Here is a 72,089-nt window from a genome sequence, read left to right on the forward strand (position 1 = left end):
GAGTTTGAGACCAGCCTGAGCAACATGGTGAGACCCCCATGTCTACAAAAAAATTAAAAAGAAAATAGCCAGGCATGGTGGTGCTTGCCTGTAATACTAAGTACTCAGGAGGCTGAGGCAGGAGGATCACTTGAGCCCAAGAGTTGGAGGCTGCAGTAAGCTATGATTGCCAGTGCACTCCAGCCTGGGCAACAGAGTGAGATCCTAACTCTAACTAACTAACTAACTAACTAACTAGTTAACTAACTAGGAGAAATGAAAAATAGAGTCTTAGGAGCCTTACCGGATCCCTTTTGTTGAACAAATGAGTCCAGGAGTCCGGGGACGGATTTATTCTACCCAAGATCGACTGGGAACAGTGATGACTATTCACACGAGTCTGCTTGGTGCCCTGAAGAGCAAGATTTCATATCTGATTCTTTGAACTGGCTTTTTAATGTAGAGTGGCAGCTGTCTCTCCCCAGCTGCAGGGGAGGGAGCCATCTTGTGCATCTCCTTCCGAGGCACTTGTGTTAATGACGATGGCTTGCATTTGGGAGGCAATTTCATCAGTTGGCATTATAAGGAAAATAACAGGCCTGCCAAGCTCAATTTACTGGCAGAAAAAGAAAAGGAGTGAAGAGGATATTACTTATTAACTATGAAACGCGGACTGCACAGCACAACACTATCTTTTGAATTCCCCATGATTGCAGAATCATAAGGCTTTCTTCTGGTGTGGGAGCATACTGACACCCCTCCTTTGTGCTGTGGTTATGAAAAGGATTATGTAAAGATGATTGCTACTTTCAGGAGCCACCAGCCTCTCAAGTTTAGCGAGGATGCAGGAAAAGGTAATTCAGGAAGGATGCGATTCACTTCAAACCTTTAACAAATCCACGTCATGAAAACCTAATTCAGAGAAGGTCATTTGCTAGAAGGTTTATTATTAAATAAAAAGAAGCAAGTTTTTTTTTTTTTTAAAAAAAAGATCATTTGCTATAATATCGTTTTGCAACCATTCACCACATGATTACTTAGACAGTTCTTCTCATGCATTTTGTATCTTTTTTTTTTTTTTCAAATTAATGAGTCTTTATTGAGAATGTGCTGGGTGCCTTTCTTTGTGGGAAAACCATATTGGCCAAGTCTCTAAAGCTGACGCACACCCCCTCATTCTGTGCAAGTGAGTTTCTCAGAGCCTTTCAGCACCCGCCTCCAGTGCCTAGTGAGGTAGTCACGCCACCCAGGAAAGTGGGCAATGCTCCTAAGAACAGTGCCCACATTCCAGCAAACTGTTTTCCTGGAGCCTGGCAACCTCCTCTCTAAACGCTTGCAAAAAAACAGGTGTGAGCACTAACAGACTTCTTGCTGAAACCAGGTAGCCAGAGAAGCTAGTGACGCACCTGAGGAGGAAACCGGGGATCAGGACACTCCAAAGGCCCAGTGCTGGCAAGGTGCCCCGGGCGAGGGTGACTGTCAGGACATTTCTGCATCATTCAGTTATGAAAGCTGATTCTATTTAATTCACTTTAATTTAAACAGGAGGGCCAATTCCACCCAAAGGCAGAAGATGCTGTCAGCAGATGCAGAGTGAGATCTGAGGACCAGGAAGCAAAAGTAGCACCTCTTCTGAATCTGCCACTGATGACTGCAATGACCCCATTACCCGCTTCCAGTTACCCTTCATGACTTACTCATCCCTTACCCCTCGGGAAGACACTGTCCAGGGCAGAGTCTGCCAGTCCAAGGCCCTCGGCTCTGGTGACCACATGCTCTGCACTAAAAATCAGCAACACACGATCTGGCAAGTGTGAAGGTCCAAGGTGCTAGGGGGTCAGCATATTTGAAATTGAGATGCCCAAAGGGCGATGAGACCAGGAATTCAGGGTCCTGTTCCCATCGTCCTTTGGGAAAGGCAGTAGTGTGGCTTGGTTGAACTGAGAACAGTCAGGGGACTTGCTGGGAAGGGGAAATCAAGGTGCAGGTTCTCTCAGAAGGAGGCAGGATCACAAGCGGGTCCTGGGGTGGAGAGGGGGAAGGTGTGAGCGGAAACAGCAAGTGTGCGTGACACAGCAGGCACAGTCGGCCTCATTCTCCACTGGATGGAAACTTCCTAAGGCGGGGGGCTTTGTGTTTTGTACCTTGTTGTGTCCCCAGCACCTAGAACAGAGCCTGATGCATTATAGGAGCTCAGTAAATATTTATTGGATGAGTTGTAATATTTATTGTAAATATTAGTAAATATCAGTAAATATTTATTGAGTTGAGTTGGTCTTTCCAGTGAAGTGGTTGCTTCTCTGTGAAGCTCTGTGGGAAACATAAATGGTGGGAGATAGGGTACCTGTCCTTAGGGCTGGCCATATGTGAACCCTATAACCATTTGGTATCCATTCATTCATTCATTCATGGAATATTTGCCCAGCTTCTATTCTGTAATATATTGTATTAGTCACTGGGGTCACAAAGATGAAAGCCAACACATATTACTTCAGGACAGGTGCAGTGGCTCACACCTGTAGTCCCAGCACTTTGGGAGGCTGAGGCAGGAGGATCCCTTGAGGTCAGGAGTTCAAGACCAGCCTGGGTGACATAGTGAGACCCTGTCTCTATAAAAAATTAAAAAATAAATCCAGACAGAGCAGCGTACCTGGAGTCTTAGCTACTTGGGAGGCTGAGGTGGGAGGATCGCTTGAGCTCAAGAGTTGGAGGCTGTAGTGAGCTATGATTGTGCCTCTGCACTCCAGCCTGGGCAACAGAGTGAGACCCTATTGTTAAAAAATTAATTAATTAATTAAAAATATTTCTTTAATACCCATCATGAGCCAGGCTCTGGGGGATACCATGGTGACCAGGCTGGAAACACCTTCTTTGGTAGAAGACACAGATTTCCAAGCCACAGATGGGGGAGCATCAGTCCCTATCTGGAAGTGGAGATGCTGGGAAAGGCTTTGCAGGGGAAGGCACATTTGGGCTGCATCCTGACCGCAGGGCAGGCGTTCGTCAGGCTGGGGAGGTGTGGGGCAGCACCGGAGCAAAGTGTCAGCGTGTGTCATGGCTTGGTTTCCCACAGAGGCCTGCTGGGGCCACCTTTTAGCTACACTCGTCACATCTCGTTTTCCTACTTCCCAGACCCTCTGAACGTGTCCTTCTCTCTTACTAGTTGCTCCCAGTTTTGCTCACCCCAGGGCCTTGCACCATGTGTAACACAAAGATTCATTATGATCAATACCAGTTAGTCTAGGAACTGTTCCCAGAGCTCAGCGACATCCCTGATGTGGGTGTGGCTGGGGTCTGCTACGGAACTTTGACTCCCATTTCCTCTCATGAGCTCCTTGGCCTGGCTCCCCTGGGAACTTGTTGTGAGAGGAGGATCACAACAAGGCTGGGCAGGATGAGGGCATCCCTGGGTTCTCTGTGCCAATAAAATACAACACGGCCCCTGCTGCAGGTGAGTGGATGGTGGGCCCATGTGGTTTAGCATAACCCAGAGCCAATGTCCTCCACAGAGCTGCCGATATGGTAGCGCTCACCTTTCACCTGGAGGCGGCCATGCTCCGGGGCACACTTTGACGCACTTTAACAGGGCAGTGTGTTGGTGCATCGGACTAGAGGGCCTTTGAGGTCTCTTCCAACTGCACACTTCATTCTGATCCAGTGATTCTTTCTGGCCCTGAGCTGGGAACATCAGAACCCAGTCCTGTGGTGGCTGCCAGAAGATACTGTTAAAATGCAACTAGAAGAATGTTGTTTTGGTTCTTTCACACATCAGCTGCTAATCTTTGTAGGATTTTCCCCTTCCCAGGGTTAAGAGAGAGAAGAGGAAGTGAAAACAGGAGGGGAGAATTTTCTTAAAGCACCTCTTGCCTTGCAGACAACAACCAAAAACCCCCTAGGGTTTGAACAGCGCTGTGTACTTTTTTTCTGTAGCTTGTTCCCATCCACAGCCTGCCTCATTTGGTTCTCAGAGCTCCCCCAGGTGGGAGCAGAATTCTGAGCTGCCCCAGTTCCACTCTTATTTGCAGACAGGGGGCGTTCCTGGGGCTGGAGGGAAGGGCTGAGGACTGGCTCTGCTGGCAGAAGCAGGTATTTTGCAGAGTCATTCTGGTGAGGCACTGGGGGTTGCTGAGTTTCTTCAGGAAAACTGGGCAGAGGCTCCTCTACACCTGGTGGAGAAAGGTCTGTGTGAACAGGGATCAAGCTGACTATCCTCTGGGTGGAGCCCTTCGGCCACGGAAGGCGGAGGAGCTGGCCTTCCCAGCACTGATTCAGCATCCACTGATCTCTGCCAACCACAGGACTCTCCTGGCTGTCGGAGATCTCCCACTCCAAGGCCCATACCCTCGCAGTTGAGAGCTCCCAACTGCAGTGTCCACTGCCAAGACAGGGGTGTCTTCCCCAGAGTCCAGTAGGCACGTTTCCAGCTTTTCTTGTTGAACAGATTTCATTGACAACTCTAAATATGCAACTGGTCGGTGGGAAGCAGGGAGAATCTGGAGGCAAATGAGATGGAGCCCTTGTTCTCCAAGAGGCGGCAGCTCTCCTGATGCAGACAGACATGGACACAAACACGGTGTGAGCATAGAATGGAAGGGTGGTGGGGAGGGGAGGAGAGGGAGCACTAGACGGGACCAAGGTAGCCTCACCGTTGCACGTTGGAGCCCTGATGCCCAGTGTCAGGGCAGAGTCTCCCAGAGCAGAGTCTCCCGGTCCAGGGCCCCCTGCTCTGGTGACCTCATGCTCTGCACTAAAAATCAGCAACACACAACCGGGCAAGTGTGAAGGTCCAAGGCGCCAGAGGACCAGTGTATTTGAAATAGAGATGGTCCCGGGAATTCAGGTCCCTGTTCCCATTGCCCTTTGGGAAAGGTGGTGGTGTGGCTTAGTTGAACTGAGAACAGAAAGGGGACTTCCTGGAAAGGGGAGATTAGGTGGTCCTCTCCTGCCTCCTGGGAGTTTTGGCTGGGGATTGGGAAACTGGGACTGGAGGAGAAGCTGGGGATCAGGGATGGCAGGAGAGGAGGGGCAGTCTTCACTTTGTTTGGCAGAGATCGAGCACAGGGCCATTTGGCATGTCAGCAGGGCTGAAAATGAGCCATTGTAGGACCTGGGTATACAGGGCTCCTCTCCCCATCATGCACTCCAAGGCCCATTCTTATGCCTCTCAGACAAGTGTGGTGAGTGGATCCTAGATTCAGTCTGGGCTGCGGATCAGAGCCCTGAGTGTCTCGCAGCCTGCACCGGCCAGCCCCTCCTGTCCTTCTGGCTGATCTCTGCTCCTTCCCATCTCTGCCCTGGACTTTCCCCACAGAGCCTTCGCTCCCTCATACAATCCCTTTCTCTCCACTTCCACTGCCCTCTCCCGGCTGCTCAGAAGCTGTGTTTCCATGAGGCCTTGCCTTAGGAGTGCCTGTCTTCCCTCTCTGAGCTGCCCTGGTTCGGGGGCCATGCATATGACACCTGCCAGAGGGTTTTGGTTCATTTCTTTCATCTGTCTCCAAGGTTCTAACTCCTTGGGGCTGAACCCAGGTCTCCTTCACCTCTGAGTTTCCCTCATCACTTGGCTCTTCATTAAGCCATCAGTAAGTACTGCATGAACACAAGGAAAAGCTTTATCACTGGATCTCAGAGGATGGCCTCGGTCTCCCATCTTCTTTTCTGGAGAAGAGGCTGTTTGCTTTCCAGGAATAGGCCGGGGAGAGAGCTGGAAGGAGCGTCCATAGCAGATTCCTCCCAGGAGTCTGGAAGAGCTGAAATCTCGTCAGGATCAGGACTGTGGGCTCAGGGGCACCCAGCCAGGGCACCTGGGAATGACAAACCAGTTTGCTGGTTGAAGCAGGAGAAAGGGGGTAGAAATCTTGGTAATTTCTGGCAGTGTGAAAATCTGCCCAGTCTACCAGCTTGGGACAGGGTTGGTTTTCAGGGCGAGGCCAGAAGAAATTCTACACAGATGTATCCCAGCTCCTTCTTTCTGGGGGTATAGAGTAGGGTGAGCCATACAGAGTGAAGGGATGGGACCACCTCCAAGAGCAGCCACCTCTGACCCAAGAACCATGTTTCCAAATAGAGTTGATTTAACAACCATTCACATTTCCTACAAGTTAATATCTACTTCCTCAATCAAGGCCCAGCCATCCCTGGGGAGAAGCCTTAGGTGCTGGGGTGGGCCCTGGGTGGGGAACTTCATGTGTTGTCATTTTAACTGACATCTGTAGAGGTTTGAAACTGGACAAACAGGAAGTGTCCTGTCTTTAACACTTGCACAATCTCAAGCCTTTTGTGAAATATCCAGGAGTCGGGGTCGCAGGGGCCGGTGGTGTGAGGTGCTGGGAGGTAGCCCTGGACCCGTCTCTGACCCCGAGAGAGCTGGGCCCTCTGCAGCTGAGAACCTGCCCCCGCAGCTGCTTTCCCTCCTTAGCTGTGGTGCACAACCTGTGCTGTGAGGCGCTGCTGCTTGCCTGGAACTGCTGTTGAATCAGTCCCCATCTCTTCATTTTGATGGCAGCCTGAGTTTGTTATCCTTCAAAGATCGTCTCTTGGAAGGACACCAGCCTCTGATTACGTTTCCCAGCCTGCCTGGAGGCAGCTCAGCTAATCCGGCTCGATTTGGGTGGTGGAGTCCCTTCTGGCCTCGAGATCTGACGCCACCTCTGGCACCAGTAGGGTGGGAAGATGGACAAAATAATTACGCCCCATGAGCTGAAAGGAGAATTAAAATTAATTCCCTTGTGCGGCCTTTTCTTTTTTTTCTTTTTTCTTTTCCTCTTCCTGGGTAACTTAATTTTTTTTAAATTAATTAATTAATTTATTTTTTTGCCAGGTGTGGTGGCTCACACCTGTAATCCCAGAACTTTGGGAGGCCGAGGCGGGTGAATCACTTGAGGTCAGGAGTTCGAGACCAGCCTGGCCAACATGGCAAAGCACCCTCTCTGCTAAAAAATACAAAACTTAGCTGGGTGTGGTGGCGCACGCCTGTAATCCCAGCTACTAGGGAGAATGAGGCAGGAGAATCGCTTGAATCCAGGAGGTGGAGGTTGCAGGGAGCTGAGATCACGCCACTGCACTCCAGCCTGGGCGACAGAGACTGTCTCAAGAAAAAAAAAAATTGCTTTATGAGTACATAGTAGCATATAATTCAGAGCTGTTCTCTTTTCCTTTTGTAACAGGTCTAATTTATGGTAGTAATTTTTTTTAAATGTATTTTTCATTAGAATTTTGTACATATGACCTTTATAACATTTATGACATTTACCCTTGTTTATTATAAAAATGATTTAATTGTAGTAAACCTGGTTTTGAAAAGAGAAGAATAAAAGATCTCCCGGAATCTTAACACTGAACACATCGGGTCCAGTTTGTTTTCCCAATCAGTCTTCATCTGATTGCATATTTAATTGCATGATCCTAACATACATTTACTTTTTGAAGAAACCTAGTTTGGTAGCATATGCACGGTCCCATGTGGCTACATAATCTTTCTCATCATCATTAAAGCACAAATTCCTTTAGGATCATAATTTACTGAGCCAACTTCCTACAGCTGAAAATTTAATTAGTTCTTTTACCTTTCAAACCAAGGTGTTTGCTTGTCTTTTCTGGACTCTGCCCCGGGGCTGCGGCAGACGGGAAGTGGAGCCGTGGAACGGGATTAGACCCAACTCGTCCTCATGTCCTGCCCCTCAGCCCAGCCCTTGGCCCAACCCCTGCCAAATGGCTCCTGCTGTGTTCAGGTACCTGTGGAAAGGAGCTCCCACCTGTCAGCAGTGTAAGGGCATTTCCAGGGCGCATCTGTGCAAGGCCTTTCACTCATGGAGCACTTGCACACTGGACACTTGCCACTTGTGTAGACGCCTCCTCTAGCAAGGACCATGCCGTACTGCATCTTTTGTTACTAGTGCCAAGGAGGGTTCCCGGCATATACAAGTGTTTAGTAGTTGTTTGTTCAGTGATTGACAACTCACGAGGAATCCCGTAAGTCACCAGCCTCTTGCTCCAGCTTGGGCTGCAGAATCTGACACTGACGCTGTGCTGCTGCTTCACAGGCCTTGGGGACTGTGGCTAAGATGCCCTCCCCGTTCTCCAACTTCAACCGCACATTTACAACGGTTTCATAGTGCAGGGTCCCCACTAGACCCTCCGGCGTAGGTCTATTTTTTTTTTTTTTTTTTTTTGAGATGGAGTCTCACTCTGTCTCCCAGGCTGGAGTACAATGGCATAATCTCGACTCACTGCACCCTCTGCCACCTGGGTTCAAGCAATTCTCCTGCCTCAGCCTCCCGAGCAGCTGAGATTACAGGCACCTGCCACCACACCCGGCTGTGTTTTGTATTTTTTAGTAGGGACGGGGTTTCGCCGTCTTGGTCAGGGTGGTCTTGAACTCCTGACCTCATGATCCAACCGCCTTGGCCTCCCAAAGTGCTGGGATTACAGGCGTGAGCTACCGCCTGTAGTGGTATCAGGGTGTTTATCAGGGTGATCAGCTTGTTTCAGTTTTCCTGGGACTTGCCGGGTTTTATCACTGGATGGACCTTGTCAGTCCCAGGTAAGCAGGGACAGGGGTTTTCTCCTAGTTCTCGGCATCCAGTTCTTAACAAGCTCCTGTAGAGGGCGCTGGAGGCAAAGCTCAGGAGGCAGGTGCCAGATGGATAGAGCAGTTGCTGTCCCAGGTGGGAGATATCACGTCATCAGGACACCATCAGACTCAGGAGCGGGTTAGAAAACAGCGGATCTCCTTAACCCTCCCCCAGGAAACGCTGGTGTCAGGAAACTGATGCTTGTTGGCCAAAAGGGAGTGACCGTGTCAGACAAGTCTCTGTTTCTTCATCCTGAGAAAGCAAATCATGTATAGATGAATTGTGGTTGTTTCAGGCTGTCAAGCTCCAAATGTGTTCTGGCTGTAACTACCCTGACAGCAGGACGCTCCAGTTGCATTGACCTAGAACAACCTAGGACAGAGAAAAAAAAAATCGCTTTGATTTTGTAGGGGAGGACACATGTTTAAATTCTGCCTTTCCAGGTTATTGGCAGGATCTCTGTAACAAAAGTCAGGCTAGCAAGAGAGAAGCATATGTATTTATTTAATACATGTTTTACATGACACAGGGGCTTTTGTAAGGAAATGAAGACCCAAAGAAATGTTTAAACCTCAGTGTTTTTATACGGGGTTTGATGAAGAGTGGAAAGTCATGGAAGAATATGACAGGAAACAGAGGGGATGAGCAAAGGGTAGGAAAGTGGGGAGAAGCTCAGCAAGGCCTGTTAGCCCGGTTTCTCTTTTTCACAGATAAAAATGCACGTTTACCCTGAGTATAGGGAGGGCACCTGTCACCTAGGTTCTTATGACCTGCTTCAAGGGAAGTTCAGAAATTGGTTCAGCTTAAAACATCCATTATTTTCAAGGTGCCATATTTTGGGCCTGAATCCCATCCATTTTTTTCAAGTGGTCTATCAACTGTCCATTTTCCCCTGGTTTATATAGACCTATCCACTTCCCTTGGGAAATTGAGTGGGAAACACGAAATTTACTTTCAAAGTGGGTGGTGATAATGAAAAAATAATCTGATAAGCGAGGAGACCCAGACAGACCCTAATTTGGGCATTACCTGGCCAAAGCCAGCAGCGAGGCAGCACGCCCTTCTGACATGCACAGGTTGCCAGGGGCTCCACATGCATCAGCCCCCTGCTTTGGTGCATTACGTATATTGCTGTTGATGTGTTCAACTCTGTTGCAAAGTGTTTAGAACAGATAACCTCACAGTCAGATCATTTACCAATTCTTTCACTTGCCCACCTTTTGTTATTAAACCACGTACTTTGGGTAGTATCTGCAGTTTATTAGGTACGCTGTGGACACTGTTTTGTAAGGAGTGCCTGGCTGAAAACACCCACAAAATGATTTAAAAAACACAAAACTAGGCCAGGCAGAGCGGCTTACGCCAGTAATCCAAGCACTTTGGGAGGCTGAGGAGGCGGATCACTTGAGGCCAGCGGTTGGAGACCAGCTTGGCCATCATGGTGAAATACCATCTCTACCAAAAATACAAGAATTAGCTGTGCATGATGACATGTACCTGTAGTCCCAGCTACTCGGGAGACTGAGGTAGGAGAATTGCTTGAACCCAGGAGGCGGAGGTTGCAGTGAGCTGAGATCACTCCATTGCACTCCAGCCTGGGCAACAGAACGAGACTGTCTCAAACAGAACAAAACAAAACAAACCCTTCAAAACCCACAAAGCTAGTATTTACAACTTGGAATGTCATCATTGTGAATGTTTCTATCTGCACAAATATCTGGAAAATGACTATTAGGATACCAGCCTTTATTACTGTTCTATTAAGAGAAGCCACTTGCTCCTCAGCCCTTCGCTCTCTTAAAAACAATCATTTTAAAGCCAGGCGCGGTGGCTCATGCCTGTAATCCCAGCACTTTGGGAGGCCAAGGTGGGCAGATCACGAGGTCAGGAGATAGAGACCATCCTGGCTAACATGGTGAAACCCCGTCTCTACTAAAAATGCAAAAAATTAGCCGGGTGTGGTGGCGGGCGCCTGTAGTCCCAGCTACTAGGGAGGCTGAGGCAGGAGAATGGGGTGAACCTGGGAGGCGGAGCATGCAGTGAGCTGAGATCCGGCCACTGCACTCCAGCCTGGGCGACAGAGCGAGACTCCGTCTCAAAAAAAAAAAAAAATCATTTTAAGAACTGGAGTGGTTATGAGAAAAGCACCAGTGCTTTTAAAGATTTGCAGAAGGGAGAAAGGTCACTTGGCTGTCAGTTGGAGTTTTTATGTCATAGGTGGGGTACCTATCACTCAGAGCTGGAGTTGGACAGACCCAAATGGGGATCCTGTCTCCAGTGTAAATTAACTGTGTGATCTTGGACAAGTTATTTAACTTTTCTAAACCTCAGTTTCTCCATCTTCAAAACAGAGATGATATTCATCGTATGTCATTAAAAAGTATAACATTGGAAAGTGTCGCACACCGAAGAACGTCCAACTCTTGGCAAAGTTCAGTCCAACTAGGGTTTGAACATGTTTTTAAAAATATCCTGAGGCTCTGCTCTCCCCAGAAGACGCTGTAAAGAACATTTCCAGCCCTGGCACCGAGACAGTTGGATCTTAGATGAGTCATTCCATTCTCTTTTTTGGGGCCTCAGTTTCCCCTTTGGTAAAATGAAGGGATTAAACCAAATCAGTGATTCTGCAAACTTTGGTGTGCTAATCTGCTAGGCTCCACCTTGGTACCCTCTAATTCAATAGGCTTGGATGGGGTTCACACAGCTTCCCCGGGAGATTCTGTGCTCAGGCTGAGAACCACCCGCCGGGGAACCACAACCACAGCCACCCAGACTGGGACTGATATTTGATGGCTTCAAGGAGGTATTTTAAGGCTATTGTCCCAGAATACGTGATGTGTTTTTTGAGGAGGAGGAAGACGCATCCACAGCACACACCAGGAAGAGGTGGTTAAAGGTCAGAGAGTTATTCTGCATAACATCCATCTGATTTGATACTTCCTGAAATTTTTGACACCCAACCAGGGATGTCTTTTAAAAGGTTTCCCACTGCTCACTGATTGACAGGAAACCACAACAGGGGCAAAATGCACACATAACACAGCAGACATCAGACATGAGAGTAGTTCTCTGTGTAGCACAGTATTTTGTATTATTGTAGACACACAAATTATTTAAGTCTGTGTGTTTGTGTGTGTGTGTACTTTTTCATTTTGGTGGTATGGAGAGCTTTGGAGGGAAGAAGGAAAGGATTACAAAGGGAATAGTTTTTCCATATACATCTCCCATTGCAAGAACACTGATCTCCGAGTGGATACTTTTGTCTTGAGTCTTTTGAATTATTGATCCACAATGATGAAATCCCTAGCACAGATGTTCAATCTTGATGTCATTTAATCTCTTGTACAACAGCCTGAGGCTAATTTTCCTCTCTCCAGGAAAAATGGTTTGTAGGAGTTGATTGATCAACTCAGGCCCAAGATCATAAATATAAACTGCATTGGTAAAGTGATCTACTCTAATATTAACTTCAGGGATTAGAAAATAAAAAGTATAAAAAGTGCATGAGCATATAGTAAGTGCTCAACAAATGTTGGCTTTTATTATTATTAGGTGATCATGGCATTAACTTTCCGAATTTGCCCTTGAGTTATAAGCCGCTGTTGACCCAGGGATAGTTTCTAAAAACACAAACCTCCTGCAACTGCAGGTAGCAGGAGATAGCCCTTCCCATTACTGTTGTCTTCTCCCATGTGTGTTATCCAGACCACCACGTGGGATCCTTGGGATGATTTTGGGTAGTACAAAGACCATTTAAAGAATGTTCTTTTTTTTTTTTTTTTTTTAATAAAAAAAAAAACTTTATTTAAAAAAATAGAGACAGGATCTTGCTATGTTGCCCAGGCTGGTCTTGAACTTCTGACCACAAGTGATCCTCCTGCCTCGGCCTCCCAAAGTGCTGAGATTGCAGATATGAATCACCACACTTGGCCTTAAATAATACTCTTTTACATAGTACATATTTAAGTCTAAACAGAACTACTAAAATATTTGTGTTAAGGTTATTTTCTTTTTTGACAAAAGACAACGGTTTTAACATTTATGCTGATACACAGTTTCCCTTTAAAATAAGTCATTCAAGTGGAAGAAGCTGATTCAAAGAAAGCTGCTAAGTAATAATAGCACAAGTCGTACCCAGAAACGGTAAAAATTGTGATGGTGGCATGCAAATGATCGAGTTTGAGAAGTACTAACTCAGTGAACTGAACCTGTGTCCTCCTCGTTGTGCTACATCTGAAAACATTCATCAACACTCATTTCATGGAGCTCGAATCTGTAGTACAGTTACAAAACTTCTGTGCTGTACAGGACCTTGAGGTCATCATGGGACCACCCCTGTATTTTAGGCAGATGGTTTCCATGATCTGGAGATGTTGTGTCTCAAGTACAATACACTGGGGAGGAAACACTTTACCAGATTAGAGAAAAACGTGTTTGAAAAGAGACAGTCCTTTTATCCCAGGAGAGACACATTGGAGGGGAGACGACAGGACAATGAGAATGTAAACTATCTATGTTCCAAATTTTTCTGGACATTAAAAAATTAAAAATTCTAAAAAAGAAAATGGAAATTGTCTTCTGAAAGGATCTCAAGGGGCACATGTCTTGAAATATTTGAAAATCTTTTACTTGGAAGGTGGTGACACGTACTCTAATTGACTTCAAGGTGTGTAAGAGGGTGGCTGAAATTATAGGAAGACAGATTTTAGCTCGGTGAGAGGAAATACCTTTAGTGAACTAAAGAAGGAATGAGCTATCTTAAGAGATGATGGACTCCCCAGGACTAGAGGTATTTATTTAAGCAGAGCCATGACGCCTATGGGCACCTGGGACCAAGTGCTAGACGGGTGTGGAGGTGGCTGACCGAGGGTCCTTGCTGCCCCTTAAAGTCAAGGAGTTTAAGGCAGCCTTTCCGTTCTTTCAAGTGCCTCCTCAAAGGGAGCCATTATCTGCAGTTACTGTCTCACTTTTAGGTAAAAAGCTTTTATCATTTGGGAATTTCCCCTCCCCATATAATGCTTTTTACTCCTGAATGCATGCAAAAGAGCTGTAAGAAACTTTCTGGTGCTAAATGAGAAAATGTGTGAACATAAACGAGCTAGTTTAACTATAAGTTCACCACAGCGTATTTTAAACATCAGGCTCTTAAAAAGTCAATAGTTTGAGATTTGCGTTTTAATCAGCGTTTGGCTAACAATGTGAGATAAACTATTAGAGAAGTGTAGGTCATTCTGGCAAATAGAAAGTTCCATCATTTCACACTTAGAGAGCTGCCATGAAGAGCTTATTCTTGGGAGTACAAAATGCAGAATTTAGGTTAAGCCAGGTGAAGTTGTCATTTTGTAGATGAAATCGTATACTGGCAATGTCTTATGGTTCAATCTAAAACACTGATAAACAATTGTATCATTACAAATACATTTAGACACCAAAAAGTGTTCTGCTAAACTCAAGTATTTTCCTTTCCATCCTGATCAAAGAAACATTATTGCAGTAAGCCACATTATAATTGAGGATGATTTCTTCTAAAAAGGCTCCGAGTTCCTTTGAGCTTGTTAATGCACAGGGGATTTTTCATTTGCAAAGACATTAAGCCCTCCAAATGTGCAAATCATGAAGTCAGTTGTTGTTCCAGCAAGGTTTGCCCAGCGGTAAAAAACAAGATAAAACTAATGCACTAGCTGAAACCAGGTGGGGAGACCATGTGTGGTAGTGCTTGCGGGTGGAGGGAAACTATTTCTGAAATGAGGACTTAAAGTATAATCCCAGCTTCACTGCCTGTTCACATGAGAAACCAAAGCTTCAATTTAACTGCAGGCAATAGAAGTTTCACACCGTCAGCACCAACTGTCTAAAATCCAAAACTAGTATCTAAAAGTGTAGGATCAAAACCAGAAATCTGGAGGGATCTAGTTAAACTTCAATACGCAAGACCCCAGATTCCCCTTTAAAACATAGTCCAAGTATTGTATCTTTTCCATAGGGCATTTACATTATTGTATTAATGTGAAATAGCTATTTACCTCTCTCCAAATCTCGGCTTTATAGAATACATAATTATCACATCCTGTAGGAGAGTCATTTAAAAAGACAGCCTTATTTATAGACAGGAGAAGTTACAGACTTTAAAAATCCTGTTAGAAAACTAATCCCAGCACTTTGGGAGGCAGAGGAGGGCAGATCAGGAGGTCAGGAGTTCAAGACCAGCCTGGCCAACAAGGAAAACCCTGACTCTACTAAAAATACAAAAATTAGCCGGGCATGGTGGCGGGCACCTGTAATCCCAGCTACTCAGGAGGCTGAGGAAGGAGAATTGCTGGAACCCAGGAGCTGGATGTTGCAGTGAGCCGAGATGGTGCCATTGCACTCCAGCCTGGGCGACAGAGCAAGACTCATTCTCAAAACAAAAGGAAAGTTGATTGGGGGACTATCAAGGATTCCTCTCTCCCATTTGTTAAAAATTAATAAAATTTAGGCCCTCAGACTTTCTGCATTCATACTCAAAATAAATGCACTAAAAATCAAGGAGCAGTAAGGGCACCGAGAAAGAGAGCAGTTTGATCTATTTTATAATTAAAACAGGCTCAAGAGTTTAAGTAACTTGCCCCAGTGCCTGTTGGGACATGGGAAAAAAACAAAGACCTCTACTACATCCCACATTCTCTAAACTGACAACCATCTCAAACAAGTCTACATATATCACTCTGACAAAGTGGATTTTTACTTCAGTCTTCCCCTGCTGAGGTTCAGAGCTGTCAAATCCCAACTGAGGCCGAGCACGGTGGCTCATCCCTGTAATCCCAGCACTTTGGGAGGCCAAGGTGAGCAAATCACCGGAGGTCAGGAGTTCAAGATCAGCCTGGCCAACATGGTGAAACCCCGTCTCTACTAAAAAATACAAAAATTAGCTGGGCATGGTGGCGAGAGCCTGTAATCCCAGCTGTTCTGGAGGCTGAGGCAGGGAGAATTGCTTGAACCTGGGAGGCGGAGGTTGCAGTGAGCCAAGATCGCCACCACTGCACTCCAGCCTGGGCAACAGATGGAGACTCCAACTTAAAAAAAAAAAAAATCCCATCTCCCATCTGACTTAATTCCCTCATCAACCAATTGTCAGGGTTGTATGGGCAGGCTTGGTCTGGATACACTTGTTTTCCCAGTGCTATTTCCAGCTGGGCTAAAGAACCACTTCCATCCTCTTAGAGCTTTCCATACCACAGAAAATAACCTGGTATCTTGCTGGGGCACTGTTTTCCACCCATATTATACTACATCTGCCCCATTTTGACTACTAGAAAATGTATCAAAGAGGCTGTCCAATTCGTCTGAGATGGCTGAAGTTCTTAGCCATATAATGGCCAAAGCTCAACAGATTTGATACGAATTCGTTCTTTGTGACGCACAAGGAAACAGATGTCAAGAGTCGTTTCCACCCAACATCAAACTTCCTCCCCTCCTCTCAGGAAGCTGAACATAGATTCCTAGTCACTAATGTGCTATGAACTGAATAGCAGTGAATTCACTATAAATTAACTCATGCTGGTACAGAGTTCTCTCCATATAAGCACAGGACTTACATTTATTACATAGCCATTTTTTCAAAGATAGTTCAAACGTTACAGATTTTTTCATATTCCCTTTACTTTTGGAGTCAAAGACCAACTTCCACATGTGACATTGACTATAATGTAAGAAAAGTGATTTTCACAAGTGTCTTGTACAAATAAACTATTGCAGCAGTTTATCAAGACAGTTGGGTGAGACAAGGGCCCTGAGTACACAAATTCATAATGGCTGAGTGGTCATTCCACACTGTCACTGCATTACAGAAAAAAACTGGATGCCTGTCTTGCATACAACTACGTAGTGCATTAAAAACACTGAGACCTTTTTCTTCATTTTTTTTTTTTTTATTACATTTGGACCTTTAAGAAACATATACCATCAGATATACCACTATTCAGTAAAAATCTATTCTAGTTTTTGGGAAGCATATGTGTCACAAACTATCTTGCTTCTAGTCTCCAAGACTTTAAGAGTTTATCAAAAAGGTGGGCTCTGATCTATGGGATCCCGAGCCTTGAGGTTTCGAATGTTCTGATTATTGTAAAACAATTTCAAGTGGATTAACTTAATTCCCAGCTGTTTTTCTTCAGAAATGGGCTAATCAGTTTGAATTATCTAGTCCATTACAAGAATATTAAATTCCTTGAGCTTTGTGATCTATTCTGTCTTTGGAAAACCTGGTAAAAAAGTAATTTTCTTTCTATACAATAAGGATGGATTTACCAGAACATACCCAATATCAATCATAACAAAAAGCAGTACAGATAATGTATATGTGCTGTGTTCACTTTAATGACCATTTCATAAGTAACTACTCTAACTATGGGGACTATTTCTGGATCAGTAAGATCCACGCGTAGTTGCAGGCTACACTCAACTTCTTAACACAACTCTTGGTATCTGACATTGATTAAAAGTAAAAAAGGGTAAGTGAACAAATACTTACTCATACATGATCACGTTTTTAAGAAGCTACCCTTTGCAGAAGTAAACAAGAGAGGAAACTTTCAGGAAGCTGTTGATGGGGACTGGGAAGGTTTAAAGCTATGGCTTTGGTAAGCACCCCAGTGAGCTGTAGGAAGGCATTGTAAGAGTAGATTCTGCAGCATCAAAGGATAATTCTCTAAAAGAGGTGGGTGTTTTCTCAATTAACCTAAATTCTGAGGCTTTCAGCAGTTGAGGGCTAGAAACAAGATCCAAAGAAAAGAGCCATCTTCACAACACTTAAGAAAGGTGACTGACTGTGCCATTAGGCTCATGATGCTAAATGGTCCAAAAGCCTTTGGTGGTGTGATATGGACAAAAAAAAAATTAATACACAAACCACATAACACCATTAAAACCAAAAAACATTTTTTCATTTAAAAAAGTATTTAGAACACATAAAACAAGGCAACATTTATTCTTTTTTCTCATCTTCTGGTATGGGATCTGTTGGTGGCTCCTCCACTGTTGCACTGTTGCTCTCCGAGCCAGTGTTACTATCACTGGTTCCTTCCTCTGCCATACTGTCGACCCCCTCCTGCCCACTCTCCTTGTCCTCAGGAGTAGACGTGCCTTCTTCACCGTTCTGTTGGCTCTCTGTCGTTTCTTCAAGGTGTGTCTCCTCTGTAATCACACATTTGTCACTGTCAGTTCCAAGATGAAATTCTACTCTAGTTAAGCTGACAGTATACAGCTGTGCTGTCCAATATGGTAGCCACTAGCCACATGTGGTTATTAAACCCCTGAAATGAGCCAGTGTGACTAAAGAACTTTTAAGAATGTTGGAACAATTTGGGTATGAAAAATCTACTTTTTAGCTGTAAATTAATGAAATGTATTAAATAAATGCAGATCAAATACTTCTGATGAAAATTTACCTTCTGACTTGAGATGTGTATAAAAGTATAAAATATACATTGGATTTGAAGACTATTTAAAAAAAGGAAAGCTGATTTTAAAAATGTTCCTTCCGTGTTGAAATAATTTTATTTAATATATGTTGAATTAAATAAAACATACTGTTAAAACACTTGTTTGGCTTAACTTTTAAAAATATGTTACTAGTAGAAAGTGTAAAATTTCACATGTGACTTGCATTTTATTTCTATTGGACAGTGAATGAGCGTTAGTCTGTAGTGTTATGGATTAAACAAGGAGAAAGCAGTTGTAGAAATAATACAAGGTTGATCTTTTAGGCACTTTGTTTAAAGTCATGCTGGGCTGTTTCCTGTAAGAAATTAAAAGCATGAGGTTTTGGCTCTAATAGTCTCAAACAATTTTCTTCAGGTTTTTTCCTTGAACTAGGAGGAGAGAACCTGAGTAAAGACCTGCAAACCTTAAGCATAAGACATGCCCCATTCATAGATGCCAAAACAGAGGCAAACGACTGAGTGTTCGTCTAGTTGTAAAATTAGCAAAAATCAGTATTTTATTTTGCAAGCTTTTGTTTTAACCACAAAAATGTGCTCATGCTCCAAATTCATTAAGATGAATGAATTCACGTTCATACAAAACAGAAAGAGACTCAGATAGTGAAACTTAAAATATGACTATTTAAAATGTTAATCTGCTGGATTAAATTTTGCAGAAATACCTGGGAAAGATATCTATATTCCATTCATGTTTTCCAGATGGCTGTCATTTGAGTACAAAGTATGGCACTTGGAGGTTGTCATTTGAGAACCAAGTATCACTACTGTCCCTCCCACTTCTTTCAACGATGCTCCAGGAAGCCTTTGGTTTTGTTTTCCATAACTACTTTTAGCTGAGTCCTGTTTACACAGTGTACTAGGCAGTGTCAAAACAGTGCTATGAGGTAAGGTGATCTCAAAATTACAAGTGATGATCAATGTAATCAGTACTTTATGTAAGTTTTATTTATACAAGTTATTTTTAATTTTATTTTTTTACCTTGAGGGATGCTTTTAATCAGGAAAATCAGTATACCTAGAAGTAAGGGTTTTTCTAGGATAGAGCTGGCAATTTTTTTCTGTAAAGAGCCAGACAGAAAATATTTTAGACTTCGCAGGTCAGGCAGTTTTTGCTGCAACTACTCAACTATACTGTTTTAGCCCCAAAGCAGCCACAGACAGTATGTAAACAAACAAGTGTGGCTGTGTTCCAGTTTTATTTACAAAAACAAGTGATGGGCAGGATTGCCTTACGGGTATTACTTTGCAGAATGCTGTCCTAGGACACCAAAGACAATTAATCTTAACAGTAATAACCACATCTTGATAAATAATGTAAGCATTAAAGGTTAAAATTTTGAATGTCAGTATCATGTCAAATCTAGTACTCGGAATCACCCTCAGTGGCAGGTACCAGAATACCTGCACTTAGAAAGAAAAACCTAAATTAAAGACAGCCATACAAAGTCTTGGCACTTCCTTTGCGTTTGTTGCTAGTGGGTTACCTGTCTCCATTGGAATGTTCTCATCGTCTTTCTTCTCCTCGCCTTTGTTGGCTGCTTGTTCTTCCTCAGGAACGATGCTGCTCTGACTGCGCTCAGCTTGCTCTGCGGCCTCCTTCTCCCTTTCCTCCTGCCTTTTGCGGGCCTGTTCCTCTGCCTGTGCAATCTCAGCTGCAATTTTCTCCATATCCACTTCTACTTTCAGACCGCACAACTAGTCAGAAAAAAACAGAACTCGGTAATGTTTTTCCTTATAATTTCTGAGCCAGATATATTCTTTCAAAAGTTGGTTTCTTTGCCTATGAACTATATATATATCTATACACCTGTGTGTCTGTGTATGTGCGCAAAAAAATGTGGTTCTAGGTCTTCTCTGAAACTCTTGGGTCTACAAGAAAAGAAAACTGCTCTAGCAGTCATATAATATGGGATATTCCAGAGCAGCTGGTGAGGCAAAATAGTGAAAATTCTGGGGTATACATAAGGCTTCCATTTTACATTCTGGGCTACCAACTAGATTTCCTTGTCTGAATGCAAAGTGCAAACTATAAATTACATTTAATGAAGACATTTGATGAATAAATCACAATAAAATGAAAGTAGTTAATGACTGTATGGGAGTTTAAAATATCAGAGGGCTCTAGCATTTATAGGCCTAGTAGATATGCATATACTTCATGATATTTCAAATTTATTGCAATTTTGTCAAGAGAATGGGAACAATTTTATAAAAAAAAAAAAGATCTTACAGGTTTTATAGTAAAGTTAGCCCTGTTTCAAAGTGAACAACATTCAATAAAAATACTATTTTGGAAAAAAGAATGAGGAAAAGTAAAGTAACAGGTACGGTGATAAAAGTATAGTTAACATATTAAACAGATACCCTTTTAAGTTCATTGTTAAATGAATCTGTGCTTTCCAGGAATTTCCTCTTCTTCTCCTGGTGTCGTTCCTCTATTTGAAGAAGTTCAGCTTCTAGTTTTCGCTGCAAGACAGGATCAGGCTTTACAATCATATCTCCTGTTTTAATGGTTCATACTTTCAAACAGTGTACCAAATAATGTTTTGAACTTTAGATCATTTATTACATGAGTCTAGCTAAGATTTAAAAAATACAAAATGCAGCACAAAGAAATGATTATGATCAATAGGTAAATGTTAAAGAATACTGTTTCAGGCCTGAGCAATTCCTTTGGAAAAAGTATTTAGTAGAGCAGTAAAGACTGATAGGACGCCTCAAAATTCTTAAGTTCACATGTATTTCTTAACAAATATACCTTCCATTACAAGGTTCTATATTATAGTTTTTAATGACAAACTTATTAAACATTTGGGAAAGGTCCACTTCCTTAAACCTCTTCTCCAAATCAGGAACAGTTTAGACTGACATATTTAACAGGTACATTTAGGCATGGTGTAGGAATCATGTCAGCTGGGATTTGTGGTATAGGTCCATTTTATTGAAAGTTTTATGACTTTACCTGATGAACCATTAAGGACTGGACCTGCCGTTTGAGGACCTGCATTCTAGCTGTTGTGACAACTGACCGAACGTCTGGCACCACACTCTCACTAAGAATTTCACTGATGAGGCGGTGGTTTCTCTGGAAACGGGCGGTGGCTGTATGCTTCATTGAAAAGCCATCATCATAATCTGGAATGAACAAATTGTTCTGCAAAGTAGGTCACCAGTAACCATAAAAAGGAGTGTAACATGTTAACACTTAATTATCAAGGAACCATGGCCCTTGCTGGCCTAACAAGGGGACCTGACCAGCGTCATGGGAGCACTGGGCAGTTACTTGATAAAAACCATACAGAGGACGTAATGTGTTCACTGGCCAAGGTAGTAATTTATCTCACAGTCTTTAAGTGATGATGTGTGTCTGAGAAGGCTTTGGCTAAAACATAAATGAGATACAACATGTCTCTTCTGGCTTTGGAATCAATGTGAAGGCTGCATGTGATGGCAGTAATTGAAATTCTGCCCAATGTTTCACTTTCTTGGTAGTGACTTAAGGCATTTAACAACTAACGAACAACATATGAACTGGGCAGTGACTTTATGAAAATGCCAATTTGTAAAATTATCACAGCAGAGGAAACATCATCTCTAACAATATTCAGTTTCCCAGGCCCTCAAGGAATTTTATAGAAGAAAAATAAATGTTTTGATTCCAAATTTAATTTTTGTCAGTTTACACTTAGCCAGCTGTACGGGTCTAGTTTATATGCTTCTGTTTCGTTTTGTTTTGAGACAGAATCTCACTCCGTTACCCAGGCTGGAGTGCAGTGGCCCAATCTCGGCTCACTGCAACCTCCACCTCCCGGGTTCAACCGATTCTTGTGCCTCAGCCTCCCAAGTGGCTGGAATTACAGGCACATGACACCACGCCCAGCCAATTTCTGTATTTTTAGTAGAGATAGGATTTCACCATGTTGGCCAGGGCGGTCTTGAACTCCTGACCTCACATGATACGCCCATCCTGGCCTCCCAAAGTGCTGGGATTACAGGTGTGAGCCACTGCGCACACCCTATATGCTTATTTTTAATAGGTATCTAGTGTTTCCTTAATCTCAGTCTTTGCTCTATCGCCTTCATAGTTTTTCATATATCTACTAACAGCCTGTACTATTGTTTACTTAATATTTTTCTTTAAACTAACTCATTTAAAAAAAAAAAGCTTTCTCTGTAGCAATACATACAAAACAAATGCTCCTTTTTGACCCACTTAATCACCTCAGTGTCCCACCAGACAGGGAGGAACCATACTTGAGCAAACCTTGTTACAGAGGAAACCCTGTTACAGAGGAAACCCCGTTACAGAGGAAACCCCGTTACAGAGGAGAAAGCCCGTTACAGAGGAGAAAGCCCGTTACAGAGGGAACCCTGTCACAGAGGGAACCCTGTCACAGAGGAAAGCCTGTCACAGAGGGAACCCTGTCACAGAGGGAACCCTGTCACAGAGGGAACCCTGTCACAGAGGGAAGCCCGTCACAGAGGGAAGCCCGTCACAGAGGAAACCCCATTACAGAGGGAAGCCTGTTACAGAGGACACCCTGTTACAGAGGGAAGCCTGTCACAGAGGGAAGCCCGTCACAGAGGGAAGCCCGTCACAGAGGGAAGCCCGTTACAGAAGGAAGCCTGTTACAGAGGACACCCTGTTACAGAGGGAAGCCTGTCACAGAGGGAAGCCTGTCACAGAGGACACCCTGTCACAGAGGGAAGCCTGTTACAGAGGGAAGCCCGTCACAGAGGGAAGCCCATCACAGAGGGAAGCCCGTTACAGAGGGAAGCCTGTTACAGAGGACACCCTGTTACAGAGGAAACCCCGTTACAGAGGGAAGCCTGTTACAGAGGAAAGCCTGTTACAGAGGGAACCCTGTTAGAGGCCTTTGTGGTGCTCCTATGTCAGTTTAGCACCTCTCTTATTGTCTTGCACTTAAGCAGTTCCTAAAATTCTCATTATCATAAATACTATAGCTAAAAACTGTTGTTTTTGTAAAAAGTTAAAAAAATTACTTTTCTTTCCTTTTGAGTAATTCCTTTAGGAAATAAACTTCTGAAATTAAAACTATTAGGTAAGATACAGTTTTTTAAAAACTCTGTAATCTTTCTACTTTTTAAGAGTTTTTCACCTTTAGGGTTATATGTGGTATATCTGTGCTACGTGTGTCTAAGTTATCTGTTTTTGTTATTTTTTATTTTCTTCTTTCATTTATATGGCCCCAGTGTTGACCACAGATGGGGTAATAAGGTCTAAGAATTTGGGCTTGTTCTTCCTTGCATGTAAGTCATCTGCTTCCTTTTTTCGGGGAATGGCTTTTCTAATTATGATCTAATTGAACAGCTATTTATCCCATGAAGAGGCTCTCATTGAACAAAAGCCTTCATTGTCTTGTGTAGATAATTGCACATGCCCTCTTTTTTTTTTTTTTTTGAGACTGGGTATTGCTCTGTCATCCAGGATGGAGGGCAGTGGCATGATCATAGCTCACTGCAGTCTCGAACTCCTGGGCTCAATTAACCCTCCCACCTCAGCCTCAGTTGGAGCAGCTGGGACTACAGGCACAAGCCACCATGCCCAGCTAATTTTTAAGTATTCTGTAGAGATAGAGTCTTGCTGTGTTGCCCAGGCTGGTCTCAAACTCTTGGCCACAAGCAATCCTCCTGCTTTAGTTAAAAGTATTGGGATTACAGGCGTGAGCCATGGCTCCTGGTCATGTCTATCTTTTGATAGTCCTCTGTTAAAGAAGTCAGTAGCTGCTGTACTTCATGCAGATGCCACCTTTCTCTTATGTACATTTGACATACATTTCCACCTCCCAAGTCTTCCTCTAATCATTTTCATACTGGCATGCTAAAGACATTCTCATACTGGCATCTTAATTACTACCTGAACTTACTTACTAGCAACTTTAAGACCCACCCTTAAAGTTAAAAACATAATAGGCCCAAGTTTGAGACTGTTTCTGAGTGAATCTCTTTAGTCCTTCTGAATGTTCATGGTGTTAATGAAAGCTTTAGTTATTTTCTACTTACGTTGCTAGCCTTTGTTTCCTCTTGTACTGACCCCCATCCTCCCAATATCTGTAGCCTGGATCATCTTCTGTATGTTTCTCTTGCATTAATCATCCCATTTGAGTAATTACAGTGTGAGGATGCTAGTGTGTCTTTAGCACTGCTGATTCTGTTTAACACTCAATACTGTTTCTATTCCATATTCTATTCTCTATAGTGTTACATTCCACTGTCTGTATTTATGAGAACATTTGACAATATTCCAGTCCATTATTTTAAAAAATGATTTCTGTTTTTCCCCACTTTTATCAACTTATTCTTGTCTTCAGGTGCTATTATTGCTTCCTCCCTCATTGATACTGTCTTTAAAGTTCTTATAGCCTTCCTCTTTGTTACTGCAACTTTAAGATGGGATCTTAAATCATTTTCCTGATGTTTTTGTCACTTGTAGCTAGAGCTTCTAACCTTTTGCACATCATAGCAGTACACAGAGAAACTATTAGTATTTATATAGCACATTAAATATGTGGTTGAGTGTGTTCACACTGCAAATGGCTATCTCTGGGTCTCCTTGCAGCTTCAGACCCTGCCTGGCTGCACAAGACCAGAACAATCAGCACACCTGCTAACTACTCACACAGAACGGCAATTAGGAAGCTCTGCTATTCGTGTGCATGTATAAAATTTGTATGGGTGTACCCTCATGTACACCCATAAAAGTAGTAGCATGAGCTATATTTATACATTCTTATTGGATTTCTGAATTAAATGGAAAGGAAACTTCATAATGTTTCCACATACTCATTAGCTTCTCCCTTAAGAGCCTCTAATTCAGCGAATTTAGTGAACCAGTAAGAAAACAGGATATAACTAGAATGCATTTAGCTTTGTAAAAGCAGATGAGGCAAAATCCTGATTGTGATTTAAAAACCTTTCATGCATTTTGAGTACAAAGATTTTGATAAACAATAAATAATTTTTGCCATTTTCTGCACTCAAAAGGATATTTCTTTTTCTTGTGGGAAATTCACATACAAATCTTACTCAATATAAGCAAAATACTGAGGTGACACATAAATTATGCTTTCTTTTCCATTTAGGATAAGAAATAAAACACACCTAAGAGATTACTCATATCCTAACTCTCAGAGAAAGCATAAACAAAACCCCACTTTTTTTCTTTTACCATCTGGATCTTCAGCCGGCTGAATGCTCATGTACGGTTCCCCTTTCTCCATGCGAGACTGTCTCTGTCGACTTTCTTCCTCTAAAGCAGCTTCTGCACGACTTTTTGCATTTATGTAAGCAAGGTACGCGGGGGAATTATGATAGGCCTTCATAGATTCATTGTACTCTATCTGAAATTCAAATGTTTTTTGGTTTTATAATTAACATTTTACAGGTTATAATGCAGACTTATGTTATCTCATTTGAATATCAAAAGATATGATGTAAACAGGGTGTTCGGATAATTATCTCCTTTTTACGGACAAGAAATCTGAGGCCTTGAGAAATTGACTTGACTCAGGTAGACAAAGCCTCAGTACAGCATCAGCCTTCTGACCAAATCTTATGTTTCTTTTATAAATAGTAAGCCAGTGTTTTTGTACTTTACACATTATCTATCCCACTGTGAGCCCCTATCCTACCTTTTCTGCTTCGTATTCGTTTAAATATTCTTGTTTTTCTTCATCAGTGAGATCTCGCCACATGCCACCAATAATCTTGCCAATCTCCCACAACTTTAGGTCAGGGTTGGAAGCCTTTACTTGGTCCCAGACCTTAAAAAGAAAACAGATGAAATGTTAATACTGATGTCTAAATGTATAGACCTTTAAAAATGCTTTTTAATATGGAAACTTTTGAACATAAAAAGCAGAGACAACAGTATCAAATTTCTATGTACTCATCAGCCTACTTCAACAATGATCAACGACTGACCAACCTCAGGTTATCTTTGCCCTACTGGATTATTTTAAGATAGATCTCAGACATCATGTCACTCACTTATAAATACTTCAATGTGATATGCAAGAATATCTCCAATCACTACAGACACTTAAGATGAATTACTTCAATAACACAGTCTATGTCACTAAAAGTTCACGTGAACTTAGAAGTGCTTAATTTGCATAACACAATACATCATATTATCAAAAACCAATGTAATAGTCAAGATCAAAAGGTTTACAATTTCTAGATAGTAGTTATAATGCTCTGCCTTTTAATAAAGATATTGGCTATTTTTTTAATTTTAAGAGTAACGTAAGTTCATCACCAAAAAAAAAAAAAAAAAGGAAAACTTGAGGAAAAGAAAATAAAAACTACCATAAGCTTACTGCTTAGAGATAACCTGTCTCTAAGGTTATCTGTGTTTTCTGTGTTTTCTTCTGTCTTCTGTGTTTTCCCCCTTCAAACTAACATATGGTTGCCATTATTTTTATAAAAATGAGATATTAATTCATGTAGTTTTGTAGTCCTCCTTCACTTAATATTTTCCTCATGTCATTAAATATTCTCCAAAAGACATGACTTTAATGGCCACAGAACATTCTATCTTAAGGATTTTAACAGTTTATTTAATCATGCTCCTCTTGTTGGATTTTAGTTCTGGAATTCTGAAATCAGAACTAATTGCCTTAAAAACTGTATTTTTTTGGTCCTTTCCTCCGAATATGCACAGAAAAGCTGGCTAAGCCAATCTAAAATTGGATGCAAAGAAAGAAGCAGCAAAGACAGTGTCCTCATTCCTTTCCAGGTCCTAAGCGCCTACCTTTCTGCTGTACCTCATGTAGGGCATCAGCGGCTTATCTGGTGGCTTTGGGGGTTTTGGAATCGTAATACCAGAGGATGCCTACAAAAGAGTTAAATACATTCATTATTCAGCTGTAAGGAGTTCACCGGCAAACTGAAAAGAGAGTCCCTTAAAAAATTCTAATGCGCCTTTCTTCTACTCGTCCAAATATTTTCTCCACTGAAAATAGCTATCACTGCAAATTCAGAAATGTTCAAAAGAAAATGACTTTAAGCACAAACTTTTTAAATGTTTTACTTAGCAGTTTATTGCCAATGCTTTGACAACCTGGCTGCAGGAACAAATAAAATATTACATAGTAACCCATACATTGAAAATATATGGTTATATATCAACCGTCTCACATTCAGGACATTACCTGGCACCCTCTCATTCTGCTCAATTACCATTACACATACAGTCAACACTTGATTATCTGCAGCAGGATCTGAACCCTTAACACTTACCATTCTCACACTGTCTACAGGGGCCTTAACCTATTAGCACTATGTCAGGAATGTACTCCCAATATCACCACAAAAACAACTTCTCAGGTTCAAAAACAATTAGTGAAATAACAAACCACTTTACCTCCTTTGCCAGGCTAGAGATTTTATTTCTCTTAAGGTTCTGTCTGTTACCTAGTGGTTTTCTTGTAAAGGGGAAGGAGAAGTGTGAATGAAAGTCACACCTTTTTGTGTCCTTAGTCCTAATCACAGTGTAAAAGCAAACAAGTTTATCCGGAACAGAGAAGTGGCAGATATGGGGCCTGATTGTTATTTTTGAGGTGTTGTATCAAGAAGTTCCATTCCATTAAAAATGTTTGGTTTTATGGGAAAGACAGAGGAAAAGGAAAGATGTGATGTGCAGGAAAAGAAAGACAGAAGAAAAGGAGGGGGAGGGAAGACTGAAAAATATTTTTTAAAAAGGTAAAGCAAAAATAGGTGAGAGAAAAAATAAAAAAAGAAGGAAAGAGAAAGATAAAGTGATCAGTTTTTCCTGTGGTCTAAAGTCTAGGTGAGATTCCAGACAGCTTCTGGTAGACCACCCAGATAACACCCATCTAAAAGTATTTATTTCTGAACTTTTTAGTCTCCTCTTAATATACATGACTGCATTTGATTAAAGACCCAGAATAAGAAAAATCATTGCTATTTCAGACAATTTGCAAATTTTCAGGAGATCTCCTCTGATATTGACTCTCCCTGCTAGGCTGGAGAAATGAAGTGCTGGCTTTATTCTAATTATCAAAAGACAGGATTGGCAAATCCTTATAAGAAAACTAAAGTAACATTTTGTTCGCTTCCCCTTCTGTTGTTGCTATGATAAAACCCCAGAGATACTCCTCCACTCTGGGCTGGGACCCCAATCATAACCTTATTTTTCATTTGAGGGCTCAGGGATTAGCATGTTTGTGTCCTTTTCCACTATGATCAAGAAATGTTTCCTCTTCCTACAAGGGTCTCTCTCCATCCCTGTAACTCTATTTCTTCATATATGAAGTTATTAGAAAGCATTTCGCCTTGGAAGCAGTATTTCCTCTCTTTCCATTCCTTCCATGCATTCTTACTACACCTCATGCTAGTGCCCAGGTAGACAGACACTGTTTTTGGCCAGCAGTGGGTAAGAGAGTAAGATGGCCAGGGGGCATGGAAACTATCAAAAGTGGTGGGGTAGCAGCCAATAAAGGGAAACCTGTATCAGGGTTTGTACAAGTTCTTTTAAGGGGAAAGGGAATTCCTATAAAACTAACCTTACGGATTCAGAGGAACAGACACACAAAAGTCTGCTTCTTCACACATAGTTATTAGAAAGCATTTCCAACTCATATCCAACACAAACCTTCAGAATTCCATGAAATGGGTTACAAATAAGGTTGGAATTGTGCCCATAATTGAGGTGGTTAAGACTACTGTCAAATTTTTTTTGAAATTAAAGAGGTAAAGAATTCTAAAATGCCTATGCTTTCGAGCTTTAAGTATGAATTAAAACACTTTAAAAACATAGTAGTATTTGCTTTGATATTTTTCAAAGAATCACATTTATATTAATGGATTTGCTATTTCTCTTCCTTTCTCCCAAAGAAAGGTACACGTATCATCTATATATTGAGACCAGTCAACTTACAACAAAAAAACTCAAACTAAAAAAACACCCCAAAACAATAATAAAGTTAAAATTCCAGATGGTTTGCAGGATAGTAAAGATTTATATCATTACACACCTCCAATTTATTTAATGTCTCAGACAGACATCTTTCTACAATGTCTTAAACATTTCTGTAAAACAAAGTTGAACATACTTTAGACCCTTTCTGGATAAGATTCAATTGTAAACAACCACTGTTTTGCTGTGCTGTCACCTTCTGTCGGGTGTGTGAAATGCGAAAATCTGTTGTTGGCTCTTTCAGTGGCCTATGGCTATGCTTTTGGAGAATGTGTTTCCATTTTTGAACTGTTTCTTTCCTTGCTACTATCAGGAAATCCACCTCTAGCAGCAACTCTCTTTTCAATTTTCTGCTTTCAATTTCCAATGGAGAGGTGGGTAGAACTGGGCTTACAGAAGAGCAAGGTCTTAGGAAATCACCTATGAATAAAATTCATGATTTTGTGAAATTTATCTTGGCTACTCAGTTTTTTGTTGTTGTTTCTTTTGTAATTCTCAGCTGTTTCTCTAGCAGGAACTTATTTAAGAGCTTTCTTCTGGGACAGAATTTCTATTAAGGTACAGAAACAGGCTATTTTTAAAGACATTTTTGTCTCAATGTGTTTTCACACCTATACTTAAGAGAATGCTTATCATCATCTGAATGAAGAACTGACTAGGAATGAATTCCATCTTGTAGCTATCATAAGCACTCCAAAAGGTCTTGACATGCTATATAAAGTATTTACTGTCTGAGAACTATCCAAGTATACCGGAGTCACCAGGGAAACCCAATGTTCTCTACAGCCTACCAGAAGCTACTGGACAGGGCTTCACAGACTCATGAAAGCCACTAACACAATATGCACACAATAATACCAAATGGGAGCTTCTCCTCACCCCCAAAAGTAATGCATAACTAGGGTCACAATGCTTTTATGAAAATCAAAATGCTTTTATTATGGTCAAAATCAGAGCCACTGAGTCCTAACAGCTTAAACTAGATATAGAAAACAGGGCAAGCAGTGTAAAACCTCCACATTTTCTAGGCCCTTCTTCATATAGCAGTTTGATTACACTTCAACCTGGTGTTAAGAGGACAATAATACAAAGTAAATCTCCACAAAGGACCAAAACACCAAATTTTCCATGCCCCACACCTCTCTATACTTCATCTACCATGTAGCTAGTGTCCACACCAAATGCTCAGTTCTTAACATTCGCCAAGAAGGAATGAGAAGAAACAGATGAGTGATTTCAGATAGGGAGTGCACTTTCTCTTCCTAGTCTCCATCGAACAATCTCACATTTTTAACAGAGAATCCCCCACAGCCACATCCAAGTTAAGAACAAAATGCTTACACAAAACCAAAAGACAAATTATTGTAATATTATAGTTACCATTTGTATTCCATTAACATAGATAATCAAGAGGTGACTGTATAGAGCTATTAAATGCAATCATTCTTGTTTACTGCCCGTGAAAAAATTTCTGCATTAATATGAAGATCCAAGATTGATTCTGTTCATTGTTTAAATTAAAATGTTCTTTATCATCTGCAAACCTTGCCACCCATTACACTTGTGAAACAACACGTTTAGGCCAGGGAAAAACATGTATTGATGCACATAAAAATTGTATGCATTGTAAAATGCATACATACACACACTTTGTCAGAATTCTTTTCAGATACCATGAAATATGCATGGCACATAAAACTTGATATGCTTATGAAGTACAAATTATGCAGAAACAATGAAAAATTTAGACAAACAAAACCTATCAAGCTAAGCAATATGCTTATCAAGATAGACATTCATTTGATAGCTACAAACTTTCAGTTCTAGCTTGACTACAGGGTGAGAGGGCTTTTTTGAAGTTACATTAATAGAAGGCACTTGTTATTTACGAATACAGCAAACAAAAACCAGATATTAAAAACTTTACAGCCATTCTGGGTTGTATAAATTCTCAGCAACACTACATTCCAATGTAGTATTTGACTTTTGGATTTTTTATCTTTAGTAAGTCATTTTTATAATTATTGGCTTTTTTGGCACTTAAACTTTTTTGAATGAAATTTAAGATGATTCTAATTTTGAAATCTTAGGCTGATCATTTAAATGAAACATCCTAAGTTTCAGAAATCATATCTCTTATACTAAGGATTAGAAATGCACTTCTCGTTGTACGTATCTAGTTTGATACTTCAAATTAATTTCATTCAATCTTCATTCTGCATTTCTTTGAGGTGACATTAAAACGTTTTTCTCTTTTTCACTGTAGAGCAATGAGTCTCAGTTAGAAGGTCAACTATTAAATCCAAAAGACAAATAACTATGGGTAGGGATTCAAACTGGTATACCAGCCAAAAGCGTTCCAGCCCTGAAAAAGCCAGGTCTGAAAGCCCAGCCTTTACTAGAAACTGAATCCTTGAGACTAATGCCAATCACCTTATAAAAACAAAAAATACTCTTTATGCCAAAAAGGGTATTTTTACCAGAAGAAATTCTGTTTGTTTACATACAGTATAAGCATCAAGTGCTCAAGGCTTTATCCCTACCAACCACCAAACAGCATGGATTTTTCTTTTCTTCCATATACATTCCAGATCTCACTATTTATTTTTTCAGTGTGAGATGCTACAATGAATGTTGAAAATAGTCAAAAAGCTAGGTTAAAAAAATTTTTTTAAATGGCTGTGCTTATGATTCAAAAAGACCTAATTCTGAAGGCATTTCTGGTCAATTCCAGTTGTTTGCCGGATGCTGTAATAGTTGATTCTCCTACCGTGACCCGGCTGTTGGTGCCCGGGTTCCCTCCCAGCCTGTAGTTGTTGTAGGCGAGATGACTGTATGGATTGTATCCCACAAACCCTGGTGTGCTGGGCATTTGCTGATGGAAACAAATGAGACAAAAACACGAATGAGAAATGAGCTCAAACGAGGAAAACACAGAAATGAAAAATGATCTGCATATGGCATGCAAAAGCAACCTGAATTTAAACAAGCAATGATGTGTTGTAATTGTTCTTTTTTTCCACTGAGGAAATTAAATATTTTTCTTTCATTGAGAAACCTGTCTGCAGTGGCTTTTGGTTGTTTTTCTCTTTCTTTTTTGCAGGGACTGGGGGTGTTTGTGTGACTGTGAATGTGTGTTGTGTTTCTGGAGGAAAGCAATACACTGAAGTGTTTAAAACATTCAGGATTTACTTTATGGTCAACAACAGGATATAACAACTTAGCAATATATGAAGACTGAGATAGGAAGGCTTAAAGTGTGATAAACTAGAACTCTGAAAACACTACATGCAAAACAAAACACAATTTATTTGACATGTGGATGCCACCAATGTATTCATCTACTAAAAACAAAAACAAGAAATGGATCTGATTTCAAAGACAGTTTTAAATCATTTTATATAATGTGAGAAATGAGAAGAGACTCAAATCGGGAAGCCAGGATTTGTCAATTGAAAAGAACATATGCTGGATTTGATGGATGTCACATACATGATTTAAAACAAAGACTTGTAAGAAATGCATGGATTTCATTCTGGGGTACTATCTGATCTTTTTAACCCAGTCATTCTTTTATAGGATTTCTCTTCCATCTCTTCTTTGATCCATCTTCCACAGGTCAATCATGAAAACATTTCTGCATTTAGTCTCAATGTGATCTAATTTTCTAGTTGATAGACTTGAATTTTCTTTTTTCATCTAGTTTCCTGATAGCTCTCACCCTTTCAAAACACAACTGCTCATTTCAGCAACAGAACTCTTGGTTTTTGTGAATTATGTATTGATGTAATCACAAATGGGCTCTTATATAGCAGTGGCCTTGGGGCTAATACAATGACACTCAATGTTCATGAGAACCAAGGCATAATGTATAGAAAGAATATAGTAGAGAGAGACCAAAATTCGGGTATTTTACCTTGTAAAGCTCAATCAAAATATGTGACAATTTCATTTTTACATGCAATTAACAATATCGGTCCTTAACTGTATAATGTAAAATACACTTAACACATTCCAACTAAGCTGTAGCTGTTACAAAATAAACACAATTTCCTAAAACATGTCGCTGCACATATCCTTAGTACCCAAAAGAAAGACATTTAAGCAGATATTACATTTGATACTCTTTAGGAGAAAAGAGAACGGCTGATCAATTTCTAGTCTATACAGTTAGAAAAGACGCAAATTAAGCATATTTAAGTAGGCAAAACACAGATGAAGTATCAAAGGCATGAAAGAAGTGTATATTACTTGGAGTGGTACATTTGGGTGGCGGAGGTGATAGTGGTGATAGTGTTGGTAGTGGTGGTGATGGTGGTGGTGGTAGGAGTAATGGAAAGAAGGAAGGAGAATAATTAATTTAGTATCCATTCTGTTGGATGTTTTAATCCCTAGTTTTCTATATTTTGTGTGTTAACGTGAAATTATAATGGCACAAAAATATAACTAAAGAAAGGCAAAAAAAAATCCTTTTTACGCATAGTAAGTTATAAGGGGACACTTCATTTTTGAAATATTTTAATCTCAAAAAATCAAGTTTGTCCTCAAGATATGATACATTGTCAGAGGCAGTATTTATGTCAAAATGACACCTTCAAAGTTTGCATAAATAATAAGAATCACTGTTCAACATTATGAGGCAATAATGTTATAAAAATAAGGGAACTAAAAAAAAAAAATGGAAAGCAAAACATTATAATTATACCATTTCCAAAGCTGAAGTACATGGTTAGCTCTTTGAGGTCAGAATCTCAATTGTTCAGCTCCACCTGTATAGCCACTAGCGGAATGCCATGGAGATGGTCATAACAAATGTTCTTTGATTTAAGAAAGAAAAGAAACCAAGCACAGGACTTTACGGTCTACTGGAATTAACTTTAGAGCCTGTATATAATATAAATTGAAATGAGAACATATGGTACAGTATTTCTTTTTAAAAGTATCTCACTAAAGAAAAACAAATTGTTGATAAATGTAACTAAAACATATATCTGAGGGTTAGTAAATATGAATAGTTTTCTAGCGGAGAAAACAAAATTACACAAGGACCTAATTAGTAATGAAAAGTAGACTAGCCTGAAATTTAGGTAGTAGGGGGTATGGAAGGAAGGATTAATATTAAAGAACTAATTTTGTAGAATTTGGTCATGTTAACAGTGTTTTTAAAAAAACAAACAAAACCCCCCTCCGAAAAAACCAACAAGGAAGCCATTTCAGCAAGACCTGAACAGTTACTGCTAAATCTGTTTTGTAGGTTGGAAAATTATTTTACATGCTGACCAAGGTGGGCCAGAGCTTGCTGGATGAAAAACATGTTCACAACTACTTTTTAAATACCTCAAAACATACATACTTCCAAACCAATAAAATATAATTTATGGAGTGGAAAAAGATTCAATAGCAAGATCTGACCCATAGATAATGAAATCTTTACTTGAACAGCTTGAAAATACTTACAATGAGTATAGTTTCAGAAGCTTGTTTAATATGAAAATTTTATAGAGAGACAAGAAAGGAGAGAAAAACATAACCAGTTGAAGGTTAGGTTTAACAAAAAAGCCAGAATGAGCATTCATTCAGTAACAACTTAAAGACTCTTAATAGTGAAGATTAATAAGAAAGAAATGGTAAAACTTTCACTTATTTCCCATTTACAAAGAAAAAAACAAAACAAACTGAGCATAGGAGGTTGGAGTTTTACAGTATTGTTTCTTTAAATGTTGGGGTTGGTTCAAGGAAAGATGCAAATAATTATTTTATTTAGTAGGAAATGCTTTTTTTTTTTTTTTTTTCTTTTAAGCTGAATTTCATCCTGTTGCTGTGATGATTGAGTGACTGTCACTGGAAGACATCTGGGTTTTTGTATCAAGGCCAGACTTGGCTATTACATTAACAAGAAAATTAAAACTTACTGTTGCAGGAGCTGGGGTGGGAGGTGGGGCATAAGATGGTCTTTCTGTTTGAAAGAAAATAAATAACTTCTTGTAAACAACTGAGATATAATACTATGCAACAAAACTACCAATGGTCCTGTTTTGAAGAAAAAAAAATGAGAGTATTTTGGAATTCCCACTTGCTAGGGCATTAGTCTCTTATTAACATAGATCGATAAATATAAAAATTGAAACTTACTTGACATTTTGGAAGATTAAGTTCTCAGTTCCTTAAGAATGAATCTGAGACACTAAAATAAAAAAAAAAGGAAAAAAAAAGAGAATCAAAACTCAGCAAGCATACGAGAATGTTTTCCTAATGAATAGGGTAATTTAATTGGTATTTCTGAGTAAAATTACTTCACCTTAATTCCTAGTAATTAAGCCTTTTGCATATTTTAACTAGTTCTTATAGGAGATTTGGTTGATTAGAATTAAATGACTAAAATAAAGTACTGGGGATATTTAGAAATGTACTTTCAGGTTTTTTCTTGGGATACTAAGCTACCTCTTGTATGGAAAACATTTTGCTGACGCCATGTAAACATTTCATCGGACTGATACAAGGATGAGAATACAAAGTGATGTATTAGAGTCCAACCCAACAAGGCCTACCAGATACTGACAGCTCCTTGATCAGCAACTGTACCATGTTTTTGGGATAACAATTTTTATTAAAATTGGGCAGCATTTTATTCCTGGAAGCAGTGCAAAAGGTAATTGGTATGACAATGAACTTCGCATTCTCTTAAGAGTGGTAAATAGCTTCATAAATGCTGGGAATAAATTTTGAGAGTCTACCTGAAAAATTCTTATTCACCCTTCACGGCCCATTTCAAAATTTTTCTCCTCAATGGAACTTTCTTGATACATTACCTGGGCAGAATTAATTGCTCCCCCATCTGTATTCCTATACAGTTTACACAGATCTATGATATTATTATAACTTTTTTAAACTTGTCAATATGGCTAGATTGTATGCTACTTGGAAACAGGGACCATGGCAGGACCCAGCTCAATTCTTAGGAAATTTTTTCCTAGTATTACCAGCTCACAACATAATCAGGCACATGTGAGCTTGTTCTTTACATCAACATACATCACAAATAGTGAGGTACAAAAAGACAAAAATTCATCTTTAGAAAGAAGGCAAATAAACTTCTATGACTATTGGAGGTATTTGCATCTAAAGTTATGTGGAATAGATCCGATTTTTCACTTCTATTACTCATTTTAAGGAAATTCCCTGGAGCGTAAGGAATGAGTCCTGGTGTGGAAAGAAACAGTTCATTTTCTCAATGGTCCAACCTGAGTCTTTCCCTCTTAAAGAACAGTCAGAAACCTGTGACTCTGGTGTAGATTTCCTTTCTGCTCACATTAAGGGAGCTGTCAACATCCAGCAGGCCTCGCTGCAGGGCACCCTGACAACTGCCATAAGCTAAGCTCCCCGTACGTTATACTTCATTGTTAATACTTTAAAATTATGGTTCTCCTTTGCTAGAACATAAAATTTAAGAGTGGGCTTGTACATTTGTCCACCGTTGGATCCATCCTTGGTGCCTGGCATAAAAATAAATACCCGATAAATATTTGTTCAAGAAATACTTTATACGGGGTAGGCTTATGACCCTATTTCGCTTAACAGTCACAAGTACTTGATATGTACAGCTATCCCCATTTTACAGATGAAACAAGGGAGTCTCGGAGAGTCTAAACAACTTGTCTGAAGCCATATGCAGCCAGGAAGTGCCAGAGTTGGGTTTCAAACCCAGGCCAAACTATTTCAGAGCGCTGCTCGTCTCCATAAGCCACATCTTGAGTCCTCAGGTCGCTTCCTGAACCAATGGGGGAACCTTATTCCTGGGGGTGAGAACCACGGACTTGCCTCGCCCGCGGGCTTCCTGAGGTCACTCTCATTGTCTTGGAGAACGTACTTTACTAGCAACTCCCCTAAAACGGGGTATGCACAGGTGCTTTGACCAATTTCGGCTGACCGGCCTTGCCTCCAAGGAAGGGGCCCCAGATGGGACTCCCTTCCAACCCTTGCTCTGCTAGGCCTCAAGGAGGCCGCAACCGGCTCCCGGCTGTGGCCCCACGGCCAAGCCTGAACCCCAGCAACCCCCGGGAACTCGGAGTTCAGCCAAGCGGGGACACCACGACTTGCCCCCACCGACCCGGTCCGGCCCACTTGGAAACACTCACCCGCGGGCAGAAAAAGCGCCCGCAGCTCCAGCTTCGCTTCCCTTTGTCCCGCGCACGCCCCGCCCCTCGCGTCCGGAGCTTCCGCACTCGCACTTTCCACACTCTTCTTAATTTTTTTTTTTTCCGGGCCCCACCCGACCCTCTTTGGAAAAAATAAACCTTCTAGTGAGGATGCGGTGATGCTTAGCACACTCCGGGATTTTTTTCAGGCCCCATTGGTTCCTCAAAACTCTCCGAATTTGGATACTTTCCTAGCCGGGCGCCGATTCGTCACGGCGAAGAGGGCCGAAGAGAACCGACCGCGGGATAGGCCTGGGTTTAGCGGCTGTGAGGAGCTGGAGCGGCCGCAGCGACCGAGGAGGTGGCGGGAGGCGCCGGGCCTTGCGGAGGGGCGGTGGGGGCTGCAGTGGGAGACGGCTGGAGGCACTCAGCGCGAGGCCGCGGAACCACTGTGGCCGCGCGCAGCTCGGCCAGACTCCGGCTGAGCCCGCCCCTGGAGGGGCCCTCCCCGACCCGGGTCTTTCCTTTCGGCTGTGGGCCAGAGTCTACACTTCACTATGCCGGGGATGGAGGCGTGGAGGACTCGCTTCGCGGCGTTTGCGTCCTCGCAGACGCCTCGCAGGACTTCCTGCCCTCACGGCACGGTAGTAGCTTTGGCGAAAAGCAGTACGAGTTTTGCAGTTTTTCCAAGCGCTTTTAGGGTGTAATCGTCCCAGGTTTCTGAGCCAAGGCCCGGAGAGGTTGACCTTCTTGCAACAGCTTGTGTGTCCTTGCAGCGCCGCGGGTGCCACCTGGTCTCCGCCCCAAAGCTGCCTTGGCTCCTTCGGTTCCCGCCAGCGGGAACGACCGACCCCACTTTCAGCTTAAACTCATCTGTCCTTCCGGGTCCAGCTCAGAGGTCTCTTTGTGATGCCCTCCAGGAACTTCCCCCGCTAGTAATCCTTCCTTTGTATTCCCGTGGCTCTTTGATAGTAATGACTGGAGTCCTGAACCTGACCCTTTGTATCGGACCGTGTTTGTCATCTCTAGTGCTTTATGAAGGCCTTGAAAGCAAGGTTCAGCCGTTTGTATTGGTCATCTTCCCCTTGCCAGTGCCTACGAAGGGCTTGACTCATTCACTGTTAGACGCTCAGTAAGTGTGTATTGAGGCAGCCCCCTGTGCTACTCCGGGACTCTTTCCACTACATCATGAGTATGTTGGTTTACCAGATAGAGTGAGTAGCCTTCTCTTTGGATACATAAACACCTGACGGATATTGTGGGCCACTGTGGAGGAGAATGAACAGATGGGACCCCTGACCTGTCGTTACTTGAAAACAGTTGACATTTAGAGAGAGAGGCTGAATTCTTGGGCTGCCCTTAGCCCTCATCCTGAGTGTGCCAACAGGGAATAGAAGCATTTCTAGTCTGCAAAGCCAGGAACAAGTGCTGCTCTGTCCAATTTATCCAATATTGTTATACTCATGAATAGAGATTAATGAATTGAAGAGCATATTCAAGAGAAAGACTAAAGGAGAGGTCGTCTGCCCTGTGGACAGGCAGCTTGAGTGGTGCTTGAGAAAATGTACATGAAATTGCTTTTTAAAAAATATTCACGCGTGTAGTCCCAGCACTTTTGGGAGGCCGAGGCGGGCGGATCACGAGGTCAGGAGATCGAGACCATCCTGGCTCACACTGTGAAATCCCGTCTCTACTAAAATTACAAAAACAAAATTAGCCGGGCGTGGCGGCGGGCGCGTGTAGTCTCAGCTATTGGGGAGACTGAGGCAGGAGAATGGCATGAACCCAGAAGGCGGAGCTTGCAGTGAGCCGAGATGGCGCCACTGCACTCCAGCCTGGGAGACAAAGCGAGACTCCGTCTCAACAAACAAACAAAAATATATATATATACACACACACATATATATACACACACACACATATATATATGCATCAGGGACATGTAAAGGATTAATGTACGATACACGAAGGCCTCGGAAGGGATTCCAGTACATTCTTTTTCTGGTTTTGCCAAGCAACTCCAGCCTGGTTTCTTCCCTGCCTTTGGGATTATGGTGGGGGGACTGGGCAAGTGCAGTGCTGGGGAGGCGCTGTGTGTTGTCCCCAGGCAGTCCTCTGAAGAAAAACTGCAGGTTTTGAATGTTAGGAATAAAGCACACTATAGTAGGAAAGGGATGGCCCACAAACGGAGAAAAGGGAAAGGAGGGGACCTAAGTGGAGCAGTGACATTGTCTGATACACTTTGTCACTGGGCTTCTGCTCAAATGTCACCTTCTTAGTAGGTGTTTCCTGACCTCTTTAAAATTGCAGCTCATTCCCCAACCCCCAGTGTCTGTTCATGGCCTGTTCTTTACTTTTTGTGTAGTACTTATCGCTACCTAACATACTATACATTTTATGAATTTATTTTTTCTTTTTCTTTTTCTTTTCTTTCTTTCTTTTTTTTTTTTTTTGAGACGGAGTTTCGCTCTTGTTGCCCAGGCTGGAGTGCAATGGCACGATCTTGGCTCACTGCGACCTCCGTCTCCCGGGTTTAAGTGATTCTCCTGCCTCAGCCTCCCAAGTAGCTGGGATTACAGCATGTACTACCACAGCTGGCTAATTTTGTATTTTTAGTAGAGACGAGGTTTCACCATTGGTCAGGCTGGTCTTAGACTCCTGACCTCAAGTGATCCACCCGCCTCGGCCTCCCGAAGTGCTGGATTACAGGCGTGAGACACCGCACCCGGCCATCTTTTTTTTCCCATCAGAATGGAGACGTTTGACTTTTGGAACAGTACACAGCACATTTAGGTGCTCAATACTTGTGGAGTAAATACATGAATGACTCATTTTCTTCCCTTGGTTCTTTCTCTACCAAAGATTTGAAAAATTAAGAAACACCAGCCTGGCAACATAGGGAGACCCCATCTCTTAAAAGAAAAAAAAAAAAAAAATTAGCCAGATGTGGTCTCAGTTACTTGGGACGCTGAGGTGGGAGGATTGCTTGAGCCTGGGAGGTCAAGGCTGCAGTGAGCCATGATCATGCCACTGCACTCCACCCGGGGTGACAGAGGCCCTTTCTAAAAAAAAAAAGAAAAGAAGGAAGGATATAGGTAAGAGATAATAGAAAAATAATCTGTTCCCTAGTTCTGAAGAAACTAAAACTGAAGAGTGAACTATCTAGCAAGATGGACTTTACTTATTATGAGTTTTTTTCCCCTTAAAGCAAATATCAGAACATATGATCTTGCCTTTAGAAGGATATTTTGGTAACTACAGGACAGATGTTTGGAGTTGTGATTATTCCCAGAAAACTTGGGATACAGCATCAATATGACTATTTAAACTAAATATAAGGGTCGTTGGGAGCGCTCACATGGGCCCAGTGGTTGACCCCAGAGATAATCTTAGACCCAATTAAGGCCTAACTTAGGCCTTAGTTTTCATTCTGGCAGCAAGATTCAGAAAGTTGGCCTGCTTTCCCCAGACACTACTCGTACTTTTTTGGGGTTCTTCTTTCCCCAAGACAGGGAAGCCAAAACTAAGTGAGTAAGCTAAGGTTCAAGCCCAGGTATCTTTGAGTTCTTTCCATTGTGCTGTGGGAAGAAACTGGTGATGGAGACAGAATTAGGGGTAGGACTGAGAAGAAAGAAGAAAAAAGGAGAAAATGAGAGAGAATAAGGAAAAACCTGAAGTCCTTGGACACCCAGTAGTCTATGAATAGGCTGTCAGTGGTCTATGAACCCTTTAAAATTATACTCAATTCTTATGGGCTTTTTTCCTGATAGAAGGTTGATTCTTTCATGAGATTTTCAAAGGGGTGCGTGACTCAAGAAAGATTATGAAGCAACCACTGAGCCATGGAGTTTGTAGTATGTCTGTGGAAGCTTTTTTAATGGATTTTTTATTTTTCTTAAGCAAGGGAAAGCGAGAACAAAACTTTACCTGACCCAAATAGCCTATGAAAGTCTGGTTATAGACAAAATGATGAAACAAACTAATTTTCTCAGCTGTTTCTGTGAAAGCAGAAGGAGTTATGGGTATTCTGTTTTCTGTAGCTGGAAATAGTTGTGAAATATTGAAGCTTAGCAGCTTTCCAGGACAGAGTGATTCACAGAATTTAAAAAGCACGGTTTGCTTTTAGAACCCTCTGTGTTGCCCTCAAAATAACCTCGGGGATTTGGGACAAGAGTGTTGCCACATGGTGTGGAAAGGGATGAACATTGAAAACAGGATAGAGCTGGAGAATCTGGGGTGTGGGGTCTATTATCCACTGATAATATTGGGAGTCTAGAGCAAAGTAGCCAAACGAGATTGTTGCAGGCCGTATCTGGGCTGCTTCCTGTTTTTGTAATAAACCCTTATTTGGACACAGGCACCTCCATTTATTTACATATTGTCTTTGATTGCTTGTGGTTACAAGGGAAGGGTTGCATACTTGTTACAGGGATCTTATGGCCTGAAAAGCCTAAAATATTTGCTCTCTGGGCTTCAATGGAGCAGGTTGCCAAGGCTGGTCTAAAGTCTAAGCATGTGAGGGAAACTTGGAAACGCTTGTACTGATTTTCACATATACCTTATTTTAGAGCCTTTATTTGTTATATGCCCACAAATATTGCAATCTGTGTGTACATGCCGGCCATAACTTGTAAACATAGAACCAAATTCTGCCCTGTAGACAGACAAACTTTCCTTTGATTTCATGTGTTGATAATTTGAGTAATGTGTATGCATATTATTTATCTAAAATTTAATTTCAGCTCATGTATCATAATACATTTCCAATGGGGAAACTTTCAAATTAATGAAAGCATTTTCTGACTTCAGAGATTTTTATTTTTATTTTCATTTTTGAGACAGGGTCTCACTCTATTGCCTAGGCTGGAGTGGTACAATCTAGGCTCACTGCAGTCTCGACCTCCTGGGTTCAGGCAATTCTCCCACCTCTGCTTCCTGAGTAGTTCAGACTACAGGTGCACACTACCACACTGGGTTAATTTTTTGATTTTTTTTTTTGGTTGAGACAAGGGCTCAGTGTGTTGCCCAGGCTGGTCTCAAACTCCTGGGCTCAAGTGATCCTCCTGCCTCAGCCTCCCTAAGTGTTGAGATTACAGGTGTGAGCCACCATGCCCAGCCAAGAGATTTTTTAAAAATTCTAAAACCATAAGAAAACAAATTGAAGGACAAACTTTGACAATACAAAGATCTCTAACAAATGAATAAGAAATATGCTTATGTGCAGTATTATTCGCATATTTCTGCATAGCAAATTATCCCAAAATTTAGTGGCTTAAAATAATAATCACCTATTATCTTTAGATAAACTTTTTCTTTTTTTTGAGACACAGGGTCTCACTCTGTCACCCAGGCTGGAGTTCAGTGGCGTGATCTTGGCTCACTGTACCTTCCACCTCCTGGGCTCAAGCAATTCTTGCACTTCAACCTCCTGAGTAGCTGGGACTACTGGTGTGTCAGCATGCTCGGTTAATTTAAAATTTTTTAATAGAAACAAGGCCTCACTATATTGCCCAGGCTGGGCTTGAACTCCTGAGCTCTAGCAATCCTGCTTAGGCCTCCCAAAGTGCTGGGATTATAGGCGTGAGCCACCGTGCCTGGCATAGAGAACATTTTTGTACTTTAGACAGTGTGCCTGGCATGGAGAACATTTTTGTACTTTAAGATCTATCATGACAGAACAGTTCAAATTGGGTGACTCACTGGGAAAGAATAACTTTTCTGGCAGCAATTGAAAAATTAAAAATAGTATCTTTACCTGTTGTGTTTTGAACTATTACTTAATCATTGTCAGCTATGATTTCCCCCACAAATTCTTTAAAGACAATTTTCTTCCAAATAGTGCTGTATATCTGAGCAGTGCTTTACCAAATATTTTTGCTTGTATATTATTTCAAACAATTGTAAGGTAGGCAGAGTAGGAATTATTACCCAGCATTACCTTTTCCTTTGTTTTCAAGTGTAAAACTTGAGGCCTAGGAACTTAAAGTGGTCCCTCCTGATTACATGGTTAATTAGTGACAGAACCAGGGCTAGGATCCTACAATTGTTAGTAATTGGAATTGCTCTTTATTTTTGTATTTTGTTATGGAAGCATGCATTTGAAACATTTCAGAGAGATTGAAGAATATTAATTTCTACTCATGTATAAAACAAGGATAATATTATTCATTGTGTAGGATTGTTGTAAGGAAGGATTAGGGATTATTAGGGATAAACACAGTGCCTGGAGCTGACTAAGTGCTTTGCAAATGGTGCAGCCATTATTAAACTTTTCCCAGATTTATGGGATTATGTGATTATTTTGATTTTTAAAAATCTAGAATAAAATATTGATATACCATTCTTAACTCTTTTGTGAAACAAGTTAAAAACCATTATCTATCTATCGTGATTGCAGTTTTCTTTATTCCCCAAATGAACTAACCATATTGGAGTAATTAGTTCTTTGTTTCTCTTAACTATGCGGAGATATTTTTGAACTAAAAGGACTGCTTTCAAACTCACATACAATGCAGCTTTAGCATTCATATTTCAATTTTTTCAATGTTTAATTTTTATTTATTTTTACTTTTTATAGAGATGGGGGTCTCGCTATATTGCCCAGGCTGGCCTTGAACTCCTGGGCTCAAGCAATCCTCCCACATTGGCCTCCCAAAGTGCTGGGATTACGGGCATGAGCCACCATGCCTGGCCATGTTTCATTTTTTAAATTGTATTGAAATCATTACCTTGGTAAATTCATATCCCAATTTAAAATGCCCGAAAGCGAATAAAGCTTCATTATAAATTCAAGTACTGTATTTTAAAATGTACATGTTATACACCCAATAGATGCATACTGGAATTACTACAACAAGCAGTTACATTCATGACGCCCAATACTAAGTTTTTTTTTTTTTTTACACTGCAATAGATTATGCTAGATATATTGCTTTATTATGATCACTGTTGCTTAGTACAGTAACTTTAGTACAATAACTTATATGATTGCATTTTTAAAGCTTTAATAAAGTTAGTAGCATTTAGCAATATTGAATGAAACATTTTTTATGTATAGGATGTATTTTAGGTCAGATGCTTATGCAAGAATAAGCACTTAACATGCTGTTACATCCTTGACAAAACAAAATCATCCCTTTTCACTAAATAGAATAAACCAGACTAAAAGGGATCTGAAGTAATTGAAAGAAAATTAAAAACTTTATATCCTTGTATTATGTTAAAGATTATTTAACATAATATTTTCCTGGTTAAAACATACATTTTTCTGGTTGAAATATATATAATTTTATATGTATATTATATATATATGGAGAGAAAGAGAGAGAGAGGAGAGAGAGAGAGAGAGAGAGAAACATTTTAAAGACTGTACTAAAATGCTAACATAGCTGTAGCCCTTAGATGATACTTTAGCTGGGAAAAAGTTGGTGAGTTGTACTCAACTACTTTTTCTGCTTAGAAAAGAATTAAGAGCTTATAAATTTCTAATGTCTTAAAACAGGTATTTATTAAGATCTTAAATATACCTGTATTAAACAAATTAGGTTATTTTAAAAACTTTGCAACAATACCTCACTTATTCACAAATATATTTTCTACCCATATTTATTACAATTTGAACAATTTAAAAACAAATCCTGCAAATACTCTTAGCTTAGATAACAATACCGTTATCTTAGTTCACATTAGATAACAATACCATTATCTTAGTTCACATAAATGATTGCAAGAAATATTTATAATACTTCATATAGTATCTTATCTACGGCTCATAGCAAACACTCTAATCACATTATCTTTACAGATGGAAAAACTGGGATGGTGGATAACTGTTCTGATAACTATGGTAATACCTTTTCAATTTGCTTTTCATGTTTTGTTTGCGCAGTTGGCCTTCTGATTTTTTTTTCTTTTTTTGGTGGGGGATACAACCTTTAAAGTTCTTGAGTAAAGTAAATCTTCTGGAAATCAGATACTTATTACAAAAAAAATCTTTTAGATATATGTATATTAACTTAATTTTACTTATCTCAAATTAGCCTTGGGGTGTGTTCCATAGTTCGCTCAGAATTTCTCATGGAAATAACTCTTATTTCTTTCAGTATACAAATGATTATCTCAAAAAGAAGAATCCTCATTAAGTAACGGGTGAATCCCCCTTTAAAAACTTGTTTATAATTGCTCTTTTTGAAAAATAGAACACACAGTAGGTTTAACCAGCCATTGAATAATGGTGAATAACTCAGTGTGACTCTTAATATAATACAATCTTATTTAAACAATTCTTTTTTCCTTAGCATATTCAGCCATTGAAAAAAATTACGAAGACTTCACTAAACCAGTTAAATGCTTACAGTCTCTGATGAAGTTTCAAGGGAAAAAGAAGACTGGAGAATATAAAGAAATAGACTGTACTGAATTTGTGATTTTATTTTTAAGCTACTCCCTCTCATTCATATATGTCTATCATCTCCATAATTAGATTCAGAGAAATGTCCTTTACTGGTTTTTTCTTCTGAAGAGAACCACATATTGATCATAACAGTTTCCATACATATGTAATAACTTACATTTTGGGACAGAGGGAGTTGGTATAGCCCACCTTGGTCCATCCTAACATTTTCAAATCAAGTCAAATACTATCTTTGGATTAATCAGCTGTTGATGGAGGTTTGATAGAGGGAATACTGCATGATCTTCTCATGATAAGCCTGACTTCTATATCTGGTAGATTATCCTGCTTAGTCTGTAAACACCCTTCATCAGTGGCTGCTAAATGAAGATCAAATCGAAGAGAAACAGATTTTTTCCTCAATCGAGGGTTATCTTTAAAGAAAGAACCTTCCCATTCTTTAATAACTTCATCCACTTTCTCTGTCCTGAAATGATAAAATAAACCTTTTAATAATGAAGTATGGGTCTATTAAAAATATGTATTATGTATTTCATATCTATGGAAAAATCGAGAAATTTGTATAATTTATGGTGTACAGAATTTATAATGTACTTACTTTAACAACCATATGAATAGAATTGCAAAGGAATTCTATGGAATTTCTCTTTAGGAATTCTCATGTTTGGGTTGTATTTTTGTAAAAAAAATGGCAAATTAAGGATTGAGTACTCTTCCATGAATTTTTATGTATATATGTCAGATTAAAAATCACAGAATAGGCTGGGTATGGTGGCTCATGCCTGTAATCCCAGCACTTTGGGAAGCTGAGGTGGGCAGATCATGAGGTCAGGAGAATGAGACCAACCTGGCCAACATGGTAAAACCCCATCTCTACTAAAAATACAAAAAAATAGCTGAGTGTGGTGGCGCTTCCCAGCTGGTGGTATTCCCAGCTACTTGGGAGGCTGAGGCAGAAGAATCGCTTGAACTCGGGAGGTGGAGGTTGCAGTGAGCCAAGATTGTGCCACTGCACTCCACTCTGGCAACAGAGTGAGACTCCGTCTCAAAAAAAAAAAAAAATCACAGTATACTAAAACTATGTTTGGAAACATTTAAACAAAGAAGAGTAATTACTGAGATTACTCAAAGTTAATTTCTTTACATATATTTATTACTATTTCTTAGTCAAAGTTTCTTTACTTACTGGATAGTGCCATGAGCTTCAGTGCTCTCCTTAACGATATTCCCATTTAAGATTGCCTGTTTGGTCACTGTTTCTACGTTTTCATTCTCATACTTTTGTGGGACTTTTGTAGTAAAAGATATTTCATTTATAATGGCTGTGAAAATATTATTTGTGATATATTAAATTACAATATTGAATTACTGTTCACAAATTATATTCAAACTTTTATTCAAATATTGCTTGCTTTTCTTTGCTACTTTAGAGTGTTTAATTTCCATATAAAATAATCCCCGTAAATAGTACTTCACTTTTCAAATGAGTTTGTTTATGTCAGAAACTCACCTGATGGTAAAACAAAACCAACTTTACTTGTGGTAGGCTTTTTGTCTTTTTTCTCACCTTGGATACAACCATAATATCTGAAATCGGAAATAATTATATTTTAAGAGCAATATTGTATTAGCAAATAATGAAAACAAACAGAAGAATGGATAAATTGTATATTCATGCAATAGAAACACTATTTAACTGACAAGAAATGAACTAAAGCTACACTGTATGTTTACGGATGGATCGCCTAAGAATAATATTGAGTGAAAAAAGTGTTATAGTTTTATAAAGTTTAGAATAATATGCAAAACAATTTCACACTTTGTAGAAATATATACATATTACTATAAATAAATGTATGAGACTAATAAGCATCAAATTCAGAAGCCAGGTCAGGTAGAGGGAGGAGCATGAGATTGGGGGATGTGGCTTAGGTGTCTAGGGAAGTTCAACAACATTGGAAACATTTTATTCTTTTTTTTTTTTTTTTTAACTATTTTACTTTTTAAACTGGGGGAAGTGGGTACAGAGGTGGTCATTGTATTTTTATGAAATTTTCTTGTATATCTTAAGTGTAGCCTAATTTTTTTAAAGTTTTACTACGGAAATATTAAAGACTATTTGATCAATATCTTGAATGATTAGGAATTAAATAAAATTCACAACCATTCATTTTATTTAACAATTATATAGTTACATGTATATAGGATCTGGAATGATTAGGAATTAAAATTTATAACCATTTAACTATATAGTTACATATATACATATACATATATGTATATACATGATATATATACACACACATTTACATAGCACTTACAATGTGCCAGATATTGTTTTAACCACTTTACAAACATTAACTCATTTAATCCTCACAGCAATCCTATGAGGTAGGTAGTAGTAGTATTCCCATTTTACAGATGAGAAAACTGAGGCACACAGAGGTTAAGTAACTTGCCCAAGGTCACTCCGCTAGTAAGTGGTATATCTTTAATTCAGTTTATGTTTTTTCAAAGATTTAATAAATATCAAGATTTATTATAGGCTAAAGTTGTTTCACCTAGTTTTCATCTAGTTTTATAAAGGACTTATAATTTGGAAACAAGCAAGAATAAAGATTTCTTCATGGAGAATTGGAGGTTATGTCATGCTCAAAGCAATATGACCTTACAAGTCATTACAGATTATGATGTATGAATTAATAAGAATTCCTCTTGATATCTTTTCTTATCAGGACATCTAGCAGTCTTTTAAATCATGACTCAAAATAATATTGCTTTCCATGGTTGTAATATAATTACATTATAGTAATTATTATTGTTTTGGGGTTTGATGTGTGGTATAAGGTGAGCCCTTGGTCAGGGGGATTGTGGTGATTGTGAATTTTCCAGGCTTTCATTGTGGGTGATCCTTAGAAGGCACAGACTAATCCTAGAAGAGATGAATGGCAAGGAAGTGAGAAAGGAAAGGTCTCTCTCTCTCTCTCTCTTTTTTTTTTTTTGAGATGGAGTCTTACTCTGTCGCCTGGGCTGGAGTGCAGTGGCGCGGTCTCGGCTCACTGCAACCTGCCTCTCCTGGATTCAAGTGATTCTCCTGTCTCAGCCTCCCGAGTAGCTGGGATTACAGGCATGCACCACCATGCCCGGCTAGTTTTTGTATTATTATTATTGTTATTATTTTAGTAGAGACAGGGTTTTGCCATGTTGGCCAGGCTGATCTTGAACTCCTGACCTCAGGTGATCCTCCCACCTTGGCCTCCCAAAGTGCTGAGATTACAGGTGTGAGCCACCACACCCAGCTGAGGAAAGGTCTTTTTCATGATTAGCTCATTATAATCCCAAACTCCTGGGCTTAAGCAGTCCTCCCACCTTAGCCTCCCAAGTAGCTGGGACTACAGGTGTGTGCCACCATGCTCAGCAAATTTTAAATTTTTTTGTAGAGATGAGGTCTCACTATATTGCTCAAGCTGGTCTAAAACTCCTGAACTGTAGTAATCCTCCTGCCTCAGCCTCCCAAAGTGCTGGGATTACAGGAGTGAGCCACTGCAGCCGGCCAAGACTACAAGATCATTTTTGTAGTAATCTAGAATTGTTTACATTTTGTTCTAGCTGACTTTGGCTATTTGGTTCCTAATTTTGGAAGTCTAGAAATGGTTCTTTCATATATTATTTGCAGTGCATACCTTATTGTATAAACTCAGTGAATACACCAAGGTGATGATGGGTTTTTTGGATTTAATTTCTCTGACTACATCAACAATGGCATAAGTGGCTCTGTATTTCTGGCCCTTTGTCATTAACTAAATGGATTTAGGTACCTGATTTCTTCTTTTTCTAGGAGGCGGCGATAAGTTGCTATTTCTTGTTCCAGCCTCATCTTCGTGTTGAGAAGCATCTCATGCTCTTGAAGCTGCTTTTCGATGCCGCGCCTTACTTCCTGTAGCTCTTTTTCTAGTCCTTCAATCACAGCCTCTAGGTCTTGCAGCTGCATCTGGTAATGCTGCTCGCTGGCATGTAGGGAGTTTTCAAGGCCCCTTTCCTGTTTTATATAGATTTTCATCAGTGAATCAGTAACACAGAATGTGTTTCTGAAATCTGATTTGCAATATCTTCATCTTTTTTTTTTTTTTTTTTTTTTTGAGACAGATTCTCGCCCTGTTGCCCAGGGTGGAGTGCAATGGCACGATCTTGGTTCACTGCAACCTTCACCTCCTGGGTTCAAGTGATTCTCCTGCCTCAGCCTCTCAAGTAGCTAGGATTACAGGTGTGTGCCACCACGCCCGGCTAATTTTTTGTATCTTTAGTAGAGACGGGGCTTCACCATGTTGGCCAGGCTGGTCTCGAACTCCTGACCTCGTGATCCGCCCGCCTTGGCCTCCCAAAGTGCTGGGATGACAGGCTTGAGCCACTGTGCCTGGCTGTCTTCATTCTTTTATGTTCCATTTTTTTCTTTAAAAAGATTGCAATAATTGTATTATACCTATGCAAGAGGTGTGTTTCCTTACAGCTTTGTGTGTGACCCCTAATTTTTTAAAAATTATATTTTATGTACCTAACTAGATATCTTACTATATTTCAAAGACATCTTGTGATAATTCTTACTGCAAAAAAAAAAAAAAAAAAAAAAAATCCTCTGCAGCGTGATTAACTTATTATCACTCTGAATTATCTGATTTTTAAATTATGGAAAGTATACTTCAGAGGTAGGCTTTGCTTTGTAAAACAAAAGAAAGAAAATATAGTATATTGAATATCAAAGCCAGAGCAGACTGCTCATAAAAGGCATTTAGGAACATGCTTAAATACTTTTTGTTTGTTTGTTTGAGACAGTCTCACTATGTCTCTCAGGCTGGAGTGCAGTGGTGTGATCTCAGCTCACTGCAGCCTCTGCCTCCTGGGTTCAAGTGATTCTCATGCCTCAGTCTCCTGAGTAGCTGGGATTACAGGCGTGTGCCACCACACCCAGCTAATTTTTTGTATTTTTAGTATAAGAGATGGTTTCGCCATGTTGCCTAGGCTGGTTCAAACTCCTGGCCTAAAGTGATCCACCTGCCTTGGCCTCCCAAAGTGCTAGGATTACAGGCATGAGCAACCGCATGCCAAACATATTTTCTTTTTCTTTTTTGGAGACAGAGTCTCACTCTGTCACCCAGGCTGGAGTGCAGTGGCATGATCTCGGCTCACTGCCACCTCTGCGTCCCAGGTTCAAGCAATTCTTGTGCCTCAGCCTCCTAAGTTGCTGGGACTACAGGCGTGTGCCACCATGCTCAGCTAATATTTTGTATTTAATAGAGACGGGGTTTCACCATGTTGCTCAGGCTGGTCTCAAACTCCTGAGCTCAGGCAGTCAGCCCACCTCAGCCTCCCAAATTGCTGGGATTACAGGTGTGAGCCACAGTGTCGGCCTAAATATTTTTTGTTAGATGTCTCAATGGCATGGATAAAAGAATCCCCACTGTGAAGACTTTGGATAATAACAAATGCTCTATTCCCCAACTTCAGCAACTAGAGAATCCCAAGGTAATAAGAAAGGATTTCTTCATTTTTACAGGTCTGAACTAAACCTTGAGTGAGTTGGTAACAGCCACTGCCACAATGGGGGGAGGGGTGAGTAATTAAACTAGGATCAGGGATAGAATTCAGTGGCCTTGATTTCCAGTTTCTCATGGTGAATAAACGGACATTCATCCTTCCCCTCTCTTAATCAAATCACATCTGAGGACTCGATGGGTCGGTTACTTTTGAGATCATTCTCACCACAGCATGGAGAGATTCAATTTCCACTTGCAGGTGGTGCCACTGGCGTCGGGCCTCCTTGAGTTCTGCTTGAGCTGCCTTCAGAGCCTCTTCATCTTTGTCCATTTTTTTGCTTATGTCTTCTTCTAGCTACAAGAAAGCCAACAGCAACAATAACAAAAAACAAGGAGTGCTTCTGAAAATGACATGTGTAAGAGCAATTGTAGAAAAATTGTATAGGAATCAAAACATTTTTCCTTAACTTGTTAGATTATAATGTGTGTTCTAGTGCCTAGTTAACTAATTAAATATGTAAGCAAGTCCATTGCGTTCTTAGCCCGTTTTCTTCTACGTAAAATGATTTCAACAACTCTCTTCCAACTATGACAATCTATGAAATAAGGAAAAATACATTTATATGAATGAAAACAGTTTGCAGGACCAAGATTTGTGATCTCTGATTCTTAACTTTTCATTATTTATGGATCATTAGGAGGAAGGATTGAAAATTTGCTATTTCCCCCCACATTTTCTTGTAGGTTGCTTTGCAGAAGCAGATAAACAGTTGTACCCCGCAAAACTAATCAATCCTGGGACCAGGTATAGGGACAGGAGTAAATTCTGCTAGGAAGTACATTACTGGTAATTTAGAGAATTAAGTTACTATAGGCAATAAGGCTCGCAAATAGACTTCCATATTAAGAAAATCTGTTGATTTACCTTTTTCAGGATGATTTTTTTAAAAGGCATATTAAGTTTGGGTATCTGGGTAATAAAGAATAAATAATAAAAATGACTTCTCTAAGGATTATTTTCTAAATATTCTCATATTAAAAAAAGAAGTAGAAATTTTATATTTAGCTTTAAATGTTTTTATGTTGATGTTGAAATTAAAAGAAAGTATCTGTTGACAGAATTTTTAACATTTGGCCCCAGGAACAGTGAGAACAATGTATAGAATTGATTATAGTATTTTGAAGCAAAATTTATAACTTTTAATATTATAAAAAAGCATTTTAACATTTAAAAATTTAATTTTATTATACAATAGATTTTTTAAAGGAAACGAAGTAAATGAAAGTTTATAAATAAAATTTAGGGCAAGGTATTTGAGAACAAAATTCGTACATTTCTTTTGGTTTGTTGAAAATCTGTTCTTAGTGTTAACTTGGCAAAGTCATGCAGCAAGCAACACCTACCAGAGGAACTACAGAGGATAAAGTAAAGAATTTTGGAAAAAAGAAAACTGAAAAATGCTGGTGTCTGCTGGTCTTGTGGCTTTCGAATATGGAACTGGCAGCTAAGCTTGTTTGGTAACTACCGTCCCAAGATGGCCCCTAAGGAACTCTATCATCTCCCAAGATGAGTCTTAGGGTGATCCCCTTCTCCATTGACTCTGGGCTGACCTGGGTCTTGCTTTAACCAGTAGAATGAGGCAGAAGGAATGCTGTGCCACTTCTAGGCCTAAGTCTTAGGAAGCCTGATAACTTCCACTTCTGTGCTTTTGGGAGCCCTGGGACAATATGTAAGAAGTCTGGATGCCCTGTTGGAGAGATCTTGTAGAAAGGCCAGATGGAGAGAGACCCTGAGGCTACATGGAGTGAGAGAGGAAGTCCCAGCAGAGCCAGCCTTTTGGCAATGCCCTGCCAAAGTGCCAGACACATGAGTGAACCCAGTCATACCCCAAGACGATTGACGTCCCAGCTGAGTTTTGGGGGTGTTATACAACAATCTGTAACTAAAATAGCTTATTTAGAAATTAAAAAAAAATAACTAAATAATCAGGCTGTCTTGAATTTAATTCAGCTGACTTTCTGAGTTATTTGGAAGAAAATCCTCTAAAGTAGTTTCAAGTTAAAAGACACTTTAAACAAAACTTTACTGTAGTCTTTTCATTTGAATTTACTCATTTTGGCCCCGTGACTTGTAAACTAAACTCATATTTCTACTACTGCAAAGGTAAAGGTTTTGTTTACAGTTTTTAGAAGTTGTCATCTATTTTTTTCTTCTGTTTGTAAAGGTGAATGAACTATCCCAATGCTTACATGTACCAGTGACTTTGCTTAATCTAAGATGTTGATCATTCTTTATGAAGACTAAAAATGTTACCTAGAGGTGAAATTTACAATGGAACTAAAAATGAGTTGCTAATGGAATAAAGCCCTGAGATTTTTCTACTAATTTTTTTCTTTTTTCTTTTGGGTGATATTCTTAAGTAAACTTTTTGCTGTATTTCAGGGCTTGGAAGATACCTTGAACCCATATATGATAGGTAAACTAAAAAATCCCCTAAATTTCTTAATCTTTGTTTCTAAAATATTTGTTTGTAAATTTGTTTAAAGACTTGAGACCTTAATTAATTGCTGAAAGTGATTGTTAGTTTAAAACTAAATCTATGAAATTAGGATTTAGTCCTTATCTAAGTTGGCTTTCTCTCTCTTTTTTAAATACTTAAATATTACAAGCTTTGTAATGGAAAGAAACATTTCTCATCTTATAGTACAGAAGCAAAAATCTTAGTGGAGAATCGTTACCAATTTGGGGAATTTCGATGGTCATAATTTATATCATTGTTTCTGAATGCCATGTTCACACACTCAGATGATTTCTATTCATAACAATCTGGTATAAAACGGAACTCGTTAAAAAGATGATAGAAACCTTTTAGAAATATTTATCTCTAGAAAGTGTACATGCTAATAAATCTTACTTAAAGGTTTTACATTTTAAAGATATTATTTAAATTATCTCTGTAAATAACTCCATAATATCTTTGAAGGGTATTTGGAATGCTTCCTTCCTGAAGATTGTAAGAGGTTAGAGTGCACCATTTTATTGTATGTTGACCCCATGTTAATGATAGGAACCTCACAATTTATATAAAAATCAAGTGCATCAATCAATGCTTATTTAATGGCAATTTAACAATATAATCACAGTATTTCCCCCTGTAGTCCCAGTCACATTGCAGTAGAAGCTAAATTCCTTCCCCAATAGATGCTGCATCGAAAAGGAAATACTGTACCTCAGAGAGGCCGGGACAGGAATTGGGTAGACATGGACTGTCTCCTTATTCTGGAAGGTGCCTGTCTGTATGAAATCATTACCTGGATCCTTGTTGAGAGCACCGTCTCTATCTGATTTCTGGTGAGGATCTTTTCATAGTTTGCCCTGATCTCATTGAGTAGCTGGGACAGTTCCATTCTTTTCCCATCCTCCACCTTGGCTAACTGAACCTTATCGATAGGATGAGTCGCTGCGGCAGAGTCTGCTCGGTCTGCGCGGAGGGCAGGGAGCCTCGCAGAGTCTTAAAGATGCAGAGCTCCTTTTTCAGAGGCCACGGAAACTCTCGTCTTTCTAACTAATTATGCAAATCCAGGGTAAACTCTTTGCTCCTATTGTTATTGATACAGCAGAAATGTCAGATTCTTCATGAAGGAAAGGAAAATTTCAAAAACCTGTACTGGTTCCCTGTACAAATTGAGCACTTTGAGGGGAGGGGGAGTTCATTGTTGTGAAAAGGAAATGGGGCATAACTTTTTTTTTTTTTTTTTTGAGACAGAGTCTCGCTCTGTCGCCCAGGCTGGAGCACAGTGGCCGGATCTCAGCTCACTGCAAGCTCTGCCTCCTGGGTTTACGCCGTTCTCCTGCCTCAGCCTCCCAAGTAGCTGGGACTACGGGCGCCCACCACCGTGCCCGGCTAATTTTTTTTTTTTGTATTTTTTAGTAGAGACGGGGTTTCACTGTGTTAGCCAGGATGGTCTCGATTTCCTGACCTTGTCATCCGCCTGTCTCGGCCTCCCAAAGTGCTGGCATTACAGGCTTGAGTCACCGCGCCCGGCCTATGGGGCATAACTTAAAGAAAATTGCCGGGCATGGTGGCTCACGCCTGTAATCCCAGCACTTTAGGAGGCTTGGGGGGGGGGGGGTGGATCTCTTGAGGTCGGGAGTTCGAGACCAGCCTGGCCAACATGGTGAAACCCCATCTCTACTGCAAATACAAACATTAGCTGGGCGTGGTGGTGGGCACCTGTAATCCCAGCTCCTCGGGAGGCTGAGGCAGGGAAGTTGCTTGAACCCAGGAGGTGGAGGTTGCAGTGAGCTGAGATTGAGCCACTGCACTCGAGCCTGGATGACACAGTGACACTCTGTCTCAAAAAAAGAAAAAAAAAAAAAAGGAAAATGATATTTAGTTTTCTCAAAATGTTGCATGAAAATAAGTCTGGGCCCAAGACATGATAGTTAAAATTTTCTTTTACAGTTTTTCTCACTGCTTGAATCTTTTAAACAGAAATGCTATGGTAGGTCATTGGAGTATGTTGTAAATCTTAACTATTCTGACAGTTATCGGAAAAAGCTACCATCAGATTAAATTGACAATTGTCATTAGCTCAGAACTGACTGACTGTATTTCTCTCAAATGCATACTGTGGAGCTCGCAGAGGGCTGCCGGCCTGATGGAGTTTGATGTATTGAGGTGAAGCTGTAGCTACAGATAAGTGCTGGTAGACTATGAGAGTTGTGAGTTAACATTTCCAATGTTTTAACAAGGATGAAGAAATAGACCTTTTGGTGTATTCACCAAAAGAACCCTTGAGCCCTTTGGAGGGTGTAGTCAATGTAACATTCCATCCAATCTTTGCAATCACTTGAGCCCTTCGGAGGGTGTATTTGGCGTATCATTCCGTCCAATCCTTGCAATCCCTGACATTTTCTAACCTGTAAAGATGAAAAGACTGAGGCCAGAGAGGCTGAGGCATCTTGCCCAAGGTTGCTCAGCGATGTATGACATCACTGTGACTGGCTCTTTGATGACTTGCCTGTGTTGCATATATTACCCCTGCATATCTGCCTCTGCGTTCTCTCTCCCCCCTCCTAAATTCCTGGTTTAATTTTGCCACTTGTTGCTAGATGTGATGGAAATATGTTGTGAGAGTGAATCTATCATTATTGTTATTTGTGGAGTAGCTTTGGCTGAATTGTATCTGGAGCACAGTTCGGGGATAATCAGACCTTGGTTCGAGGCCTTGCAGGGCCTTTGCATGCATGTCCTACTCTTTTAATTTCTGAATTAACTCACATGTGGCCAGGCCAGTTTATGCTGGGCATTCTCACAGTCCTCTCCAAACAAAGCTGTCCTACCCACAGCCCCCGGTGAGAGGAGAGGTTCCAGGTCACTCCTGACCCACCCCTCCCTACCTCCTGCCCCTTCCCCGCCAGTCACAACTTGATTATCTATAGATTGGTCAGAGACCTATGGGGTAGGCTAAGACAGAAAGCTTTGACTAAAGAGGGTCATTGATGATTATCTAGGCCAAACTGATTCTCTTTCTTGGTAATTGGGACTGAGAAATATGAAGAGAATTAGGCTTGGGAGTGAAGGAGAGAGAAGAAAGCAATGAATTAAATTCCTAAATTAAATTCAGACAGCAATGAATTAAATGCTCCCTGCTACTTTAGGTAGCTCCTGCTCATATCTGCCTGAAACACAGATTGCTGAACTAGATTCCCTGGAGGGTCAGTCCTGGCAATCTGCATCTTAAATAGGTCTCCCAGCATTTCTTATCTACCCTAAATAAAGCAGCACTGTCCATTGGAAAGATAACACAAACCACAAATGCAAACCACAGATGTGCTTCTAAACTTTCTAATAGCCATATCAAAAGATTGAAACAAAAAGAAGTGAAATTAATTTTATTATTATATTTTATTTAACCTGATGTATCCAAAATGCAGCAACCCGTATAAAATGTTAATGAGATCTTTTACATTATTCTTGATACTGTCTTTGAAATCCAAGTGTATTTTATGCTTACATCACATCTCAGCTTGGAACAGCCACATTTAAAGTGCTCAATAGCTGGGCACGTGGGCTCACCCCTGTAATCCCAGCACTTTGGGAGGCTGAGGCGGGAGGATGGCTTGAGCCCAGGAGTTCCAGACCAGCCTGGGCAACATAGCGAGACCCAGATTCTACAAAAAAAAAAAAAAAATTAGAAAATTAGCCAGGAGTAGTGGTGCAAGCCTGTAGTCCCACCTAGTTGGGAGGCTGAGGTGGGAGGATCGCTTGAGCCTGGGAAGATCGAGGCTGCAGTAAGCCAGATCACACCACTGCACTCCAGCCTGGGCAACAAAATGGGACGCTGTCTCCATAATTCGAGACATAATAATAAATAATTATTTATTTATTGAGACAGACAGAGGGGGTAGGATTTAGAAAGGTATTTTACAAGCATGTGAGTAATGCAGTCAACTATTTCTAGATCTCAAATTTTATTTTTCAAGGAAAAAAATATCATCACTTTACTCTTCAAAAATACTACCCTTTATTTAAATGAAACAGTAACAATACCTCATTAAAGGCTATGGCGTGTATAAAATTGTGGGGTCCCTGCAACTCTCAGTGCATGGACTGAGATTGTGATGGAGATTGTCATATATCCATTATAGTTATTAGAAAAGTAAATAGTTTAAAAATGTTGACTTTATTAAAAAGAGAAAGTTTGTTATAACACATCTCACAAATGCCAAAATATTGTATTTGGGGACCCTGGCTCTAGGGACATTCATGTGTCTGTGTGTCTGCACACTGAAATCACTTCTGGAACTTTAAAAAATGGTGATGACTGTGTCCTCCTCCTAGAGATTCTGATTTAATTAACTCAGGAGGGGGCCCGGGCATCAGAATTTTTGAAAACTTCCCAGGTGTCTAATATGTAGCAAAGTTTGAGAGCCAGTCTGATAAATGTAAGTTTTCTTCCACTCATTTATCTCTCGTTCTTCAGCCAGAAGAAATGGGTTGTTGGTACAAGCATCTGAAGTTAAGATTCCTGCAGTTAAATATTGGCAAATAGTTCATGCTGCAGCTAGCACAACTCTGGGCGCATAGGCTCAGGCAGAGTTTATTGCTTTATTTTTCTTTTTTCATGTTAATCTTTATTTTGAGCTCCTATTCTATGGAGGATGTGTATTAAATCTCATCATCTCAGTCTCTCACCTTTTCTCCAAAGCATTGCATCTAAGTTTTAGGGGTGCTTATATAGTTGTGACCTGGCAAGGGGGTGCATATTGTCCTTGGTGTCATCTGTCCAAGCTGTGTTCACTAAGATAGTCATTATTCTTCCCATCTGTCCCATTATCGTTGGTTGGAGACATATAATTAAAAACAAAAATCTTCCCTCATCCCAGAAATCCTCTCCACAAAGGTAGTAGGGAAAGAAAATACTTCTATTATTGAATAAGCCTTAAAGTAGAATGTGATGTGCATCACAGGTAATCCAGGAAATTGCAAGATGGAAAGAAATCTCACCTTTTATACAGCCAAGCAGCAGACACAACCTATTACATACTTTTTTTTTTTTTTTTGTCACCCGGGCTGGAGTGCAATGGCACGATCTCAGCTCACTGCAACCTCCAGCTCCCAGGCTCAACCAAGTCTCCTGCCTCAGCTGCCCAAGTAGCTGGGATTACAGGCGCACGCCACAGTGCCCAGCTAATTTTTTGTATTTTAGTAGAGACAGGATTTCACCATGTTGGCCAGGCTGTCCTGACTTCAGGCAATCCACTCACCTTGGCCTCCCAAAGTGCTGGATTACAGGCATGAGCCACCGTGCCCAACCTACATAGGTGTTTTCAAGACAAACAATAGTTAAGTTAGAGTAAGAGGACTTGACAATACCATAGTTACACACAGTTCATCCTAACATTACCTGGTAATTTTGGAGTGATCATCTGTGTCAGCTACTTGGCTTTTTCCAGAGGAAAAACAAAACTTTTTATATCTTTATGACAGGAAGTAGTTTTGCAACTTTGAGTAAGGTACCCACAGAAGGTAGGCTCCTACCTTCCCACAGAAACTGGGATATAGGGGTGTCATCTCTTTTGATGTTTACATTTCAAAGAGATGGTTCCCAAGTACTTGAGAAGACATCCCTGGATCATAAAGCTAATGAAAGGCCTATCTAGGCTTCAGAAGGATTTACATAAATTTCAAAGAGAGGAAAAAGTACATACAAGTTTTCGAAAGTTATAATTACAAATAAATGCTCCCTGATTTTAAATTATATTTGGAAGCTAAAGTAATCAAAACAGTATGGTACTGGCATAAAAACAGAACTATAGACCAGTTAAACAGAGTAGAGAGCCCAGAAATAAATCTAAACCTAATTTAATTAACTAAATTTTGGCAAGGGTCCCAAGAAGACAGAATGGGGAAAAAATAGTCTTTTCAATAAATGGTGCTGGGAAAACTGGATTTCCACATGCAAGAAAATGAAATTGGACCCTTATCTTACACATATTAGAAAATCAACTCAAAATGGATAAAAGATCTAAATGTAAGCCCTGAAGCCGTTAAACTCCTAGAGGATAAGAGAGGGTAAAGCTCTTTGACATTGGCCTTGGTAATGATGGTTTGGATATTACACCAAAAGCCTAGGCTACAAAAGCAAAAATAAGTAAGTGGGACTACATCAAACTAAAAAGTTTCTGTACAGCAGAGGAAGCAATTAACACAATGAAAAGGCAATGTACAGACTGGGAATAGATATTTGCAAACTGCATATCTAGTAAGGGGTTAATATCCAAAATTTATAAAAAACTCTTACAACTCAATAGCAGAAAAACAAATAACCCAGTTAAAAAATGAGCAAAGGATCTAAACATATTTCTCCAAAGACGACGTAAAAATGGGCAACAGATCCATGAAGAAGTGTTTAACATCACTAACCATCAGGGAAATGCCAATCAAAACTGCTATTGAGATATCACCTTACAACTGTTTGGATGGGTGTTATCAAAAATATGAGAGTGACAAATGTTGGCAAGGGTGTGGAGAAAAGAAACAGTACACCGTTGGTGGGAATGGAGATTGGTGCAGCCTTTAGGAAAAAGTGCATGGAGGTTTCTAAAGAAGTCAAAAACAGAACTTCCAGGCCGGTTGTGGTGGCTCATGACTATAATCCTAGTACTTTGGGAGGCCGAGGCAGGTGGATCACTTGAGATCAGGAGTTCGAGACCAGCCTGGCCAACATGGCGAAACCCCGTATCTGCTAAAAATACAAAAATTAGCTGGGTGTGGTGGTGGGCACCTGTAGTCCCAGCTACTTGGGAGGCTGAAGCAGGAGAATCATTTGAACTTGGGAGTCTGGGGTTGCAGTGAGCCGAGATCGCGCCACTGCACTCTAACCTGGGCAACAGAGTGTGAGACTCCATCTCAAAAAAAGAAAAAAAAAAAAAAGAAAAGAAAAGAAAAGAAAAAGAACTTCCCTATGACCCAACAATTCCCCTTCTGGGTATCCACCCAAAGGAGATGCAATCACCACCTTGTAAAGATATCTGCATTTTTATGTTCATTGTAGCATTATTCGCAATATCCAAGATATGGAAACTACCTAAGTGTCAATGAATGAATGGATAAACTGGTGTGTGTGTGTGTATGTGTATACAATAGACTATTATTCCACCCTAAAAGAGGAGATCTTGCCATTTGTCACAACATAAATGGACCTGGAGGACATTCTGCTAAGTGAAGTAAGACAGACACAGAAAGAAAAATATTACATGCTCTCATTTGTATGTGGAATCCAAGAAAAAAAGTCAAATATGTAGAGAATAAAACAGTGGTTACCAGGAGTGGGGGTGGGGATGGGTAAGGAAATGGGGAGATGGAAGTCAGTGTATACAAAGGAGGAGATGTGTAGGATGAACAAGTCTAGAGATCTAACCTGCTAACCAGGACTACAGCTAATAAAATTGTATGCTAACTGGGGTTTTTGTTGTGTAAGTAGACTTTAGCTGCTGTCATCACACACAATAAGGTAACTGTGAGATGATAGATACGTTAATTTGCTTCACCAGAGTAACCATTTTACTATGTATCCCATAACATTATGTTGTAAACCTTAAATATACACAATAACATTTTTTTTTTTTTTTTATAAAAGATGAAGTAAATGCTCAAAGAAAATTTAGGAAGAGAGAAAAATCTCTTCCCTTGTTTCCAACAGGGAGAATCAGGCCTCTTATTTTCAATTTGCTTTGTCCCAGCAGCGTCCAGCTGCTCTCTCCCATATTTCTTTCCACGCTTGAGGGCTTAGGAGTCACTCTGATGCTTCTGTGTGCCGGTGGCATGGAAATATCAGGTAGATTGTGGCTCCATCTGCCCGGACACACTGTGCAGCCATAACCTATTTGGGTCTTGTCCCTTTCCTGAGGTTACAATCCAGGAAGTAGGGCACAGTTCTCCTAAATAGTTCCCCCAACTTACCTCCCGTTTTGCTGCTTTCTAGGGGCTCTGACTCAGAAGCAGGACTTGGGGCTCCCCTCTCAGGGACCCTGCTTTGCACTTCCTCAGCAATCCTTTTTTTCTTTCCTCTCCTTTCAGTCCAAGGTAAGTTCTATTCTTGAGGGTGGGATGGAAAATCCTGCTTTTACTACTAGAATCTCAGCTCCAAGACCTGTCTTGTTCACTGCTGGATCACCACTTTCTAGCTCTGCGCCTAGCACAGAGAAGGCAGGCAATAAACGAGTGTCAAATGAATAACAGTTCTTTTGGACATTTTGTATGGGCCCTGAGTCCTCTTCATTCTAAGACTGGACTGGAGGACCACATTGCTTTTGTTTCATCCTCCCCTGAGACAGTGAGCACAGATTAATTCATTTGCTTGAAGGAGGTGAAGGAAATGAATTACCAGGATGGTAAGTGGCTCAAAAACACTATATTCCCCGAATTTGTAATGTTTATAAACACAAGCAAATCAGACAGGCACCCATCATTCATCTTGGTGAATTTTTACAGAGTGATCTGCTGGGAGTTTGGGATTAAACTTTGGGAGAAATAACATCTTTTCTAACCTGTTTGTCCTTAACAAATGTGGTACACTCAAGAATTTGAATTTTGCTTTGAAGAGGAAAAAATGTTAAAAAAGAAAATAATGGATTATTTTTTTGTAATGCATTTGGGCACATACATTTCACCCTTTAAATCAATCTTGTACACAAGGATGTCAAACTTAATCCATTTAATGTTTTTCCTGTCCTACACATAAATGTTGTGATCTGTTTTTATTCTAAAAAGTATAACAGATAAAATGATGGCAATGCAAGTTTATATTAAGTGTTTTTTCCCTCCAGGAAGTTGTAACTATGAATCTGTTTTCTTCAGCTAGACAGATCACTCCAGTTGGTCTTTTATAATCCCATAAAGCTTGGGTATTATTTTATTTATGAAGCATAATTTCTTTGGCAGCTTAAGATTTTGTGACTCTCTCTTTTTAATCAGCATGCATTTTCATAGGATTATAAAGACATAATTAGTCAGCAAATAAAGGCTTTTTTTAAACTTAAAAAATTGCTATAAATGACAGGGCTTTACTGGCTTATATCCTTTTTGTTATTTTATTGATTTTCTACTCATAGGAGCAGGCCTCTACATGATATCGTTTAATCTTGTGCTTTATATATAAGACTATAATTAGATGATAAAGAGTTTTGTGTGGGAATATGTTTGTCAGCATTTTTTAGCCTGTTTTCAGAGTATGTGAGAAATGCTTACATGCATTTTTATACACCCTGAACATGCGTTTCGTATGGACCGATTAAGCAGGGTACATTACACATGCAATCTTGGTCCTGGCAGATACTCACTTTATTCTTTGCTGCTATAACTCAAGGGCAAAAAGCAGGGCAGTTTTGCCAATCAAGGACTTTGCCATTGGGTCCTATTTTCTCTGACATCTTCCAGATACTTCCAGGTGCTTCTTCCTACCTTGTTTATTGTGGCCCAGCACACACAGATGGTCAAAATGAGCTTTACTAGATAGAGGCTGAGCTCATTTTAGGACACCCAGTTTATACAATTTTGGTGTATTACAAATACAATTCATGTTTTTTTTTTTTTTTTTTTTTTCTAGCTTAGCAGACTATAGGCACCTTCTAAAACTATTTAGAATGTTCTCCATTGCTTTTTTATCTGGCGGTGTGTTAATTAAGTCCCAACTTTTGAAGTCATAGTTTGTAGGTTGAAACTGTGCACGCATCTACTCACTTGAGCTACAATATTTACATCTCCTTTCAAATATCTAAAAGAGAGGTCTTTGTTGGGTTCTAAGTACATTGTCTTCACTAATTTGACAGGTGTTCCCTTAGCTCTTCCTGTCTTTGAAATATTGATTTTTCTAAAACTGCTTTCTATAACTTATGACATAGGCCCTGCTGTCTTCTATTCTGTATCCTGATACTCTAGTCTTAGTTATTTTTCTGCATCTTAGTTTATTCTAGACAATTTATTTCCTTGCACTTGCATTTATCCTTTCTTGCTTTTCTTTTTTCTTTTTTTTTTCTTTTTCTTTTGTAGATGGAGTCTTGCTTTGTTGCCCAGGCTAGAGTGTAGTGGTGTGATCTGGGCTCACTGCAACCCTTGCCTCTTGGGTTCAAGTGATTCTCCTGCCTCAGCCTCCCGAGTAGTTGGGACTATAGGTGCCCACCACCATGACCAGGTAATTTTTGTATTTTTAGTAGAGATGGGGTTTTGCCATGTTGGCCAGGTTGGTCTCAAACTCCTGACCTCAGGTGATCTGCCACCTTGGTCTCCCAAAGTGCTGGGATTACAGGCGTGAGCCACTGCGCCTGGCCTCTTGAATTTTCCCCCTGTTGTCTTCTTTTTCTCTTTTTGAAAATTTTTATTTTGTTTAAAAAAATTTCTCCTTAGGTCATTCTCACAGGCTTTCTGCCCTGCGTATCAATTTTTAGCACCCTGACAGTATTCCCCGGACCCTCACCCCTTCACATTGCCCAGATCTTCCCCGGAATGTAGCGGTGAGCTTTCTTCTCCTCAGCCCAGACTGTACAGTATGCTGGACTTTATAATGTTCCATAACCATTATTCAGTGGTTTAGAACACACATGTTTTTAGTCATTCAAAAGCCTTTTTCATTTTTAGCTAAACTTTTAATTTTGAGGTAACTGTAGATTCAGTTGTAAGAAACAGTACAGAGCAATCCTACATACCCTTTACTGAATTTCCCCGATGGCAACAGCTTGTAAAACTAGAGGACCATATCACAACCAGGGTATTCACAGGGCAGTCAAGATACAGAACATTTCCATTGCATCGGTGAGCTCAAGGGAGGGCCTTCTCTCAACGTTGGCTCCGGCTCACGGTCCCTCGCACCATGAAGGATGCAGAAGGAACCAGACCCTGGCCCTGCAGCCCTGCTCCAGTTCAGGGTAGAAGTGGGAAGTGCCACAAGTAAGGCGTCTCTGAAGAGGAAGTAATTGCCTTTTTTTTTTTTTCCTGAGGGATCAGAGAAGGGAAATAAAGGCAAACATAAATTAAAAATAAGAGACCGAATTCTTCCTGTTAAAAATAAGGGAAGAGGGCCGGGCGCGGTGGCTCACGCCTGTAATCCCAGCACTTTGGGAGGCCGAGACGGGCGGATCACGAGGTCAGGAGATCGAGACCATCCTGGCTAACACGGTGAAACCCCGTCTCTACTAAAAAATACAAAAAACTAGCCGGGCGAGGTGGCGGACGCCTGTAGTCCCAGCTACTCGGGAGGCTGAGGCAGGAGAATGGCGTGAACCCGGGAGGCGGAGCTTGCAGTGAGCTGAGATCCGGCCACTGCACTCCAGCCTGGGTGACAGAGCGAGACTCCGTCTCAAAAAAAAAAAAAAAAAAAAAAAAAAAAAAAAAAAAAAAAGGGAAGAGACACCCCTCTACTCCCCTTTCTTCGAGCATTTACTTTAGAAAACTTGTAAATTCTTTCGCCGTCACTTTGAAATGTGAGTACATCTTTTAAAAAGTAAAATAAATCTTTTGCCAATTTTACAACCAAGGAATGCCTTTCTCAAGACTGGAAATCAACCTTTTTGAGTGTAACCATTCAAGGAAAGAAACACCCCTGTGTCCCAGGTTCTGTGGGAGGGTAGGAGCCTAATTTCAGCAGGCACCTTGCTCCAAAGCTTCCTCCTGTTATAAAGATGTGAGGAGTTTATTTTCCCTGTGTATAAAGCCTATTAACTAATACAGATGGTCACCCAAATTATGGGTAAAGTTAGGATAAACCGTGTGTGACACATGGTGCTATGAAGTCCTCTTAGGTGAAGAGTAGCTGTTGTTCATCCTGAGAACATCCATGTAATGGGCTGTATCTGCTTGGCTACGTAAAGGAGGAACAATCTTTCTGTCTTTGCAGTCTCTTAGTGGATTGCTTGTGACGGGCATCGCATTCTGGTTTAATGCTTATTCAATAGTAAAACGATTTTCTTTCTCCTTTACCTTGGTGGAGAGGATTTCTAGGTTAGGAGATTTATTATTATTATTATTTTTTGAGACGGAGTCTCGCTCTATCACCCAGACTGATGTGCAGTGGTGCGATCTTGGTTCACTGCAACCTCCGCCTCCTGGGTTCAAGCGATTCTCTTGCCTCAGCCTCCTGGGTAGCTGGGACTACAGGGGCACGCCACCACACCCGGCTAATTTTTTGTTGTTGTTGTTGAGGGGGAGTCTTGCTCTGTCGCCCAGGTTGAAGTGCAGTGGTGCGGTCTTGGCTCACTGCAAGCTCCGCCTCCCAGATTCACGCCATTCTCCTGCCTCAGCCCCCCCAGTAGCTGGGACTACAGGCATCCGCCACCACGCCTAATTTTTGTATTTTTAGTAGAGATGGGGTTTCAGCATGTTGGCCAGGCTGGAGATTTTGTTTTTAATTGTAATTTCCATAGCAGATTTCATGGAGGAGGTAGGGTCTGACCTTGGCTATGAAGGATGCTGCATACGTATGTTATAGGCAATTGATTGTAAGATATGTAACATTTCTCATTTGTAGTTTAACCCACACATGGGACCCTGTTTTAGACAGGTGGCAGGGGGTCTGCCTGGAAATTAATTTTTTAAAAAATCAAAGTGAAATTCACACAACATATAATTAACCATTAAAAAATGTACAGTTCATTGGCATTTAGTACACTTACCATGTTGTGTAACTAACACCTCTGTCTAGCTCCAAGCTATTTTCATCACCCCCAAAGAAAACCCAACCCATGAAGGAGTCATTTCCTATTTCCCATTCCCCCAGCCCCTTCAAACCACCAATTTGCTCTCTCTGTGGATAGCAGCACTATTCATCACAGCCAAAAGGTGGAAGCAACCCAGGTTTCCATCAATGGATAAATGGACAAGCAAATTTGTGCCAGACACACACGATGCAATATTATTAAGCCGTAATAGGGAGTAAAGTACTGATGCATGCTAAAAGGTGGATAAACCTTGAGAACATTACACTAAATGCAAACCAGACCCCAAAGGTCACATATTATATACTTATATTTATATGAAATATCCAGACTAGGTAAAAACAATTTTTTTGAGGATACATTTTAGCACATTTGGGAAGACATTATATGGTAGACTTTGAACCCTTATAGGGGATGGTGTGGAGTGTTTTCTGGAAAACAGAATTAGTAAAGCGGAAGAGGCAGGAAATAGAAAACTTAAGGGCTGGCCGATGACAGAGGAAGCAAGAGTTCACAGAAATCCCTTCGCTTGGCTTTCAACGTCCACCCTACCTGAGCAAGCTTGGGTCTCAGTGAGAAGCTTCTCTGACACCAGGGACTGGTCTCTGCCCGGTCCTGGATACACACCCTGCACAACTCTTGTAATAGTAACAGTCTAGTCCTCAGAGTCAAACATTTAGTTTAACTTTGGTGTTTGAAATGCCTTGAACGCAGGACCCAGCTTTCATTTTCCATTTTCACTCACTCTGGTAGCCTCCCTAGAAAGACTGCGTGGACAGCTTGAGGATACCTGTGCAGATCGTGATCCAAGGGACCACGTAGTTCTAGTTTGTAAATAAAGTTCATATATCCTTTTGTATTATTTTTGCTAATTATTTGCCTTTACCCAATGGCTTGAATGACTGAACTCTATTTTCAGGCTTAAATACTCCCTCCATACTGCTGTAACTGGCCAGATAAATGTGCCTACTCCAGTAGCAAGCTCTCCACATCCCGTTCCTCTTTCTGTCTTCTCCTTACTTCATGCCCCCACTGCCTCCTTAGTTTTCAACTGCCAGTGCAAAGCACCCCAGCTTTCTCTAGGCTGTGCTCTGCTCCCTGACAGCTGCTGTCCTCTCCTCATCCCTCTCTTCTTCCCTTGCTTTCAACTTCCCAGCCAGTCTGTGAGTATTTGAGCACCTTCCAGCTGCTTCACTTTGCTTTGTCATTCCGGGGGCCATGTTGCACAGCCGCGGCACACTTGCATATCCATGGGGCCTCTTTTCTGAGCATGCTGGATGCATAGAAACTGGCGTTCCAGAAGTGTACAATTGAGTTTTTGACAAAGAGAAATTTTACAAACAAAATTGTGGCCGTACGAATTTTTTTTTAAATTATATTTTCCCATAGGCTTCGTAAAAGAGAGAGCACCTGACCTTAGCTATTAAATGTACAGTATTTAAAATATATGAATTAACAAAATTTTATTTGCTCACACCTTTAAGTGGGGTTAAATATACTAGATAATTGTTTTCTCCTTAACCAGATTGTCCTTAAGGGCAAAGAGTGCATGTCTTGTATTTCTTTAAAGCTTGCCCCATTTCCTTCTTCCCACCAGCTCCTTAGACTTAGTACTTAATGTTTTTGAACAAACAAATATCTAAGTAGGCAATCTTTTATTGACTTCATATCTTGTCTTGAAAAGGAATTGATTACTGTTACAATTCTCTTAAAATATGTGTTGAGTTCTGAGAATATACATTGCAAAGTTCAAGTTTGTTTTGACTTTCTAACTGTATAATCAGAGAGGAGTAGCTCACTCAGGAATTACTGTTGTGAATGATAAGCTTTTCCTCTTGGATGTGAGGGCTGTGTTCAGATGAAAGACACTAATATGGAATACCAGCAATTACACAGTTTAAGGCAACTAAGTTACATCTATAGACCATATCACTTTACATGAATATAATACTTCTACTTCCATAAATAATTCTGAATGCTTGAAGAAAACACTGGTTTTTATTCCCCAAAATCGTTATCTTTGAAACCTCCTTAAATAGCCATAAGACTAGCAACTCATGCCTTGAAAAAGGTAGTCACTGATATCAACACTGTTTGAGAATTGGAAAAACATTTCCAGGACAAGCGCAGTGGCTCACACCTGTAATCCCAGAACTTCGGGAGGCTGAGGTGGGAGGATTGCTTGAGGCCAGGAGTTCGAGACCAGCCTAGGCTACACGGCAAGACCTTGTCTCAACAACAACAACAGCAACAACAAAATTAGCCAGGCATGGTGGCATATGCCTATAGTCATAGCTCCCGGAAGTTTGAGGTTAAAATGAGCTATGATCTCACCGCTGCACTCTAGCCTGGGTGACAGAGCAGGACCCAGTTTCGAAAGAAAGACAGAAAGAAAGACAGACAGACAGACAAAGAAAGAAAGAAAGAAAGAAAGAAAGAAAGAAAGAAAGAAAGAAAGAGAAAAAGAAAAGAAAGAAAGAAAGAATTTCCATTCTCTTTGATAAATTCTCAGGGTTAATGACTAAGACAGAATCCATCCTTTTTTCAACTGTATGGTTCTATATGAGACCTTTGATAGTTAAGCTATATTACTTTATTACCATACATTTGGATAGTTAGCAATCAATAAGTTTTACACTACCTATGAAAAATAATCTGGTAATAAGATAAAAGTGTGCATAACTTATTTTCTGCTTCAGTACTTAACATAGTTACTGATTTCTTGTGGACTGTAGTTTTGTAATACTACGCTCTTTGGTGAAACAAAGTGTGCGATCATTTCTTATTTCTTTGTAATTATTTTTTTTGGCCCCACAGTTTGACTTTTGTTTCTTTTTGGCTTCTTACATCACTGTCCCACATTAAAAAAAATAATAGATTTTAAGATGTCTTTTGGCTTAAATTGCAAACAATTACATTTGAAAATTAACGAACCGAATGAAATTTAGTCCAGCCTATATGAAAAACAAAACTGTTGTCAGGGCGAGAATAGATGATTCGTGATTTCACATTCTGCCACACCTTTTACAAATATTTTTCAAACCGTTGCCTTCAGAAAAATTCATTATACTAATCCATCAAGCTTCAGTTCCTTCTTAATTGTTTTTCTCAAATGTCTCTTCTCACTGGTGGCTTGGCGCCATCTCTCACTGCTGACCCTTCAGAAATGAAATGTGATGATATGCTGACATACTGGTGTCACAAGTTTGGTTACCTTTGAAAATCATTATCTTTGAAACTTCTGCAAGTAGCCACAAAATGAGTGGCTCATACCTTTTTTATTTTTTCCAACTTTTATTTTAGATTCTGGGGAGTCCATGCGCAGGTTTATTACCAGGGTATATGGTGAGGGTATATATGCTGAGGATTGGGATACGAGTAATCCCATCACCCAGGTTCTGAGTATAGTACTCAACAGTGAGTTTTTCAACCCCGTTCCCCTCCCTCCTGTGCCTCATGCCTCAAAAGAGATGGTCATTAAAGTCAGTACTGTTTCAGAATTAGGAAAACATTTTCAGTTCTCTTTGAGAAATCCTAAGCGTCAATCTTAGAGCTTGAGGAAACAAACAGACAACCAGAATTCACCATTTTTTCAACTGTGTGTTTTTTCTGTGATACCTCTGAGTTTGGCTATGCTACCTTATTACTGTACTTGCATGTTGTAAGTGATCAATGAATGTTTTTTAAATTGAGTAGGGTATCTACGAGACACATTTAACTGCATAATTCCTGTCTAAATATGTCATGTATGTATTTTTTGTGTGTGACTCACCTCTGGAAAGGACTTCCCTGCTGTGGTTCTTCGGTTGAGATAATTCACACCTCAAAATATCATATGTAGTTCTGAATTTCTAGAGTTTTATTAGTTGTAAAGTGATTTTAGAAATGCACTCTGATTCTAAATGTTTGTCACATGGTTAGAAATTTTGCTATGAATAATACATTTTCATTAAAATAAAGACTATTATGTTTTTCATGCCATATATATATATATTCAATTGCCCATTTGTTTCTCTATTTTCTTTCTTTCTTTTTTTTTTTTCCCGATATGGAGTCTCATTCTGCCACCCAGTCTGGAGGGAAGTGGTGTGATCTCTGCCCACTGCAACCTCTGCCTTTCAGGTTTAAGTGATTCCCCTGTCTCAGCCTCCCAAGTAGCTGAGATTACAGGCATGCGCCACCACGCCCCGCTAATTTATTTTTGTATTTTTAGTGGAGATGGGGTTTTGCCATGTTGGCCAGGCTGGTCTCAAACTCCCGACCTCAAGTAATCTGCCCACCCTGGCCTCCCAAAGTGTTGGGATTACAGGCGTGAGCCACCACACTTGGCCTGATTTTTTTCTATTGTATATTTCTAGCTGGGTATTCCATTGTTATATCAAAGTCAGTATACCTATAGCTTGCCATATTGTCTTTCCTTCTAATTCTGTTCTTCCTGCCAACTTTCCAATTTTTATTCCACCTTGAAATTTTAGAAATTTTGCTTAAACTGTCTTAACTCTTTAAAGTCTAAGAAGCCAAATCTTGTCTCCCAGATTTTTCACTCCTCCTGGGATTATTTCAGTACAGAAAAATTTCAATTTATTTTTAAATTGCTAAAGCAACCTTCTGACTTCATCTCTAGTTTCCATCTCTACCATTCCAATTCATCTGGCATACAGATGCATATTAATTTTCTTAGGCAAGTCTTGCATGTTTTCTTTTGCAATCCTTGATAGATTACTCCAAAGCCTAAGATTTCGAGAGTTCCCTGTGATCCTTAGGATGAGTCTGTACTCCTCAGAGAAGCTCTTGATGTGATTGTACATCGTCTCAGCCCAAAATCTTCTTAAGCTGATAAGCAACTTCAGCAAAGTCCCAGGATACAAAATCAATGTGCAAAAATCACAAACATTCCTATACAGCAATAACAAACAAACAGACAGCCAAATCATGAGTGAACTCCCATTCACAATGGCTTCAAAGAGAATAAAATACCTAGGAATCCAACTTACAAGGGATGTGAAGAACCTTTTCAAGGAGAACTACAAACCACTGCTCAACTAAATAAAAGAGGACACAAACAAATGGAAGAACATTCCATGCTCATGGATAGGAAAAATCAATATCGTGAAAATGGCCATACTACCCAAGGTAATTTATAGATTCAATGCCATCCCCATCAAGCTATCAATGACTTTCTTCACAGAATCGGAAAAAACTACTTTAAAGTTCATATGGAACCACAAAAGAGCCTGCATCACCAAGACAATCCTAAGCCAAAAGAACAAAGCTGGAGGCATCATGCTACCTGACTTCAAACTATACTACAAGACTACAGTAACCAAAACAGCATGGTACTGGTACCAAAATAGACCAGTGGAACAGAACAGAGCCCTCAGAAATAATACCACACACCTACAATCATCTGATCTTTGACAAACCTGACAAAAACAAGAAATGGGGAAAGGATTTCCTATTTAATAAATGGTGCTGGGAAAACTGGCTAGCTATATGTAGAAAGCTGAAATTGGATCCCTTCCTTACACCTTATACAAAAATTAATTCAAGATGGATTAAAGACTTAAATGTTAGACCTAAAACCATGAAAACTCTAGAAGAAAACCTAGGCAATACCATTCAGGACATAGGCATGGGCAAGGACTTCATGTCTAAAACACCAAAAGCAATGGCAACAAAAGCCAAAATTGACAAATGGAATCTAATTAAACTAAAGAGCTTCTGCACAGCAAAAAAAACTACCATCAGAGTGAACAGGCAACCTACAGAATGGGAGAACATTTTTGCAATCTACTCATC

At 40.3% G+C, this 72,089-nt stretch overlaps 2 protein-coding genes across 5 annotated transcripts; both read right to left on the bottom strand.

Annotated features, from left to right (window-relative positions):
* Positions 1–17,451: 17,451 nt before the first annotated feature.
* Positions 17,452–37,520, bottom strand: LOC105472205 (SWI/SNF related BAF chromatin remodeling complex subunit E1). Of its 3 annotated transcripts, XM_011725228.3 has the most exons (11): positions 37,130–37,520; positions 35,127–35,178; positions 34,907–34,950; positions 31,765–31,869; positions 26,808–26,888; positions 25,684–25,815; positions 25,221–25,392; positions 20,994–21,166; positions 20,396–20,497; positions 19,516–19,726; positions 17,452–17,723 (listed from the first exon to the last, which is right to left on the bottom strand). In XM_011725228.3, the coding sequence occupies exons 2-11, from the start codon at positions 35,131–35,133 to the stop codon at positions 17,515–17,517; spliced, it is 1,236 nt and encodes a 411-aa protein (XP_011723530.1). In that variant the 5' UTR covers positions 35,134–35,178; positions 37,130–37,520; the 3' UTR covers positions 17,452–17,514. The 3 variants fall into 3 exon arrangements, with proteins under 3 accessions (XP_011723530.1, XP_011723531.1, XP_011723532.1); XM_011725229.3 differs by lacking the exon at positions 31,765–31,869 and having other exon boundaries at positions 37,130–37,516; XM_011725230.3 differs by lacking the exons at positions 31,765–31,869; positions 34,907–34,950 and having other exon boundaries at positions 37,130–37,500.
* Positions 37,521–42,283: 4,763 nt separating this feature from the next.
* On the bottom strand, positions 42,284–54,555 carry LOC105472206 (keratin 222). 2 transcript variants are annotated; one of them, XM_011725232.3, is made up of 6 exons: positions 54,304–54,527; positions 51,300–51,428; positions 49,361–49,581; positions 47,053–47,129; positions 46,729–46,864; positions 42,284–46,008 (listed from the first exon to the last, which is right to left on the bottom strand). In XM_011725232.3, exons 2-6 carry the CDS (start codon positions 51,402–51,404, stop codon positions 45,780–45,782), a joined length of 768 nt encoding a protein of 255 aa, XP_011723534.1. In that variant the 5' UTR covers positions 51,405–51,428; positions 54,304–54,527; the 3' UTR covers positions 42,284–45,779. The 2 variants fall into 2 exon arrangements, with proteins under 2 accessions (XP_011723534.1, XP_011723533.1); XM_011725231.3 differs by having other exon boundaries at positions 42,285–46,008; positions 54,386–54,555.
* Positions 54,556–72,089: the final 17,534 nt, after the last annotated feature.

This window comes from Macaca nemestrina, chromosome 17 (assembly GCF_043159975.1).
Source record: "Macaca nemestrina isolate mMacNem1 chromosome 17, mMacNem.hap1, whole genome shotgun sequence".
Lineage (NCBI taxonomy): Eukaryota > Metazoa > Chordata > Mammalia > Primates > Cercopithecidae > Macaca > Macaca nemestrina.

Excerpts from the sequence above, each read along its gene's own strand:
- LOC105472205 (XM_011725228.3), bottom strand. Across the intron at positions 25,393-25,683 it reads ACGAATACGAAGCAGAAAAG|ATAGAGTACAATGAATCTAT; the intron begins GTAGGATAGGGG and ends TTTGAATTTCAG. Across the intron at positions 19,727-20,395 it reads TTAACAATGAACTTAAAAGG|TTGTGCGGTCTGAAAGTAGA; the intron begins GTATCTGTTTAA and ends TTTTCTGACTAG.
- LOC105472206 (XM_011725231.3), bottom strand. The coding sequence starts at position 54,481 with ATGGAACTGTCCCAGCTACTCAATGAGATCAGGGCAAACTATGAAAAG. Across the intron at positions 51,429-54,385 it reads TGCTCTCAACAAGGATCCAG|CTAGAAGAAGACATAAGCAA; the intron begins GTAATGATTTCA and ends GCTTTCTTGTAG. Across the intron at positions 49,582-51,299 it reads TTGAATCTCTCCATGCTGTG|GAAAGGGGCCTTGAAAACTC; the intron begins GTGAGAATGATC and ends TATATAAAACAG.